Genomic DNA, 72,089 nt, shown 5'->3' on the forward strand with positions numbered 1-72,089 from the left:
AATTACCTCCGCTGGACTCTCTGAAAACCGACGAAAACAGGAGGAACCGCAAGCATTAGAACTGCTGTCCAGTGGTAGATGCTGCACTAGTAGCAAAAAATGTAAAACCTGCGAAGGGTGACAGTTTGCATGAGAAAAGCTTCGGGTATTTTAGCTCCAGGAAACTTTGGTTTAGCTAAAATCGCAATTTTAGTGCCAAAGAGACTAAAAACAGACTAGACCTTACCTTACGTTTTTGTACATTACTCGAGATATATAATTAACAAGTTCACAGATATTACCAGCAGAGTCCGTTGAAATACTATCCAAATCCAGCAAATGTCAAATACGAGCAATTTATGAGTGTTGCCCGTAAAATAAGGTTCCCAAGGAGCTGCAGTCGCGAGGAACGCTGTCACGCGGGATCCGGCGACACTGGCGTGTAGCTTGGTTCCCCCTCTCCCAGTCCCCATCCAGGCGAGCTGACTGCAGCGCTCAGTCTTGGCTTGGCAGCCGTTAGAGATGGGGTTACAACTCGCTTCTCCCGCCAGGTGCGAATTACGCTCTGTGAATCGTTTTTTGTGTGCAAAAAACACCGTGCCGGTGGACATTCATTGCGAACTGTGTAAAGTCTACGGAAAAAAGCGTATGAGCGTACAACACGTGGGTCCACTACACGACACCGGAAACGGAACAACAATCCCGTCAGTGGAAGCATCCAGAGTCGCGGGAGGCGCGCGGAAATTCAAACAAACACTCTCTGCACATGGTTGAAAAAACCCCGAGACTGCGGGTAAACGACACAACACTCTCTGCCGGCAAAAAGATGACGATCGCCTTTTGGGAGAGAAAGGGGTTATTGCTGTGCAAATTCATGCCTTCCGCTGCAACATCAATGGGGACCGCTACTGGGAGACTTTAAAGAACCTTTGCCTCGCGATTCAAAACAAGAGGAAAGGCATGCTCACGAAGGGAGTGCGTTTCCATCAGGACTACGCCCGAGTAACAAACGATTTCATCAACACATTGAAGGGGATACTGCCACACACCCGCCCTACAGCCCAGACATTGCCCCAAGTGACTACCATCTCTTCCCTGACTTGAGGAAACACCTGGATGAGGCGCATTTCAGAACCGCGGAGCAGCTGAAAGAAGAGGATTTAGGCGACCTTCACCCTGCGGCGGGAGAGTTCTACGACTCAGGCATAAAGAGGATGGCACACCGCAAGTAAAAATGCATTTATCTCTCCGAAACAATTATTTCCCCCCAAAAAAGGGGGAAAGTCTAAGCTTTCTAGAAATGTATTATTCAGTTCCAATAAACATGTCTTCCACTGAAAAATTATTGGGAACCTTATTTTACGGAGAACGGATAAATGAATGATCCCTCTTTTTTTACTTCGCCCCTGTACTTAGGCTGTTTCACTTGTGATTCTCTCTCCATGGCCCAGACTACATTTAACGTGTTGCTCGAGAAGCATGCAGCTTTTCTGCATCAGCGCTTTCGCTTAAAAACAGATACAAAAAAGTATACGTTACCTGGCAATTTGTTCAAGCCATCAGTAGCATTGAATATGTGAGACGTAAATATATAGCGATGATCCTGCAATTTTAGTCATATTTCTTCATTTTCATGTAGAAGCTGTGGTACGTGTGTTGCCTGCCCTGTCAACGATGCCTGAAATGTTGGTTGAAGTTTCGCCTGCAGCAGGAGGCCATACCTTTATAAAGCCACATACGCAAATTTACACTTTCTACGAAAAACGCGCACCAAAATGATTAAATAGAAACGAGCACGCCGACAGCTAACGTCGTCCCAGCCTCCACAGGGCGAGCGGGGCCAGTCAGGAAAAAATTCCGTCCTCACCGTGACGTCACCCCGGTTCGCCCGTAAGGGGGCGCCACACAAACATCTCGGGGCTAACAGGTCTCATGACGACACTGTCTGCGCGAAATTAAGTGGGAGGTATATGGACAGACGGACGGAAGGACGGTCGGACGGACGCACAGAATTTTGAGATTGGGGGTTCCGTTAAAAAGCATAAAAGTATTCCATGCTTTAAAAATAACAATTGATACCATGTGTAAATTTTCTCTTGGAATAGGAGTATTAATAAGCTTTCCTGGGGCACTACTTTCTTGAAGGACCCCAGAAAGGACATCCCAAGTAGCACGAAAAAGAAACGGCTAACCTGGCACAAGCTTGGCAATCCTATAGGTATCCAACTCGAGCCCAATCAAGTTTAGATCCAAGGCGTTAGATAGTGCCGAAAGGGTCTTCTCTAGCAGTTTTGGCACTTTTCCCTGCTCATTACATAAATGCGAAGGCGTAACGGTTGAGCCAAAGATGCCACGTATCAACCCAAGAACAAACAATCTAGCATACATCCGACACGTGTCTGTCAGTGTAGACCCGAAGTTGTCACAAGAGAACCGAACAACAAGAAGGGAACTCTAACTCTGGCAGTCGTCTGGCGGTTTTGGGCTTAGAAAAGCCAGATGACCGCCAAACTACGCTCAGTGAAGCATAAAATTGGCCCTTGTTTGGCCAATTCGGGGAATTCGGCGTTTGGCGAATTTTGCCGTGGAACAAAACAACGGTTTTCAGGACTGCAGGTGTACGGGTTTCGAGGAGTTGTGATGTTGCGGCAACTAGTGCGATCCATGCGATATGGGTACTGAAGATGATGTGCCCAGGAGTATGGCAAGAAGTTCATATCGGTCGGCTGTCCTCAGTCCTCCGAATAAGAGTACGGTGACGCATTTGGGTAGTTGGCCTTTGCGGTGCACCGCATGGAGCTGGGAACTGTTGGTAGGCGCACGGCGGTGTTGACGGGGTGCTGCCGGTGCCTTGACAGAAGTGCGTCTCAGGGATTACAGTGCAGTACGGAGTTCGGTGCGAAGATTGAACTGGATTTCGTGGCGCTCAATGGATTGCGTCAGAAGCAGGGATGATCCATATCGGCTTCAAAGAAAAGCTCTAAGCTACTCACGTATGATGGTGCGGATCAAGGTGGGCATGCTATTTTCGGCGGATGATCCAATATACACTTCAGGGAGTCGTTCGAAATACTTCTTGAGGAATCTTGAGTTGTCAAGGCTCTTATATTTTTAACATTCAGATACGAAGTTGGCTACGGTGGGGAATATTTTGGAGCTACAATAGATAATAGGCTTATGCGACAGTCGAATTGTCGGATCTTGTTTTCTTCACTTATATCGGAGTCCACTTGGCGGCACAGTCAGAGGACATCTTCAATGTAGACCATAGACAGGTAGTGGTAAACCAGCCGAACTCATGCCATCTGTTTACGGCATTTGGGCTAAGCGAAAGCGACTGGAAATGCCAGTCTGAAGTGATGCCAACAGTTATTGATTTTTTTATTCTTGTCAAACCACAAAAAAAAAGTATAATTGAGAGACAATATTAAATTTGCGAGCTTAATGCTCACGCGTTGTACCGACTCAGGCGTTCGCCATTTTTGAGCTAGTCGCCCATGCCAGAATCTGAAGATTAGGAAATGCTTGGGGGTTCCGTAGGGGGCGATGGTCATGGTCGGGGTGGTGGGGCGGGTTGCGGTACCATCTTCCTCGGGCATTAAAGGCTATCTTGTATTTCGCCCACCGCGCTTTATGCTTAATGGCGAATGCGGGGAAAAGGGAATCGCTGCACCTCCGCCAATCTATAGGACTGCCCTTATGGAAATCTTATATCTGGGCCATATCTGGCCATATCAGACATTTAATGATTATATACGGCTTATATACAGCCTGATATGGCGTATATACAGACTTATCTGGCGTATATACAGCCTGATATGGCGTATATACAGACTTATCTGGCGTATATACAGACTTATCTGGCGTATATACAGCCTGATATGGCGTATATACAGACCTATCTGGAGTATATACAGACTTATCTGGCGGCCGGTTTTCGATATATTAAAAAGTTAAAAAAGCAAAAAAAAATTCTTTGTTAGCAAACTCTGAATGACTCATTGTTCGCGAGCTAAATATTAGCACAAGTAATCCCACACTTCAGTTTTGACAAGGTTAAGTTTAAGATTATTTGTGCAAGTTTTCATGAGGATTTCAATGTAGCTTAATTATTTTAAAGTGTTAACATTACGCCCGAATAGACAATTTGCTAAATCCTCCAAGCGCCTCGGCCCATACTCGAGGAATCATGGGGACGGTGTTTCTTCAGCTGCCTAGTGATCGAAAATTTCGAGGAATTCTATGGCTACACAGATTTGAGTGTAATTCTGAGTCACCCTGAACACGTGCCGTACAGAACCCAAGTACCTGCCATACCACTTTTAAAATGTCCCGCCAATGTCAGTACTGTGCATTCCGTCCAACCTTCAACCTGGATGAGCTGCAGACATATCTCTTACATTATTATCATTCTCGTACAGCTTCAAAGACGCTGATATTAAGTTAGAAACGCTAAAAATGTCATAAACAGCTCCGCTGAATCCGAGATAAATCCCAGTTTTATTTGTTGTGATTTCTCGGTTTTTAAGTAATTCCTGCTAAAACGACAATCACGAGAATGATGATATGGTAAGAGATTTCGGCGGCTCAGCCTGGCTGAAGGTTGGACAGAATGCACAGAATCATAAACGCTGCCATTTACGAGAAAATTTAAAAGTGATATGAAAGGTACTTGAGCCCTATGGGACGCTTGTTCAGGGTGACTACGAATTACACTCAAAACTGTGTAACCATGGAATTGGTCAAAACTAGTGATCACTAGGGAGCTGAAGGATCACCGTTTCCATAACTCCTCGAGTGCGGGCCGGGGCACTTGGGAGAATCGTAGATAATAAAAAGATATTTAGTGCTCATTTCGGGCTTGTGTCCTTTTGAAATGCCTGCCCAGATCTGGGATTTCCAGGGGTACAGGCTATATCTGGCATTATGAGGCTATATCTGGCAGATATACCATATCAGGTTATATGTGGCCAATTTTTGATATGGCCATATCTGAAAACTTCAGATCTGGCCAGATATAAAGTTTTTGTAAGGGTGTAGATGAAATTTTGGGTTGAGCCGAGAGAAAGGCCCAGAAGTCTCGAACATATGCATATTTTGGAACAAAAACTGTGGTGCCTGGGATAGAGGGCCATAAACCAATGCCGCTTTGCCTAACTAGGCTCGGAATAAACATTTCAGAGTCACAAAGCAAATAGCAGCACTCAGTTCTTTGTTTGCTCCCGCGTTGTCGTGGCAGGAAGTGTATTTATAGACCCCTATCGAAAGTCAAGTGCGGATTACTAGAGGGTCGAAACCCCTGTAAAATCGTTGAACAACTCACATCGTTAAACGTGCGAGTCATTCAAAAATAGAGCGAAAGTTAGATCTGAGCCAACGCTAGAATCCAAAAAGCCAATAAAACCGTGTCAAATGTGCAACGTCCCTGCCCTCATCACCTTTTATTCTTGTTTTTTTTTCCTTCAAATCCAACCGAACGCATAAAGTGCGCCCTGACGTCACAGGTTTAGTCCCCTATTGCGCAGAGATACCGCAGCTGCCAACATATGGCAGTCTTTGGAAAGGAATGTATGCGGAGAGCAAGCGGTTTGCATTTTGCCGGGAATTGCGACGACGTCAGAACGACGCCGAGCTCTGATTGGCTTTGATTTAAACAATTATGGGTATACCTCAATACTACATGCCTTAAAGTTTACCAATTTTTTTTTTTTAAACAGTTCTGACATTATCGCAACCCCTGTGCAAGAAGCAGACGGATTTTTGCTCCGCATTGAAGCGCACGCTCCTTAATCTTTTCATCTCCCCGTTTTGGCGCCGTCCAGGGGCCTTACTAAACTAACAAAAGAAAGAAAAAAGATTATCTTATGATAAGCGCAAAATTTGTTTCATTGCGTTTATGTGGCAAGTTAGTGGCGCCCCCCTCCAGTCCGCCCGTCTGAGGCCGCCAGGCTCGGCGGGCAACATTGTTCACCTCGCCCAATAAACACCGTAGAGCGCACGCCGCTCCGGTCAGTCATCGTCCACCCTCAACCAGGCTGCGTGTCGTCTCTCCTCGGCGGGTGCTTCGGCCCCTTCGTCCACGTTCCAGAAAGATCGTGACACTGGCGACGAGGAACCGTAGCACTGGAGGCCACCAACGTGCACGGTTCGGCCCACGCCGCCGAGAGAGTCGCAACACCGCCGCCCGCTCCTGTCGCCATGCCGCTCTACGGGAGGCTCGAGCCGTTCGACGGAGATGGGTCCGCCTGGCCAGTCTACGAAGAACAAGTCCACGTGTTCTTCCGGGCGAACGACACGCCCGAGGGGAAACAACGGGACATCTTCCTGGCCAGCTGCGGGACCCGCGTCTTCAGCCTCCTGCTCGACCTCCTCAAGCCGGCCACGCCGCACGTCAAAACGCTGGGTGAGCTGCTCGCCACGCTGCGCTCACACTTCAGCCCGGCGCCGTCCACGCTGATGGAGCGGTTCCGCTTCAACAACCGGAGCCGCCAGGACGGGGAGACCCTCGGGCAGTTCGTCGCTGCGCTACGAGGGTTAGCGAGCACCTGCGCCTTCGGCGACCAGTTGGACTCGCTACTCCGGGACCGGTTCGTCTGCGGCATCAACAACCCTGCCATGCAGACGCGACTCCTGGAGCTCCCCGACCCCTCGCTGGACGACGCGGTGAAGGCAGCGCTGGCGATGGAAGCAGCAGCGAAGGACGCCAGCGAGATAGCGCGTGCGGCCGGCTCACCGTCGACGGAAGCGGCGGTGCACAAGATGGCGACAAGGAGCGGTGCTTGCAGCCGCTGCGGTGCTGCCCACTCCCCCTCACAGTGCCAGTTCGTCCACGCACAATGTTTCACGTGCGGGAGAACTGGGCACCTCGCACGTGTCTGCCGAGGGGGGAGGACGAGCGGCGGCCAGCAGCAGCAGCAGCCTGGTTCAAGCCCGGGTTCCAGCCAAGCCCGCGGCCAGGGTGGCCGTCGCAAGAGAACGCGGCGGGGACGAGCGGCACCAGGCCCGGGTTCGTCGTCAGCCAGGGTCCACGTCGTGGCCGAGGACCCGCAGATTTTCGACGTGTGGCACACCAGGGGAATTTCATCGTCTGTGCCACCATACATGGTGTCTGTCGAAATCTGCGGCCACCCCATCACCATGGAGCTGGACACAGGGGCCAGCGTGTCGGTCATGCCCGGGAAACTGTTCAAGCGGACCTTCCCCGGCGTGTCCATCGAGGCGTCTGACGTCATGCTGCGCAGCTACTCCGGGCAGCTTTCCCAGGTCCAGGGTCGGGCCCAAGTCAGCGTTCGCCTTGGCGACAGGGAGGCAATCCTTCCCCTTTACCTAACCAAGGGGTCGTCGCCGACGCTGCTGGGCCGGAACTGGATTCACTCGCTGGGTGTTCGGCTGCCGGAGTACCAAGAAGCTGCGCTGCACGTGGTGAAGGACGTCCCGAGCCTCCTGACCGACTTCCAGTCCCTGTTCCAGCCGGGGGTGGGCACCTTTGCCGGCACGACGGTCGGCATCCACGTACCCGAGGGAGCCCGGCCTCGGTTCTTCAAGCCGCGTCCGCTGCCGTTCGCCCTGAAGGACGGGGTCACGCAGGAGCTGCAACGGCTGCAGCGAGAGGGTATCCTGGTGCCCGTCAAGACTTCCGAGTGGGCTGCACCAATTGTCCCAGTCCTCAAGCGAGACGGCCGCGTCAGGATCTGCGGGGACTTCAAGGTCACCATCAACCCCGTCGCTACCGTCGAAAAGTACCCGCTGCCTCGGGTAGAAGATCTCTGGTCAGCTCTGTCCGGGGGACAGAAGTTCACCAAGCTCGACCTCCGAGATGCCTACCAGCAGCTGGTGCTCCAGGATGCCGCCCGGAAGTATGTCACCATTTCAACTACCATGGGACTCTTCCAGTACACGCGCCTACCGTTCGGCGTGGCCTCAGCCCCAGCCATCTTCCAGAGGGAGATGGACAACCTCTTCAGGGGCATGAGGCACGTGGCGGTGTACTTGGACGACATCCTGGTTACCGGTACCGACGACGGGGACCACCTGCAGAACCTGCGCAAAGTCCTGACACTACTACAGGACGCCGGTCTCAAGCTGAGGCTGGACAAGTGCGTGTTCCTGACCCCCAGCGTGGAGTACCTGGGACACATCATCTCCCAGGCTGGCCTGGCCCCGGCACCTCGCAAGATTGAGGCCGTGCTCAAGGCGCCGAAGCCCAAGAGCAAGAAGGAGCTTCAGAGCTACCTCGGCCTCATCAACTTCTACAGGAGGTTCCTGCCCAACCTGTCGACGCATCTGGAGCCGCTGCATCGCCTGCTTCGTGACGGGCAGCAGTGGGCCTGGAAGAAGGAGCAGGACTTGGCCTTCCAGCGCAGCAAGGAGCTCGTTGTTAAGGCTCCAGTGCTGGTGCACTTCGATCCGGCCAAGCCTGTGGTCCTCACCGTGGATGCGTCGCCGTACGGGGTAGGAGCCGTCCTGTCGCACCGGGGTCAGGATGGTCAGGAACACCCTGTGGCGTTTGCTTCTCGTCGGCTTCATGCGGCGGAGCAACGCTACAGCCAGCTCGACAAGGAAGGCTTGGCCCTCATCTTCGGGGTCCAGCGCTTCCATCAGTACCTGTGGGGCCGGCAGTTCGAGGCAGTCACGGACCACAAGCCGCTGCTGGGGCTGCTGGGACCTGACAAGGCAGTCCCAGTGCAAGCCTCGCCTCGTGTGGTACGCTGGGCCTTGACGCTGGCAGCCTACAGGTACAAGCTGGTCTACCGCCCTGGGAAGGACCTGGGACCTGCCGACGCCCTGAGCCGCCTGCCCCTGCCGGAGGTGCCTGCTGCCGTTCCAGAGCCAGCTGACGTGTTCCTGCTGGAGCGGGCCTACCCGGGGGTGCTGACCAGGACTGCGGTGGCGCAGGCGACCAGCCGGGACCCGGTCCTGTCCCAGGTGGTCAAGGCGGTTGCCCGAGGGGAGGAGCTGCGTCACCAGGCGTTCAGCCACAAGACCGCCGAGCTGAGCTTGGAGCAAGGCTGCCTTCTGTGGGGTTTCAGGGTGGTGATTCCACAAAGTCTGCGGGCCAAGGTGCTGCAGCTGCTGCACGCGGGGCATCCTGGCATTGAAAAGACAAAAATGGTGGCACGGTCGCACGTTTGGTGGCCTGGCTTGGACCAGGACATCGTGCACCAGGTGCAAGGCTGCCAGGTCTGCCAGGAGAACCAGCGAGCCTCGCGCCACGTGGAGATCACCCCCTGGCCGTTCCCACAGAGGCCGTGGTCCCGCTTGCATGTGGACTATGCGGGACCCTTCAAGGGCCACTACTTCCTGGTGGTAGTGGACGCCTTCTCCAAGTGGGTGGAGGCACTGCCAGTCACCAGTCCCTCGGCAAGCGCGACCATTGCGGCTCTGCGGCAGGTCTTCGCGGCGCAGGGATTGCCGGACATTATCGTGTCTGATAATGGTCCCGCTTTCGCCAGCGCCGAGTACCTGGACTGGCTGCAGAGGAATGGAATCCGCCGGATGCTGGTTCCGCCGTACCACCCCGCTTCCAATGGTGCGGCCGAGCGAGTGGTCCAGACCATCAAGGACAAGCTCAAGAAGAGCCAGCCCGGGGATTTCCGAACGCAGGTGGCCCGGGTACTGTTCCAGTACCGGACCACACCGCATGAGGTCACTGGCCGTGCCCCCTGCGAGCTTCTGCTGGGCCGGATGGTCAAGACACCCTTGGACGTCTTGCATCCAGACCTCCGGTCCACGGCGCTCCTGAAGCAGCTGAAGCAGAAGCTGGCTGCTGACCGAGGGTGCCGTCCCGGGCCTTTGCCGGAGCCGGGAACGGCGGTGTACGCCAGGAACTTCCGTCCTGGCCCACCCTGGTCTGCCGGGCGTGTGGTTTCACCAGCGAGTGCCTCGTCGCTGCTCGTCCGCATGCCCGACGGGACCACCTGGCACCGGCACGCCGACCATGTCAGGCCTCGCCTCGGGACCTGGCTTCCACCCTCGGCCGTCGCTTCGGAGGACCAGCCTGCAGGGGGCCCAACAACAGCACCAGTCGTGGCCGGCGGAGCGCCATCCACCCCGGAGGCGACAAGCGTCGCCACTCCTGTGGCACCAGTTGGACCGGTGCCACTCCCAAATCCGGTCCCTGCAGCTCCACCGGGTGGAGCGCGACCGGGACAGGCAGCGCCCGGCGTTGCCACACCTGGCCCGTCGACACCTGTACCCAGGCGGAGTGCACGGCAGCGGAGGCCACCTGACCGCTACTCGCCGGGGTGACCATCGTCGACAGGCCGGGACTTTGCACGACTAGACGCCGAGATGGTGTCGGCCGTGCGCATTGTGTTTAGTTTTGTTTTAGAAAAAACAAACTGGGGGGGAGGAGTGTGGCAAGTTAGTGGCGCCCCCCTCCAGTCCGCCCGTCTGAGGCCGCCAGGCTCGGCGGGCAACATTGTTCACCTCGCCCAATAAACACCGTAGAGCGCACGCCGCTCCGGTCAGTCATCGTCCACCCTCAACCAGGCTGCGTGTCGTCTCTCCTCGGCGGGTGCTTCGGCCCCTTCGTCCACGTTCCAGAAAGATCGTGACAGTTTATACTTCGTTTCAATTTATCCCTAGACGCAGCCGACGCTACGAGGTAATGAGACCGATTAAGCAGCGTGTAAACCGCAAGTCACTAGCTTGTTTCTGTTTATGATTGGTGCAGAGATAATAGAAACACTAGAGAAACACGAAGACCACCATGATGGCGCGGTTTTGATGCTGTCTGATTGGTTCCATCAGCTCGTAGCGTCGACTGTGTCTGGTCTTAACGTGGCACGAGGCATACATAGTAATACTTTTACCAAAAATAAGTAAGGTTTATTGATCATTCTGCTAGTCCTATGGAGAACAGAATGTGTGTAGTGTCTGCAGCATGCGTGCCTTATTGTTTGATATGCTTGGTTCCGGGGAACTTGAGGTGATTTCGGATATCCGGCACACGCCGCACAGTCTCGTGTTTTACGGGTTTAAAAAAAACAACCAGGACTACAGGGTGATCCAAGGAGAGGCGAGGCTCTTTAAATCGACCGCAAAATTCGGTTTCTTAACCTATCGCGCCACGACTTGCGTTGACCACAGATGGCGTTTTTTTTTTTTTTTTTGTAAAATTTTCAAAGAGCGAACTTACCTCAGGAAAAAGTAAAGAAAGAAAAAGGCTTAGCTCCTATGCAAACGCAGCGAAGTCACCGGTCTTCAAACAACACGGCGCCGTTTCGCACGGCAGACAAAAAATGGCGCAAGCGGTCGCGACGCCAGCTGCCGCCAACGAACGAGCAGACGACGCCGAGAGCCGGCGTCTTTAGCAGACAAGCGACTGCAGTTCCTTGTTGTTACCGCGCCTGTTTTTGTTTCTGTGACTGTCGCCGCCTGCGGAACGCGCGCCGCTTTTGAGTCTAAAAGATCATCTGCTAAAGACGCCGGCTCTCGGCGCCGTATGCTCGTTTGTTGCGTATGCTCGTTCGTGGCACAAGTCACTGCCAACGGTCGGCTGCAGACTAAGAGTTCTGTACTGAGTATATCAACCTGCCGACGGTCGTGTGCAGCCTAAGTATGCTGGACTAAGTATTACTCGCTGTCGACAGTCTGGTGTGGACAAATTAGGCTGCAATAAGTATCACTCGTCGCCAAATGTCGCCTGCCGAATAACTATGCTGAACTAAGTATGACCCTGCACTGACGGTCACCTGCGGACTAAGTATGACTAGCGACCGACATTCCTCTGCGGACTAAGTATGGTGAACTAGGTATTTTTCGGCCGCAGATGGTCGCCTTAAGACTAAGTATTGTGGACAACGTTTTACTCACCGTCGACGGTCATAGCCGGTCGAAGTATGCTGTAAGGCAAAGAAGTGAAAATTTAAGGAATATGAAATGACAGGGGTGCTTACCATAACTGGTGATGCCAGCGGGACCAAACAAGTTTGAAACTTTTAAAAAATGCAGCGATCTGTGACAACATAATTTCAAATCATTTGTCCAGTAACGCCAAAGCATGGCAGTGTCCATGAAATGTTATTGGGTGTCGAGCGTAGACGGATCTTGAGAGAAACGATAGGGACCGGATGCTTTACTAACATATTAAAGTGGCGTCATCTTTGTGTTAGCATTAGTAGTACCACATGACAGAGAAGAGTTGACGTCGTCCGTCTTTGAACAAAACAGTTGAAAGGGAATCGCGCCGCCTAAAGAAGAAGAGTGTAGTGAAGGAAAAAGGCGAGCGGGAGGCGGCGTCAAGAGGAAGAAGCCAATGCGCGCGCGAGTGCTGGGGCGAGCCTGAACTTCCAGGTGTTCGGAGCGCGTGTGCCTCGGTTTGTGCTAAAACAATGTAGTGTAAACAAAGTACTAGCGCTGGTCCAAGTAGGCGGCAAAAAAAAAAAAAAGACTTAAAGGAAGATTTATTGGTGGACTTTTGTGGAAAGCGTTATCCCGACCCTTGAAAAACGCAACACACGTCCCCCTTTGGGAAAATGTAACGCTGACCTCGTAACAAAGCCAAAAATAGGCAACAAACAATAAAGGAAGCCAAAAAGAAAACTAAAAGCCAAAAGTGAAATAGTGAACGTTAGCGTTTCCCAAAAGGAGACTTGTGTGACGTTTATCGGGGGTCATACTAAACCATTCCCTCAAGATCCACTAATGGATCTTCCTTTTTCTAGAACGAGAATAATCACCTCGTCTCAAAATCGCCAAGAGCGCTCACAAATAGCCATCATGCCCTTGTGTTGAGCACTGCACGCTAATGAGCAAGTTGTACGTGTTTGCTCACCAACTCTTTAATGTGTGTTGGCGTTAGACAGTAAGCAGTAAGCTTGCTTTGCCTCGGAACAGTTGTATATAGAAAGTAGGTACTATAAACAAATCCGAGTATTTAATGGAATACTGTTCCTCAGATACGTCACGTCGGCGGAAGAAGCGATTTGGACACATAAGTAATGTGACAAAGAACACAATGTGACGCTCGGAGGATGATTACATGCTTAGGACAACACATTTTAGGGTCTTGCGAAAAGAGGGAAACCATGTTTTGAAGCACGAATATGTGCAGATGAATGAACCGTACATTGAACGAATATGTGCAGGTGAATGAACCGTACTTAATCCAATGAATTAAAGAATCCAAGTTTTCAGGAACCCGCCGAAAGCCAAAAATTGGCGGAGCCAGGATTTGAACTCTGGGCCTCCCAATGTCCGGTCGGGTGTGGTAACCACTACACCACTCCACCTTGGCTTTCTGGCGTTTCCTACCTGTCTTATTAATGCACAAGAAACGAAATGTATCCAATCGGAGGTGTTCTGGAAACACACGCCGCCGCGTGGAACGCGGTACGACGCTTAGTGTCACGTGGTACGTGCTCGTTTGTGCTCCATAAATCCTCCCACTGTTTGTCTCGCCCCGAGTACATGTAGTAGTATTCTTTGTTTATGAGCTTTAGAGACACGGTATCATCATCATCTGCGAGAATCAAGAGTCATGTTATTGAATATACAACACGGGCACTTCACGTCATCGTACGTGGTCTCCGAGGAGGATATGAACGAATATGTGCAGAGGAATGAACCGTACTTAATCCAATGAATTAAAGAATCCAAGTTTTCAGGAACCCGCCGAAAGCCAAAAATTGGCGGAGCCAGGATTTGAACTCTGGGCCTCCCAATGTCCGGTCGGGTGTGCTAACCACTACACCACTACACTTTTTTTTTTTTTTTCTTTATTGCCGGACTTGGACAGTACACAGTAACTAAAGTCAGAGGCAGTACGCATACAAGAGGTAATGCTAAAATTGCCAGCCGGCTTGCGGCTAGCAGTGCGGGGTTAAAATTTGCTGATGTTCACCAGCTTTTCAATGCAAGGAAGCCACTCAGGCGCGCATTTCTGAGCCTTATGAACTTCAATAAATGAAATAATACTTTCACGGAAATACTCCTTAGCTTCACGCATATCACGGTCTGCATGGCGGACAGCCATCCGAGACCTCCAGATACCATGCAGGCCCAGCAACATAACAAGATCGAATGGGGCGCCACCCTCGTTTTCTACCGGCAGGTACCTAATCCCGTGAGAGTCAAGTGGAAAGTCTTTCTTCAAGGTGCGCTGTAGGACATCCCAAAGAAAGACGCCATCCCAACACTCCAAGAAGACGTGTTCAATAGTCTCTGGTTTTTTACATAGGAAACAATGAACACACCACGGGACAAACAAGCCCCTCTCTTCCATCCACGTTTTAACCGGTAATGTACCGGTATGCAATTTAAAGAAAAAAGACTTGACCCCGGGTGGAACTAACATCTTTTTCACACGTTTCAAGACGTCCTGTCCTGTGCCTGTAGAGTACATGGTCCTGTACAATGGAACAGGAAAAACAGCATCGCAAACATCCTTATACAACCGCTTACGGGGTACTACACTCAAATATTCCAAAGAGAAACGGGCCGCCAAAAAGCGGCATGATGCGACTACCTCTTTGAGGTACCCATGAATACCGCCGGGCACACTGGACGAGGAAACAACAAACTCAGGCAAACATCGACCTTTACTTGACAAACCGTACGCAAAAACGGATCACTAACATCACGAAAATAACAGTAACGGTTTACTAATTGGCGCAAAAACAGGTGCGATAAGCCTAGTCCTCCCTCGCGAACTCTTCGGAAAAGGTTCATTCTGCTTGTTCGCTCCCAAGACGAGCCCCAGATGAACACCGCAAAAACACGATGCAGTTTCTGTACGTTAACACGCGAACAGTGTAACACCTGCAAAACGTACCACAGTTTACTCACAAGAAATAAATTGCAAACTGTGGCACGCGCAAACATCGAAAACCCATTACCCCTCCATTTTTCGGCTTTCTCGCGAAGGACTACTGATTGACTGCGCCAATATTCCTCACTCACACGATAATGCTCAAGGGGCACCCCTAAGTACTTTACAGGAGTGGTGACCCATTTAACATTGGCAAACGCACTTGGGGTAACACTCCACTCTCCATGCCAGAAGCCCAGACATTTATGCCAGTTGACCGCACTACCACTTACACGACAAAAATGTTTAACTATATTGACAACACTGATGATACTCTCGTGATTCGTACAGAAAATAGCGATGTCGTCCGCGTACGCAAGGACACGAACTTCAGATGAAAATAATTTAAACCCACTCACAATGTCATGCCTCATAATACTTAAACAGAGCGATTCCAAATAAAGGCAAAAAAGAAGAGGTGACAAGGGACACCCTTGACGAACAGAGCGCTGCACTTGAATGCGCTTGCCTACGGAATGGTTTATTACAAGGCGCGTTGTACAGCCGCTATAAGCCATGCGTACTCCTTCGCGGATCACTGACCCAATATTAACATGATCAAGAACAGCCAATAACACGTCGTGCGGTACCCGATCAAACGCTTTCTCTAGATCTATTTGTAGCATTGCCACGCCACTCTGCATGGCGTCGCAACACTCCAACACACTCCGTGCTTTATGAATATTCGTTAAGATAGTCCTACCTTTAATACCGCATGTTTGGTGGGGGCCAACTATTTCCGTAACTACAGTCTGTAACCGCCTGGCCAGTATCTTCATAAGTATTTTATAATCCACATTAGTTAAACTGATAGGTCTATACGAAGTTACCTGTCGCAGTTTGACAGTGTCTTCAGTTTTCGGGATTAAAATGGTGTGGGACGACAAGAAGGATGGAGGTAGGACACCTAGTTCGAAAGCCTCATTGAAGACCTTAGCCAGAACTATTGAAAGCTCATGCTTCAGCGCCTTATAAAATGCAGCGCTGAGCCCGTCTGACCCAGGGGACTTTCCCGGGTTCAGGGCTTCAATAGCAAACAAAACGTCCTCCGCCGTGATGGTCGCTTCCAAAACCTCTTTTGTTGCGTTGTCTAACCGCGGCATTAAAGGCAAAAAGTCACGCTTAAAGCTCTCCACATCGACTGGACTCGCCGCGAATAGGGTACAGTAATAATCAAAAAAGGCGCGCTTGATTTCCACCCTGTCGCTCGTGACTGCACCGTCACATTCGACCTCAGTTATCTCATTACGACGAGCGTATCTTTTTTCCATGCTCAGTGCTCGTTTAGTCGGCGCCTCCCCCGTTATGAACCGTTCCGCTCTCGCCCTGACAAGTGCGCCACGATAACGCCCTTTATCTAAAATCTCCAGTTTTTCCTTCACAGAACAAATGTCGTCTTTACATGCTCCCGGCATTCTGCATTCCTCTTTGACCAACATTTGCAAGTTCAAACGCAACACTTTTTCAATTTTTTTTTCTTCATTTTTAATTATACTAGCTCGTTCTAATGCCTTCATCTTTATCTCCTGCTTAAAATGTTCCCAGCTTAGCCTATACCCACATGCCTTTACATCCCTTAATTTTTCTATTGCGGCCTCGACATCAGCTCTAGAAATGTCGTCATCCAGCAGCTTACAATTTAGTTTCCATAAGTCCCAACTAAATATTTTTCGATTTCCCGATTTTTTTCCAACGCAGAACTTGACCAGACAGTGGTCGCTGAAGCAAATAGGACACACCGTGTAGTCGAAAGAAAATGGTACCACCTCCAGCGATACATACGCTCTGTCTAGACGGGAATGACTGGTCCCTTGAAAATGGGTAAACTGAACGCCCCTCCCACTATTGACACATTCTCCCACGTCTTCGAGGCCGTAGTCGTTAACTATGTCGCTTAAAAGCACGGTGCTCGAGTCTTGGCACGGAGTAGAGCTTGTTTTATCGTGTGCAGAGCACACACAGTTAAAGTCCCCCAGCAAACAAACAACCCGTGCCGTATCACAGTAGTGCCGAACACTTTCGAAAAATATGCGCATTTCCTGAACCCTAGTTGGCGCGTATACACAGATGATGCGCCACTCTCGATCCTCGAAAGAAAAAATGAAAGCCGTTTACAACTCCCTGTAACGCCGAATTAGAGCGCAGCTCTTGAGGAGGAGGAGGGAAGGGTACTGGGGGGTGGGTCAAGTGACCTCGGGGGCGGGGGGTCACGTGACCTTGGGGGTCACGTGACCTTGGGGCGTCACGTGACGTCGCGGGGGTCACGTGACCTGGGGCCACGTGACGATACCGATGACGTCATCAGTAGCGTCACTGATGACGCCATCAGTGATGATGATGACGATGCGGATGCCGGTGACGTCACTAATGACGTCATCATTGATGATGACGATGACGATGCGGATGCCGGTGACATCATCAGTGACGTCACTGATGACGTCATCAGTGGCTCTGACGTCAACGGGGGGTCACGTGACCTCGGGGTATCCCCAGGTCACGTGACCCCAGGGGGGGTCACTTGACCTGGGTAACCATCGTGACCCTCGTGAGGGTAACCCTAGTAACCCTTGTGAGGGAAACTCTCGTGACCCTCGTGAGGGTAACTCTCGTGACCCTCGTGAGGGTAACTCTCGTGACCCTCGTAAGGGTAACTCTCATAACCCTCGTGACCCTCGTGAGGGTAACCCTCGTGAAGGTTACCCTCACGAGGGTTACTAACCCTCGTAACCCTCGTGAGGGTTACGAGGGTAAGTAACCCTCGTGAGGGTAACTCTCATAACCCTCGTGACCCTCGTGAGGGTAGCCCTCGTGAAGGTTACCCTCACGAGGGTTACTAACCCTCGTAACCCTCAAAAGGGTTACCTTCACGAGGGTTACCCTCACGAGGGTTAGTAACCCTCGTAACCCTCGTGAGGGTTACAAGGGTAAGTAACCCTCGTGAGGGTAACCCTCGTGAAGGTAACCCTTTTGAGGGTAATTAACCCTCGTAACCCTCGTGAGGGTTACGAGGGTAAGTAACCCTCGTGGCCCTCGTGATCCTCGTGAGGGTAACCCTCATGAGATTAACCCTCGTAACCCTCGTAACCCTCACGAGGGTTACGAGGGTTGCGGTTACGCCGACGCCGACGCCGACGGCGACGCCGCTCAAGCCGGGAACGGGCCCCTAAGAGCTGCGCTCTAAAATCGCAAACGACCAGTCTCCCCAACTCACATGTGACCACTGAATGGATAACAGCCCCTAAACGTTTGCGAACAAAAAGAACACATCCCGCCGACTTCCCAACCGCGTGACAAACACAGGCGTCATAACGCGCCGTAAAAGGTCTCACCATGCGCTCCGTCTGGTCTTCGCCCTCAACTTTCGTTTCCTGGATCGCGACAACATCCAAGTCCTGCTCTGTCACGAGGCGATACAGCTGGTTCTGCCGCCTCCCAGCAGCCAGCCCTCGTACATTTAGGGTCGCAATTCGCAGTAACCTATCTAGAGACACGATGGTAGAATGGTTCAGACGGAGCACTCGGTGCTTACCCCCTCAGTTTCACGAGGCGCAGTGTTCCATGCCCGCAGGCGTTCCGGCCGCCGTCTTGTCACCGCGTGGAAGCGACGACGACCGCCCTTGACTGGCGGCTCGCATCTTCTTTCCCCTTCCGTCGACAACTTTCCACTCCTTTTCAAGCTGACTAAGCCGACGCTCCTGCGATGCCTCAAGGCTGGCATCACAGCGACGCTTTGACGCTGCCCACTCGACTTCCATCTCCGAGTTGCTGTTGACATCGTCGCACACAGGAACATCCACTCCAGAGGCATTGACCTCTTTGATGCCCGACTCCGGCGTGGCCGACTGTTGCGCCTCCGGCTGCTCCGGCCTCGAAGTCACCGCCACCGGCTGCAGGTCAGCACCGCTCGTCACAGCGGTGGTGTTGGTGGCCCCTTCCTGCGCCTCTCTCGGCTCGGATTGAGCCGTTGCAGGCGCCGCTGCGCCCTCCGCCTCGTCCTTGTCCATAACGAGTTCGCTGTGGTCTCCGTCCTTGCCACGCCCAACAGCACCCGCGTACGAGCGTGCGCAGTCGGCCGACACATGTCCAAATGCGCGGCACTCGGAGCACTTAGGTACCCGGCAGTCTCGCCGAATATGCCCCTTGGTGCGGCATCGTAGACACATCGGAGCCCGGCCGGGAACCACCACCAGAACCGCGCCACTGCCAAGGCGCAGCTGGTGTGGAAGACGGTCCAGCGAGACGCCCTCGTGTAGCACCAGCCGGACGAGCCGCGTCGTAGACTCCACGCCTTCGAAGTCGGCGACCCTCCACTTCTCTCGCGTCACCTCTTTCACTTCGCCGTACTCCCCGAAGGCTCGTCGTATCGTGTCGTTGGTCACGTCGAACGCCACCCAATGTAACTTAACCCGCACTTCTTGCCTTGTCGGATTCACGACGAGGCACGCCTTCTCCTTGACAAGGAACTGCCCGACGTCGAGCAGCTTCTTCTTCGCTTCGTCCGACCGCATATCGAGGAGCCAGACATGCGACATCTGGTATGCCCCGATTCCGGTCACCTCCCCGATCACGCCGATGTCTTTCAGCGGCTTCCGAAAATCTTCAAGCCGGTAGGGTCTTCCGGAGATGTCGCAGTGCAGAATACCCGCACGCTTCATCGCCTCGCCGGCTGGCAATGGAGGAAGGACGATACGATAGTCGTTTGAACCAGAAGATGCCGAGTCACCGCGACCCTCGACGGCCGCTATCGCTGCTCGCACGGAGCCCATTCTGCGTCCGCTCCTATCCGCAGCCAGAAACAGAATGACTACACCACTCCACCTTGGCTTTCTGGCGTTTCCTACCTGTCTTATTAATGCACAAGAAACGATATGTATCCAATCGGAGGTGTTCTGGAAACACACGCCGCCGCGTGGAATGCGGTACGACGCTTAGTGTCACGTGGTACGTGCTCGCTTGTGCTCCATTTCGTTTCTTGTGCATTAATAAGACAGGTAGGAAACGCCAGAAAGCCAAGGTGGAGTGGTGGAGTGGTTAGCACACCCGACCGGACATTGGGAGGCCCAGAGTTCAAATCCTGGCTCCGCCAATTGTTGGCTTTCGGCGGGTTCCTGAAAACTTGGATTCTTTAATTCATTGGATTAAGTACGGTTCATTCATCTGCACATATTCGTTCATATCCTCCTCGGAGACCACGTACGATGACGTGAAGTGCCCGTGTTGTATATTCAATAACGTGGCTCTTGATTCTCGCAGATGATGATGATACCGTGTCTCTAAAGCTCATAAACAAAGAATACTACTACATGTACACGGGGCGAGACAAACAGTGGGAGGATTTCTGGAGCACAAACGAGCACGTACCACATGACACTAAGCGTCGTACCGCGTTCCACGCGGCGGCGTGTGTTTCCAGAACACCTCCGATTGGACACATTTCGTTTCTTGTGCATTAATAAGACAGGTAGGAAACGCCAGAAAGCCAAGGTGGAGTGGTGTAGTGGTTAGCACACCCGACCGGGCATTGGGAGGCCCAGAGTTCAAATCCTGGCTCCGCCAATTTTTGGCTTTCGGCGGGTTCCTGAAAACTTGGATTCTTTAATTCATTGGATTAAGTACGGTTCATTCCTCTGCACATATTCGTTCATATCCTCCTCGGAGACCACGTACGATGACGTGAAGTGTCCGTGTTGTATATTCAATAACGTGGCTCTTGATTCTCGCAGATGATGATGATACCGTGTCTCTAAAGCTCATAAACAAATAATACTACTACATGTACACGGGGCGAGACAAACAGTGGGAGGATTTCTGGAGCACAAACGAGCACGTACCACGTGACACTAAGCGTCGTACCGTGTTCCACGCGGCGGCGTGTGTTTCCAGAACACCTCCGATTGGATACATTTCGTTTCTTGTGCATTATTAAGACAGGTAGGAAACGCCAGAAAGCCAAGGTGCAGTGGTGTAGTGGTTAGCACACCCGACCGGACATTGGGAGGCCCAGAGTTCAAATCCTGGCTCCGCCAATTTTTGGCTTTCGGCGGGTTCCTGAAAACTTGGATTCTTTAATTCATTGGATTAAGTACGGTTCATTCATCTGCACATATTCGTTCATATCCTCCTCGGAGACCACGTACGATGACGTGAAGTGCCCGTGTTGTATATATATATATATATATATATACGATTGCAGGCAAGCTGGTTAATTGATTAAAAAAAAACAATAATGAATAGGCATGTATGGAGACTTAACGGAAAACATAGTAAACCTAATTTCTCTTAGATACGAGAAGAAGGTCCTCAGAACATTCCTCATCGTATTGTAGAAGTTACAATTTTCAACAAAAAATAGGAATTAAGTTCACTTTATTAAATAGTATAGTCCGGGTCACAAAGTCAACAGATTGTAACATTTTACTTTTATGACCCGCGCTAGCAATCATTTTTTGCGCGTTCCATGCCTATGTTTGAATCAGAAGCCGATTCGCGCCCGCCAACCGTCAATTAGAACTACAAACGGCCCAGCGACTAAATGAACCAAGGTGCAGTCCATCAGCAGCCAATAGGGAATAAAACCATCCCGCGCTCACCATTATTTCCGCTGCCTCGATCAGAACAGGACAGCTGGATTAGCGCTCCGTGTCTCCAGCTTATTTCTCCTACGCAGGCCTATGTGACTGCCCGAGTCGGAGGCTTGACTCGGCTCTCGCCATTTCGCCACGGGGCGTCCGCTGGGCACGCAAAGCTCGTTGATCCCTAAGCTAATAATGCGGAGGGAGCTACGCAGCTGCCGGACCTGACATCGCGCTAGGTGCGGTGGCGTGGATGGGAACGTGATCACTTGGCAAAATATACGAATGATTATTCCATCTAGCACGTAGCTCCCACTGCGCTGTCAGCATAGGGGGAACGGAGTCTAGACTGGCTCATTTGCCTACTCGAAGAGGCAGTGCCGTGCAAACGAGGGATAACAGAGGGGTCTCCTACGCACCCCTCCCTCCTTACCAAAACAAAAATGCACGAGAGACCAAGAAGCTTGCTTCTAAATCGAGAACAAAGATGTGGGAGTATAGGAAAACTTGTTAGACATCTTTTTGTACTTCCCTAGATTACTCTAGAATGTCTTATTATTGTGAAAAAAGTGAGTTTACCGCTTCCGGATGGTTTAGCAGTGACGACATGCGAAGGTAACAAAAAACACCTGCGATAAAACGAAGGCACGGAGCAAAACAAAACAAAACGGGAAGTGGACTCCGGCACGACCTCGTTATAAGACCTCGTTCGTGCTTTATTATGTTTCGCCTTTTGATTTTTGACAAGAGACGTGATTCGCCACGTTTTTTTTTTTCAATTTACTCGTAGTTTTTGTTTTATTTGTAGCTTCCCTGTATCAGAAAACCATATCTCTTTGACAGGAGGGTGAATGATACAGCACTGTCTCATGGTGCCAAAATCGCAAAATTATCGTTAAACTTGCGACGGGAAGGCGTGGCTGGTCACACAGGAGAGTCTAAGACATAGAGGCGCGTTTTAAGTTTCGTGGTTTCCAGGTACCCTTAAATAAAATCCATAAAAATTCTCTGTTCTTCGTCGACTTCTGACGGAAAAGTCAATGTCGCTGATATGCATCATAAATGTCTTAATCTGTTGGCTGTGGCCTCTACGTTCTAGAGCGTCGCTTTAGAACGTAGAGGGGACAGTTCAAGAAATTGTGTCCAATATTCCGGGGCACATTGCATTCGATAGAAGTTGGTGTAAAAAACCTTAATATCTGATGAATGGTTATGCTAGTATAGACGCGTTTACACGAAAGCAATGAAGTAGTGCATACTCGTTTCTTCTGAGTTTTTACTCAGGAACATACAGAGAAGAATTTCAGCGTGCAGTATCTGTGCACGGGTGAAGCATATTAATTATTATTAGCGTACTCCACTCGCCTCGCCGAACCCCGGGAACAGAAGGCCGGTCTCCTTTCCAATGTCCCGTCGAAGCCTTTGCCGCCGATTCCCACGTGCTAGAGAATTTACTAGAAAGCGAGCGACCATATTTGCGTGTAATTTTCTTTCTTGTCCAAAGCATTGAGCATATAAAAAACATAATTCATACAACGTGTAAATTAGACAGCGTACTTTGAGAGTTTTCGAAAATTGCTGTGGTATAAGATGTGACGTCATGAAGCGCAGTTAAGGCCGTTCGCCGCTAGCTCCGCTGTCGTTGACGTTGCTGATGAATTAACACGGCGCGATCGCTCTATTTTGGCTTTGGACATTAGGAGTGGTCTTTGCGTTTCTGAGTTGGAGTTCATTTATGCTTCAGTGAAACCTTAACAGCCAGCCATCATTTGCGTTTTCGGCTCATCGGCTAGCGCCATTTTCACCGTAGCTGGGACACACAGTTTTTTTGTAAATAAGAAGGCGTTTTCTATATTGTACGGAGGTTGGGTGATTCAAGATAGGGGAGAGAGTAGTGTTTATTAAGAGGTCAAACTTGCTGAGGAAATTTTGTGCACATCGAATATATGAAAATATAAACGTTCTTCGAAAACGTTCAGCCGACTAAATGCTATGGTGTTCTTGGTAACCGTAACCCAAAACGAACCAAAATGTTTTCAGGCAAGACACTAAAACCGGAATCGAATCCAGAAATATTAGCAGGTGACTAATACATTTAAACTAATATGCACAAACAGCGTAGTTACAAACCATATAATAATAATAATAATAATAATAATAATAATGTTTAATGCAGGTGCTTCAAATGGAACTATATACACATATCAGAACCGCCAAAGCCCTAAAGGCTTGTAGGACTAGTTCCTTACGAATAACTTAAGGCACACTCAAAGCAAGTTAGTATAAACCCTTCAGAGATCTAGAACGCGTGACAGAGAGAAATATATACAAACAGGGGAGTAGTGCACAGCGCACAGAAATCACATCAAGTAGAAAACAAAATGAAAACAAAAAATTAATCGGCACTTTAAAAAATGATGTCTAGGCAAAGAGTCTTCAATCTACGTTTCAAAGCTCCTCGAGAAATTACGTCGAGTAGCACAGAAGGGAGGTTGTTAAAAATATGGGATACATAATAGAGGCGAACGCATTTTTCAAAATGTGTTTTGATGCGTGGCGTTTGATATGGTCTCACGTCTCGAAGGGCAGGACAGACAGTGTTGGGGGTCTTAAAGGTGTTATCCCAGTAGTGCCTCAGCACTACTGTTTCCAAAAATAGTGATTTAAAAGTTGGTAGCGAGAGGTCATTAAAGAGGTTATCAGATCTTTGGAAACTAGAACCGTAAGCTACACTACGCAGGATGCCATTTAGTAAGGAGTTCACTTTAGATTCTAATAAGGCTGTACACTGTCCGAATAAAGTTATTCCGTAACGGAGAATACTATAAACAAGGGCGTGCGTCAGAAGTCTTTTCGTTGTGATGGGAAGAAGTATGCGAAGATTATATAAGGTGCACGAAGCGGCTTGTATTTTTTTGAAAATATAGAAGTTAGAGTTCCATGACAGGTCGCAATCAAAATAAAGTCCCAGATATTTCGTACAGTTCACCTAAACAATAGGCGCACATTCGCAAGAAACACAGTCTGACGTGTGAAGAAAAATTGGTTTGTCTAAAACAACTTGTTTTAGTGGACTACGAAAGCACACTAGTTGTGTTTTCTTCGCGTTTATTAATTACATTTGCTGAAAACCAGTTCATGAGCCGTAATACATCTGATTGGAGTAGCTCAACAGCCTCATGGTATCGTACATGACTCGACAACAGGACAATATCGTCTGCGTATTGGAATACTGCGCAGAAGTTGACCGCCTTCGGAAGAACATTGACATAGATGTTAAAAAGAAGAGGCGATAGTATCGAGGCCTGTGGAACACCAGTCTTTAGGGACATTTTCAAACTCCGAGCTCCGCTTATTGAAACTAGCTGTGTACGACTTGACAGAAAGTTTTCTAGCAGTCTGTAAAAAGGGCCTCTGAAGCCGAGGCTGAAGAGCTTATTTAAAAGTACCTTATGTGAGACTGAGTCGAAAGCTTTAGAAATATCTAGAAAGAGTGCACACGTGAAAAGATTATGTTCAAATGCATTATGAAGAACATCGGAAAAGTCTTCAAGTAAGGGTTGGGTGCCTTTACCCATAACAAAACCGTACTGTTGGGGTGACATGAGGTTAAATTCTTCTAAGAACGCTGACATTGTCTAGAAAATGTGTTTTTCTAAAATTTTCGCCAGTGAAGGCAAGATAGATATAGGACGGTAGCTTTCGATGCTACTATGATCCCCATTTTTGTATAAAGGCCTGACAATGGCTGTTTTGAGATCTTCTGGAATATTACCTGACGTTATGGAGCCGTTTAACATATTTAGTATCACATGACTCAAGGGTGCATAATTTCTCCGCAAATCAGCGATCCGGACGTTATCAATTCCAGGAGACAAACCCGGTTTGAAACTAAGCAACATACTATGTAGACCTTGCTCTGTAATTTCAGGAAGGAAGGCCGACGCTACATTCACTGGAGCTGCTTTTGAGAGACAAACTTCACTATCGCGTGAAACATTTGAAGTTTTCCCAAAATGTACATTAAACGCATTTGCCGTGGACTGTTTGTTACAAGGGAAATATCTGGTGATCGTCTCGTCGACAGAATGTTTCGCGCTGTGGCCTCCTCGTAAATCGTTTACAACAGACCAAGTTACACGGGAATCATAACGGGAATCTATTAACTTCTGTTTAATATAGTTACGTTTAGCGGAGCGAATTAATGCAGTGACTTTGTTGCGCTCACTTCGGAATTCATTCCGCAGGTCTATATTATCGGGAGAGCGACGACAACGCGTCCACAATATTTCTTTATACTTAATCGCGGCAATGATGTCATTATTCAACCATATATGTTCCGCTCGCCTCTTTCTGATAGTAATTATTTTTTTACTGCATCTTGTAAAAGTCTGCCAAAGATTAATAAACTTCGTGTAGAGTTCTTGATTTGAATATGTTAGTAAACGCCCCCAATCATAAGAAGAGATTAATTTGTCGAATAATTTCCGATCGACAACCTCTATAAGTCTTGTTTCCGGACAGGCGTGTCTTAGAGGCGTATCGGAAACCAGTTGAACTGCGGTAAAGTAGTGATCTGCGAGTTTCTGCGAAATGACAGCAGACTTAACTGAAAGGCCGTGAGTGCGTATATTCATGTGGTCTAGACAAGCAGAAACAAGGTGTTCATTCAAAGTTTCCTCTCTGGTAGGTGCTTGAATTGTACAGTTGAGACCAAATTCCGAGAGAAGATTCAAGTAGTCAGATTCGGTTGACTTTGTGGGTTTCAAAGTGTCAAGGTTCATGTCTCCGACTACGCAAAGTTGTTCCTCGGCCTGAAGGTCAGTCAAGCAAGCTCTCAATTCAACTAAAAAAGACGAAGCGCTTTCTGATGGAGGGCGATAGCAGGCGACTAATGCGATAGAGTATACAGAGTTGAAAATTTTGAAAGTGACAGACTCTGCATGAACGAAAGTATTTTTTAACTGTTCTGTACCCCATGAATCTTTGACAAAAATACCAATGCCTCCACCTGTCCTCTCAGAGCGAGTATGGAAGAATTGCTGATAACCAGGTATTGAGAATTGATCAACAGAAGCAGCTGGTACATTTATCTCCGTTAAGACCCACACGTCGACAAGATCGTACAGGGAACTGGCTATAAGACCAAATTGCTCCCAATACTTCCTAGCACTACGAATATTAGTGTGAAAAATGGTGATCCCGCTAGTTGAGGAGTCAAAATTACACAAGATTGAATTGAAATCATCGCAGTCAAAAAATGTGAAGGTCATGGTTGCTAGGCAATGAGTTCTAAGTCATTGACACAAGTAATGTGAATGAGTGGGGCTCCCTCTGCTTTTTTTGCGTAGATCTTTGCGTTTTTATCCCAGACGTATCGATATTGTTTTACTTTGCCTTTCGCCCGGGCTTTCCAAAAGAGCTCCTTGTTCGTCTGTGTCAAGTTCTCGTTAAAAAAGAGTTTCGGGAGTTTTCGTTCGCGGGCGAGAGTACCCAGTGAGCTACGCAACCTCAACCAGCGGTCCCTAACACGCGCAGAGCGAAACCTGACCAACATAATGGGAATGGTATCACGCGAAGAGGGCAGGCGATGAACGGCCTCAACCTCTGAAAGATGGAAGTCGGAGATGCCGAGTTTTTGTGCTATATCATCAAGCTCAACCGAGGATCTTCATTGGGTCTGCAGGGAAGGCCATGCATCTCAAGGTTAGATCGACGACTAAATTGCTCGGAGTTGTTGAGCTCAGACCTGAGTCGTTGGATCTCCTCTGATTGGATTGACATGGAGGACTTTAATGAATTCACCGCGGTCTGTAACTCCGAAACAGTAGTATCCTGCTGAGCCACTTGTTTGAGCTGAGTGTCATACTGAGCTGAACAGAAGGCTACTGACTTAAGCACCTCATTGACAGATTGTTCCATGGCATCAACCGCAGATTTAACGGTGAGCAGCTCATCGACTTTTGCCGGAAGCTGGGCGAGCGAATCCACGCTACTCTTGAGAGAGAGAAGCAAGTCGATCTTCTTGTTTACTTCGGCTAACTGGGCTGCAAATGACGCGGACTCTATATCCGAATCCGCTTCCAAGCTTCCTCCTGTCGACTTAGTCACAGAGGTGCGGCACAGATGGCAGAGCCACTGTTCTCGTTTCGCTGAACTCATGGAGTTAAATGTGCTCGCAGCAACACCGGCACATGACTTTCCGAGGTAGTAGCTGTTTTCACAACTCGCGCAAATCAGGTATCTCCCATCAACAGGTAAAGGCTCGTGGCACTTGGAACAGTTAGTGGAGGCCATGGTAAAACGGAAGAGGTGAAAGAAGCTATAAATATAGGAAAATGCAGATCGACGTTTGCGAGTCATACACTAAAAGATTGAACAGTATGCTCACTTGCTAAGCGCGAAACAAAGCTGATATGCGCGTGCATCGTGGAATGCAAGTCGGGCTGTCAAACATCTGGTTAGGTCGGTGTTCGAAGCGTTCAAGCTTAATCACTGGTAAAAACCTGGCAGAGGCATACACTTTGCCGGTGCTCGAGCGGTGGTAGATGGGGACGATTTAGCAGAGCAAAAGCAGCCAACACACAGCACACACCAAGGACGGTGCTGATGGTGGCGATTCCGCTGAACAAGGCCGGAAGACCTTACAGCGGCCAGGGGGTATGCCCGCCGCCAGCTGAAGAGACAAGCTACACCGGCAAAACAGTGATTCGACGACAGCCTTGTACGGTCACCGGGAAAGGCAGGTCTCACAGTGTGTTGATAGTCGGTTTCTGCAAAGGACTGGATGGTCGCTGAATCGCCATCAAGTCTCAGACGGTCGCTGGACGTCGATGGTAAGATGAGACGACGACCTCTGGCTGCATGATCGATGGACACCGATGGAGGTGGATCGGGCTGCAGTCGCGATCTTCAAGGCGGCGAACTCGCAGTCAAGATGGCAAATAGATGCCGTCTTAAGCCCGAGGCGACTCCAAGGCCCGACTTGGGCCACAAACAGTCCGCCGGTAGCACATCAGGTTGAAATAATATGAATAATACTGGAAATAGGAAGAACGATAAAAAAAGAGCGACTGCCTTCGGACACTTCGTCTTTTTCTCTCCTATATATAATATATAATATATAATAATAATAATAATAATAATAATAATAATAATAATAATAGTAATAATAATAATAATAACTTTATTTGTCACCACAGATACATGTGGTGAATGGGATGCCAGAGACGCAGGCAGCTTGGCGAAGCGCCGGACGCCCCTTCAGCAGCTGCGACACGACACATAATGTATTTACAATGAAAATGACATTTTTTTGTGCATTCATATATGATCAGAAGTGGCATATGCATGATCAAGATTTAAAAAAAAAGAAAAAAAACAATTCGAGAATATTGTTTTTCGAAAGCTGAATAACATCTATATCCCGAATGAAATAATCATTTAATAACATAGGTAGCGTGTAGCTTATTTTCTGCTTACCATAATTGGTTCTGCATTTCGGAATCTGGAAAGGCTGGCGATATCTTGAGGAGTAATAGTAACTTTTATCTTTTAAATCAGCGAGTTCAAAGATCATATCGTTACTTCCATATGCCGCATACTTATACGAGAGTGTAAGTCGATAATCATGCATTTGATGTATGTTAAGAATTTTGTAAATTTTGTACAATGGTTGTGTTGGATGTACGCAAGGGACGTTTGCAATAATTCTTACGACCTTTTTTTAGAGCAAGTATATTGCATTTAAATTTGACATGGATGTATTGCCCTAGACCAAGTTACAATAGCACAAATGGGAATAGAATAATGAATTGTACAGCACCCTTTTTACACTCGTGGGAAGATGTCTATGTTTATTCATATTTCCTACTACTTTTCCAAGTTTAGCGCAGATATTTAATGTGATCATTCCATAGCAAGGTTTCAGAAAAATAATTCCAAGCTTTTTAATATGATGTACAAATTCAATATTTAAAGATCCAAAGTTGAGGGGTGTGGAAAGTCTCTCACCCGAACCACGTGGTCGCAACATGACTGCTTTTGCTTTTGGCGCATTAATGTTTTTAAGCAATTTATTTCTGACCATGCTTTCAACTTTAGAAGAAATGCATTGGCTTTATTTCTTAAGCTCTGCTCACAACTGTCTAAAAACAATATGTAGTGTCATCCGCATAGATGATATACTTGCAATTTGGATCAATGTTTACTAAGTCATTAATATATAGTATAAAAAGAAGGGACCCTAATATACTTGCTTGTAGAAACTCCTGACAATATGTTTGGAAGGGTTGATTTTTGGTCATTAATTACCACAAACAGAGAGCAATATTTTAGATATGATTTTATAAGTGCAAGCGGAAGAACTCGAATACCATAAGCAATGAGTTTTTCTAGCAAAATAGTGTGATGAATGCAACCAAAAGCTTTGCTGAAATCTATAAATATTCCAAGCGTCAACTTTTTTTCTTCGAAGTTTTATAGTATACATTCTGTCTGAACTAATAATGCTGCTTCTGTAGACCGATTTCTCCAGAAGCCAAATTGATAGTCTGTTATAAGAGAATATTTGTCACAAAAATTTGCAATCCACGAGCGAATTAGTTTTTCTAAACCATTTGAAAATACTGGAAGTATAGATATAGGACGATAATTCCATAATTCGTTTTTGTTTCAAGTTTTGAACAAAGCTATAACTTTCGCAACTTGCATGCTTGCGGAAAAGTACCAGATGATAGGGCGATTTTTTATATAAAAATTAGGCATGCCGCAATGATATCAATTACGTATTTCGCTGGTCTAATTTATAGATCGTCTGCATCACGACTCCGACTATTATTGATACACATGATAGATGTACGAACCTCATTTTTATCCGTTGGGAATATAAAGAGTGATTCTGGAGTTGGTAAGATATTTTTTTTTACGCTTCTGGGTTATGGTAACTGCTACCTATATTAACAAAAAAATTGTTGAATACATTTGCAAGATTCAATCCGTTCAGAACTTCACCATTATGTTCTATATTTTCGATTGGATTTAATCTGCAGGAGGCATTAAAAACACTTTTTATACGTTTCCATAGTATATCGGCCTTTTTTAGGCAGTTGGCATAAAAAAGAGTAGAATAATAATTCTTTTTGTTCTTTTAATTTCCGTGGTTAATTTATTTCTGTAGTCTCTAAATTGGGCTAGCACTATTTCATATATTTGGCAAGAAATATATGAAAAAGTTCGTATTTCCTACGTATTTGTTTTGTTAAGAGTGCCGATGTCATCCAAGGCTTCCGTCCTCTTCGAGCAAGTTTTACGGTTTTATTTGGGAAACAGTCAAAATATATATGCTTAAACTTTTCTATGAACTTGTGATAGGCACTATCCGCGTCACCACTATGAAATACATCTTCCCAATTTGTGTTAATTAGCTTATTTCGAAACATGCCTAGTGTAGCTGGTGTAATGTTTTGGAATGTTATTGTAGTTGTGTCTTGCTTACGCGGTTCACGTGTTGTGTTAAATAGCATAAATATGGGTAAATGGTAAATTATATCTGAAGCAATTACGCCAGCCTGGACCTTTTCCTTTTCATAGTTTTTAATAAACAAATCAATTAATATTGATGTAAAAGACGTAATGAGAGTCGGGTGAGTTATAACATTCGAGAAGCTATTTGCCGTTAAAGGGATACTGAACCGAAATTTGGATTTCGCAAAGTAAGGCTGCAGAAGTGTCGAACGGGAAGCTACGAACTCCAAAATATCACTCGTATATCGATATCTCTAACGGACGGCCGTACTTTTGGAAAAGAAGGGCGCGATCAAGCGAGTTCTTTGACGTAACTGTCCTCCGGGAGAATTTGAGAATGAGGAGAAGTGGCCTCGCTTCTCTCTTGCTCGCTTCGGTTCACCAGCTTGACAAGACGTAGCGAGAAGGAGAGACAATGGGCATCGTGACTTGCCTTGCCTCGTCCGCCTCGTCGGCCGGGTTCAATCGCGCACTTCTTTTCCAAAAAAAAATACGGCGATCCGTAAAATATATTGCCGTATGAGTGATATTTTTTTGGGTTTGCAGCTTCCCGCCTATCCGCTCGGCGTTGTTTTGTGAGCTCGAAATTTCGGTTCAGTATCCCTTTAACAACATCAACTCAGCAGTGTTGGGGGTGTCCTCTAAAAGATTAATATATAAATCTCCGCCTAAAAAAAATATAACACTTGCATTCGTTTGCATAACATAATAAAATGTCTAGAAAAGCAAAAAAACTTTGCGACATTGCCACTTGGTGGTGGTATACAACAGAAAAAATGTAAAGATTATGTTTTACGCACGGTACTTCGTAATCATCTGTAGCCAAGGTATAGTCTTCAATAATTTCACATTCATTATTTGCAACTAGCATGGCGACACCACCCCCACGCCCGGATACCCGGTTATGATAAAAATGTTGATAATGGGAAAGAATAAAAAAATCTGCTTCGTCTTGGTACAAGATTTCAGTGAACATTATCACGTCAAACGTGCATTGAAACGATTGAAAAGGAAACATAAGATCGTCAGACTTGGATCTAGCCGATCTAACATTCAAGTGGAGCAGTTTCAAAAGGTGACGCTTCTTTTTATTTACATCCTTACGGATATCTTCTGGTAAAAACAAGTCAGCTACTGCCCTTTCAAATGATTAAAATACAGTCAAACCATATCCGGGGATTTTTTTGTTTTAACAAGTCTTCAGGAGATCGTCATCCTGTTCTATCGATAAAAGTCGGTAGTTTCTGATTTGCGGGCTAGGATCTTCCCCTTTCTTACCCATACAAATTTCCACCTGGCATCGCGTTTTTTGGTAATAGTCTTAGCAAGCAATTTTTTCAAAGTTGGGCGCAAATGTCCGTTTATAAAAACGGGTGAGTTTGCGGAAAGTCCCAAGTCTTCGTTCGTGATTCGGTTTGATCGGGCCTTTGCAAGCTGCCTGTCGCGCTTTTCCCTGCGCGTGAATTGCCCGACAATGTTTTGCTTTCCGCGCTCTCGTGTGCGGACTCGATGACAAATTTCGACGTCCGCTGTATCAACCGGTTCGCCGATTGCATCTCCGAGCGGACGCAGCGTTTCCTTCAGATTTTCGTTTGTGATTACTGGCACTCCTCTAATTTCAAGGTTGTACGCTCGTGAGTGTTGTTCGCATTGTACAATGCTCATTTGGCTTGCTTTCATCTCTTTTTAGAGTGCTAGACACCTAGCTGTCAGCTCTTCGTTTTTTTTATTAGTTCGTTGTCAACCGTAGCTCCACTTTAAAGCTTCTTCTTGATACCCTCAAATTCAGCATTTATGAAATCCATACTGGACTTCATTTCCCTTTATCGGAACGGAGTTCACGAATTTCATTACGGAGGTCTCTCTGTAGTGTGTCTCGCATCAATTTCCATTCACTTTTTATGTCTGAGCTCCACAAAAAGTTTTATGCCAGAGAATCCCTAACACCGCTGACAAGTCATACCTATATAATTATTGTGGTAATGGCGCCGAAGAGGAAGCGATCTTCAGAACTAAATTAATGTAAAATTGTTTGTAAATTGGCAATAACGTAACCGGAAAAGCTCCAATTTTTACATCAAATAAAATGCACCGTTTGGTACGATGTCTTTTATATGGGCTCAAGTTGTTTTATTTAATGTATGCTTAAGATTTCAATGTCTGAGGTTCAAGAAGAGATATTTAATTTAAAGTCTCTTACCACACTATCATCCACACTATCAGCGGTATCCGCATGCATTCTATATGGAAACAAATAAAAGTCAGTTGATTTGATTTGATTTGAGACTGCTAATCACTTTACTCAGAGCACCATTAAGAGATTTTTTTATCAACAATTAACCGTTACAAAAAGCTAAGTGTTTCGGAACTCAGCTGGTTTTTCGGTTTCAATGTTACAAGGTACCCAAGTAGCACTCCAGACAAAAGCTTAACGTAAGACAAACTTGGCAATCGTATTGGTCTTTGTACGGTTTAGTTCCAAGACATTAACTAGTACAAGAGTACTTTTCTTTGGAGTTTCAATCGCTTATGGTCTGGGTTGTCACATAATTGCCAAAGTTCCAGAATTGAGACAAATATACTATATACGAACCGAAAGAACGAATGTTAAGCCTGATTCTGGCACTTATTTGTCAATTGAGGCCCAACGTTGCCACATTAAAACCGAACAACATGAAGTGAAGCCCAACTCTGGCACTTGTTTGGAGATGCGGGACCGAAGATGCCAGATGAGAGTCAAACATAGAGCAGTGAAGCCTAAATTTGTCAGTTGATGGCGAATTCGGGCAGAGATACCCATCTGTGTTAGAAAAACTACTCAGGTTCGGTTGTACCTGGCTTCTTGGGGATTTTTACGGCTCTAAATTGCCAGACAAAAGCTGATTTTTTACTCAAAAAACTTAGCTACCTTGGTGTTAAAGCCTTTTAGACACTGGAACAGCATGACCAGCAGAGCACGGGAGCGCTTGAATTCTTCATTTAGTAGACTTAATTAAGAAGGTTTAGAATTCATGTTGCATATGCGGTATGATTTTCTAGACTTCGGTGGGCTGTTAAGGATATATAAATTCCTGTTTAGGCATTACACAAGATTTCAGATTAATGTACCTAAGTAATGTGCCCGTGCTAATATGATAAAAGGTCCCGCCAATTTTGTTGACTCCAGCACTTTGATTTTAGTTCTCTTTATGACTTTGGTATCACGAGATGTTAGAGATTGAATAGGGGTGAAGCGTATTCTTAAGCATATTTCGTTTGATATTAAAACCACTGTTTTCAAAACGCTGGTTCTACCCTTCCTTGAATAACTCTCACTGGTTTGTGACCCTCATACGGCTGTAAATATTGACGAATTTGTGAATGTAGAGATACGTTTATTGAAATTATTATACCGAACACGATTTTATCATGTCGCTGTATACGAGCTATCCCAATTGGAGTTTCTGTCTAGGAGACGCCGTAAGGCGAAGCAAAAATATTTATACACATCACTGAAAGGTGATGTTAACGTTGATTGTTCAAGATATTTAACCCAAGTACTCGTGCAAGTTACGTGAGTTGGCACAATATTGCGCTGGTTTCGTATATTTGCCACATTAACTCCTAATTGTTTTCTACTCACCAGTATCAGAAGAGTGGACCAGTATTGATGTAGGGCAGGGAAATTTGTATTCACTCTAATAAAATAAGCCCCTGGAGAGCTGTTCGTAGAAGTTGACTCTGTTACATAGTATAATTGTTTTTCCATTTCTATATTACTGTTTTGTATTTACTACGGTTCATTATATTACTTTTAACATATTAAGTAGTACAATGAGCCAACCGCATCACCCCCTCTTTGGCACACCTTCCTATAAAAGTTTATGAGTAATATTATTAAATATCCAGTGCAGCGAAGACGCTAATTGTACAAGCAGCAAAGGGAGAAAGTCTGCCCAGAAAGAAAGACAGGTGACTCTAATTATCGTAGATATCTGTATGATAAATAACGTCGGACGACGGCGAATAGGCGACGGTCAGCATACCTTTGGGCCACAAATATACTATCGTCGTCCGAAACCATTCAACTCCATCATAGACTAAATGTATGGTAGTAAAACTTTAACAAAATAGCTTCACGAGCAAAAACAACTTTCAACAAAACAAAATGACTGCTGCCTGGAATCAAATCACGGCCTCCCATGTAACAGGCAGAAGCTTTAGTGACTCGAATGGGCTCCCTCCAATATTGATGATGATACTGGTCATTCGATTACTGTCATTCACGCTATCTGCAATCTGAAAGCCTAGAGAACAAATTGAAGGAGAACGCAGATTCATATCTTCGGGTTTCGAGGGCTTTCGCGCGCTGCTACTTGCCTGTTCGCGTCCGTATTTCTCACCAACTGCAGACGCTGGATTCGAGTCGCCATAAAAGAGCAATCGCTGAATAACACTATATCGTTATAAACATAAATTGTGCTTTATTTCTCCAGAATGTCTTATTTTGTTTCCAAAATAAGAAAAAAATTATGGATTCGGATATAAGCAACGTAGTTAGATGTTCACGTGCCTAATAACTAAGAGATCGAAAAAACACTCGCATGGATAAATGTTGAGCGCTGTAAAACGCCATTTCTTCAAGCGTAAAATGAAAATGATAAAAGTTATTTTTTCCGGAAAATTAAAACCATTACTGGTTAAAACATTATTTACCAAGACAAAAAGCCTTTCGAGCGTATATTTTAAAGGACATTTTAAAGCTATCGGATGTACTCGGCGATCGTGTTTCTTTATGCTAGGTCCGTCTGGAATGTACCCACCGAACAGAGCTGGTGTGTTCGTAGGCGCCGTACTGCAAGGCAGTCAAAGAAACGCCCAGCACTTTACATCACTCTCTACTGTATTGTTGGCACACTGATTACATTTTTTTATGTCGTTCATATGACTCACAAACTATCCTCGATGGGTAATGAAGAACCTATACGAAGAGTTTAAGAATCTAGGCGGGGTGTTATTTGTTTAACGTGAATAGAATAAAAAAAATGATATTTTTTAGAGCTTTAATTCCCACAAAGAAAGAGGAGAACCTGGTGAATTAGCTAGGTACACAACTAAAAACTCCCTAATAACTTTTTGTTGTTAAGTTCATAGTTTGTAGGGCTTAATATAGTCGGAGAGTTGGCGACGGTCGTCACTATAGTCTTGCTGGGACGTGATCGCTTTATTAAATATTCGTAGTGGGGACTGCGGGCTGAGAAATGCGATCATTGTGCGTGGCTTCACACCGAGACTAACGCTGCGAAATGCGCCTGGGATTTCGATCGGCCGGTACCGCGTTCGTTTGGCCCCGGTCACGTGACCTGAGGTGCGGGCACGATGACTGCGGAGCGGGTGCAGTCGACAGGGATCGACACCAAGGCGCTCTTCGCCGTGTTCCTGTTTGCCTAAAGTCGTGTGCAAGCCCGACATTTCTCGACCCGCCGTGCCCACTGCGAATGTTTTAATTTAAAAGTTCGCATCACGGCTAGAATATATTTAAGTCAGTGTGGCTCGGCAGTACCGCGACACAAATGTATCGCGTCAGTATTACAGGAATAGTTTTCGTATTTATAGTTACGTGTCGCGATACATTTTTCAATAAATATATGTATTCCAATATTGGAATACATTTTGGTGCATTCCTTCTATTGTGATAAAATCCCGGGCCAAGGTATCTTGTTGCAACGTTAAAGAAATCAGTAACGTCCAAGGGAAAGCTACAGAGTGTTTCTTTTTTCATTTCTTTCTTTAGAAGGGCAGAAGATACAGAAATTATGACATTAAGGCTTTGTTATCAAGCAGACGGAAACTTGTTTTTTAAACGTTATGACCCCGACAGTGGTGACTCCCTCGTATGTCTTCCGGGATGCTTTGGTTGGGCAAGCATTTTTGTTGAATTAAAACGTTGAAGGCACAGTGGGTACGAGCGTTGCAAATGTTCATTGAGCTGCCAGGACCGTCTAGAGAAAACGAGCCTAAAGTTTTTTTTCAAATAATCAGATCAAAAGCACCATTTCATCCCAAGGCGACGTCTTGAAGTGATTTCAGAAAAGGTACCGCTATGGGACTACACTCCGTTCACCCCTAAGCTGACAGCGCGGTGGAAGCTACACTCTCATTTGACCATTCATACGTCTTTTTTTTTTTCACCACGTGACCACGCTCCCCCCATAGCCACACGCAGAGGGCGGCGTTAGATGATGAAAAGGGATGCGCCTGATTGGCCTGGTGAGAGCGTGGCTCCCACCGCACTGTCACCTTAGGAGTGAACGCAGCAGAGGGGATTCTAACCTTTCGAGGATATTTCGGTGTATGAAAAAAAAAAAAAAAACAAATTTAGACGTTCTCGCGAGGTTTGTTCGACTGCGTGCATTATATCTAGAGGAGAACTGCACTGTATTCTGGTATGAAAATATTTCCAACCTAGTGATGACCCGCGTATTTCCCACAGCCAAATGTTTCAAAGAAACCGGCCATTCTACGCGAAAAAACCTTGGGGCTGAAGAATGTCCAAGTTCAACTTCCATATTTACCTTACGGCTTATATGAGTTTTTGTTTTCACTGTAGGGGTCGTTTTTTTTTTCTTAGACGTAAAAATCCTGTCAACTTAACCTACCTACTACCAGCTCCAAGCGAGGTGCTCATTTACACTGAAAATCGAAATAAGCAACAGTTTTGCCTGGATTAGAACTTCCCACTAAAAAAGTGGTCTTCCTTCGTGTTAATATAAACCCATGTTCGTTATCACTTGTGGAACGCTTCATTTTCTTCACTAACATGACCTTCTGCCCAAATCGGCAGTGGCTGACTGATGAGATAATAAGTTACTTTTCATCAAAAGAAGTCGAGAGCAAAAGCAAAAGTCGTAGGTTTAATTTTGTTTTGTATTTCCTCTCTTTGACAAGATAAAATATGTAGGGAAGAGTTGGTTTCTGCTTCAAAAATTGACTTTTTTTGTAGGTAATGCAAGAGTTCACATCACATTTTTTGGTAAGCAAATTGTCAGCATACTCCCCCGAAAAATGTATTCCTGTATTTATATCCCCAAATATATTCCTATCTTTCAAATGTATTTCTGATACGTATGGCGATACCTTTGTACGGACGTATTTATTATCAGCATTTTAGCCGTATTTATCAGGTATTACAGAATTTGTATTTCCAAATGCTATTTAGTGTATCTCTTCCCAACCCTGGCAGTTCGGTCATGAATGCTCCAAATACAGTATTTCCATAATTTCAAAATTAAAAAAATGCGATTGATCATTTTTAGTTAGTTATGCAATTGATTAACCCATATCGCTTCTTCTATTGAGCCGCTGGCTGTGAACTTAGTCATGGAATTTAATAAAGAAACAACCTACGCAAGTTTTGTTTTGTTTAATTCTTGACCTAGTATGACAAAGCACCCTGTACAATAAGAATCACGTGTCATAATATTATAGGCCATTGCGTTGAGAAACTATATACATTTCTGAACTTTGTACGGCGCAGATAAGTAGAACAAACACATTTTTTAATAACTTGCATCAATTAGTTTCGCAAGATGATATAGCGCAATTTTCACCAAGGAGATAGGTAAATAGTTCGCGCATGAATAGTGCAAAAATATTTGACGCAATCTTGCTTCAATCACAACTTTCGAAGAAAAAATTAAGATTCTTTGTAAGTTAAGGCAATTTCACGTGAAGTGAAAAGGTAAAAAAATGCATTAGGGTTGTATGAAACTGAACAAAAGCATTGTGCAAACATAATTATCTTTCCTCTTTGCCTAGTTAAATACATAATCCAAGGAGTAGTTTAGCTTGGCGAAGGATCTGCATTTAATATTTTCAAATTAAATATGAGCACTTCGATGTCCCAAAAATTTCATTTGCCATACCCCGCAGCTCAAATATCTGAAATCTATTTCGTACTTGCAGAGGTTCTATATCAGATTTACATTATTTTGGGCTTAAGATGTAACCCTATGACGGCAATAGTTTATCGTCCAACTACAAAAAAAATCGTTTTCTTTGAAAAATGTTTGACTGATTATAAAAGATGAACCTCGCAGAGAATGGAAATTAAACTAATTTTATATTTATTACTATTTTCCTTAATAACATCCAAACCATCGCCGCAACCGCATCCGCCAGTTCATTAAGATTGTCGATCGTCTGCTTTGAATAACATTTTTTTTAAGGATGCAGTTTCTAACATATATAGTAAATGTGCGTTCAACTGGAACGCAAGAACAATTAGCATATATAATAATCCTCAATAAGTAACCAATATTATATAAACCGGAAATTAAAAACAAAAATCAAAACGAACGCTATTTTACTATTTTCGCGGTCTTCTTAGCTCTAATCGAACCGCATTCGTAATCGTAGCTGACAGTGTTTTCAGGGAGTAGAGTAGGTGGATTGCGTAATCATTTGCTGTCGGAACAAGGCTAGCAGGTACAGTTTGCCATTCAGCTAGAACCGATAAAAAAAAAAAAACACAACAAAACACGAGCATTAAAGTTCAACACGTAGCTTATATTAAAAAAAAAATCTGTAATCCAGAAAAAAAAAGCGAAACAAAGGTAATCTTTGCGACATTATGGTTCGCGTTAGAAAACCCGAACCATTTTTGTTCAATTTCATTTGGTGGAATATAAATTTAGAATTTGCTAGAGGCACAGAAATCTGGACCGAACTTAGAGTTTCCATGCAACCGAGTGACGAGAGTTTCTTCTCATGAAACGAGGACTTCGTATGGCATAACTAGGACATGCATAACGCGTATAGCTATTTTCTTTAAGATATACCACGTGTGTAGGTCTTAAAGATGATCCTTCCGGTGTTAATAAAAAATAGTTATATTGACGGTTTGAGTAATTTAGGGTAAGTTCATTAAGTTATACGTGACCATTAGTCGAATAGGGTTCACTGTGGAGAGCGCCTCGAAAGCGCCGACACGAGAGCGCGCAACCAGTTGAGAGCACACGTCACGAGAGCGCTAACGGATCCGATGGGTGCGTCGCAGCACCTCAATAAATGTTTGCGTCTGGCGGTAGCAGCCACATGCAGGACAAAATCACGACCCATTTCGAAAGATGGCCGAATCCGATTGTAGCCTCTAAGTGCGGGAAATTTCGTAGGTAGTAATTTTTACGTGATGATTTTAATCGGAATTTGTTTTCTTCAATAGCCGTGCCATGAGTATTGGGGGTCGTATTAAATTGGGCTATTCGTTTGTAGTCGGCGTGGAAACCTGTTGATGGACGTAGGCTATAAGACCAATGAGGTTACTTTTAGGTCTTTGTCGATTTTTGCTTGGAATCGGCAGCAAACGCTTCCTAAATCGAGTTTGAATGTCACAAAGGGGACCTGAAGAGACTCGTTTACGCGCACAAAATGTCATCGCAACCGCAGTTTCTAAAAAAAAAAAAAAAAAACACGCACCAAATATTTTTTCTAAATTAATTTGGTCAAGCAAAAACACCGTTTGAATGCTACCCTGCTTATGAAATATTCACCGCCAAGGTTGCTGTATTCCAGCGAATATCCTCCTAGAACCTTTCCACCTCGCGCACATGCACTCTCTGACGCGCGCTGTAAAGGCACGCGCTCTCGTGTGTGCGCTCTCACGTCGGCGCTCTCGTGTCGTGCGATTCCGGCTTACAAAGCCGGGCGCTTTCGAGCCTCTCTTGTGGCTGGTGTTTTAGCACCAATACGGTCACTGAGAGTCATGGTCACACGTGGGTCATGCACCAACATGTTAACTTAGGGTCGTCTTTGGTTCATATTTAACAAAATACTAAAAACATTCTCCTAATACTTGCAATATCTGAACACCCGGCAAAATACTCCCCGCAAAAGCATTATTAAATCACAAAATTTCCACTCACACCATATGATGACGCTAGACGTAGTGCGGCAACAAAAGCAGAAATTGAAAGCGAAATATTGAAGGAGCGTGTTACAGATCGCACTGAGAGATATGTTTTTTTACTTTCCCAATGAACCACGAATTTCTAATTAACCTCATCGTTTTTTACGAGAAACCGCCGCACGTAGAGGTCGCGGGGTCGGCAGAAGAACGGAACGGAAGTTTCAATTTTCGATTGTCTCGCCGACACGCCCAGAATTCGCAGGTGCCACAATTCCCCCCAGGTGCCACAGGTGTCTCTGAAAGCAGCACCGCCCTTCCGTCTTTTTAATTTTTTTCCCAAACCTTCTCTATTTACGACGGCTCGAGACAAGGCGCGCCAATGGAAACAGCGATATGCGTCCCGAAATCCTCGCCTTCCCTGTTTCGTTCTGCTTCTCAATTACACGAATTAGTGATCAGCACAGCCAAGTTCTGGGGAACCCCTCGAACTCGTGTCCGCATCTACTTCATGCGCGCTGGTCGGGGCGTCGAGATCGTGACCGTCGCGGCAGAGATTGAACCGATGGCACACGAGCACCTGCACGCCGGGTAAAAGCCACGTCGTGTCTGCCATTTCCGCCGCTTCGAGGCGTGGCGGCGTCGACCAGGATCAAGTGCACGGGCCTCCGGAACACAAGCGCAGATCAAGGCGTTTTTTTTTTTTTTTTTTTTTTTTTGCCCTGCGCTTTGGAGCAAGGTTTCGGACTGATCCTGCACGACAGCTTTGTCGCGTGATCCGCGATTGATACGCAACCTCCTCGTTGGCGTCAGCCAGATCCACCGGCAAACGTTGGTCGTCGTATGCGTCCACCCACGAGGAAAGGCGAATGGATTGCTCGAGTAAAATGGGTGGTCATCGATACAATATAAGGTCAACCCGTTTTTGTTTTTTTGTTTTCTTGCAGCGGTAGTTGTTAGTTCCCCTTCCCGGCAAAACAAAATCCACATGTACGAACGCAAAGCACCACCTTACAGCGGAGGCACTGCTCTCCCTCTCCTCGTCATTCCTCGCACACGGCAAGCCTCAATCTCGCTCCCCCCTCCCTTGCCCCATGTAGGCAACACCGCCTACAATACAAAGCCAGAACGCTCGGAGAGAGGACGTCGAACTAAGTCAGAGCTGAGGGCCGAAAGCTCAAAGCGCCTGAGACGTCAGCTTGAGCGCAGCGCACCACCCCTTTTTCCCAGCGAGTTATGTGGTCACACCACGCGGCCACTTGTAGTCGCCTGGGCATATCCGGATGCCGAGTGAGCATGCCTGGACGTTCAACACAAAATAAAAAAACAACGCGTGTTTTTTTTTTCTTTTTTAGTTCCTTGTTTTAATATTTTTGCCGGTCGTCTTGATATTGTTCGCATCATTGTCGTCACTGTATTCGCCGTGCACGCTTGTTTGCATTAAACGTCAACCAGATAGTGATTACGTTGTAAGAGCTGCTTACATGATGGCTCTATTATTTTCTAGGTGTGGGAACTTGACTGTACGGTCGCGGAGGTATTTCAGGAAACTTGCCATGTCGACGACGCTACCGGGCGCATGTTGACTCCCTCGCTGACTTTCCCGCGCCTCCATCCTGGAGGAGTCCCGTCGAAGTTCCCAGGGTGTCCGATCTACTTGTCAACTTGTCAAACGACGAGGAAGCGAATGGGTGTCGCTGCGTGCTATGCAACACGCAGTTGCAGAATTGTTCAGTTTTGAATCTGATTCAGCCTGTGTGGTTGTATGTGTTATTATTTGCTTGTTCAAGCCTCTCAATATACACGTTATGGATATCGGAAAGTTCTTTTGGAGGTGAGCAGTACCCCATTTTAGAGCGCAGTTCTTAGGCGCCCGTTTCCGGCTTCAGCGGCGTCGGCGTCGGCTTCGGCGTCGGCGTCGGCGTCGGCGTCGGCGTCGGCGTCGGGTAACCGTAACGCGTCCGCATAGCGCATCGGCGTGACACGTCGATGTAACCTTAACTCGTCGGCGTAACGCATTAGCGTGACGCACCAGCGTCGCCGTAACCGTAACGCGTCGGCGTAACGTATTGGCGTGACGCGTCCGCGTCGCCGTAAAGGCGCATTCTCACCGGCGATGTCAGCAGTCGCGCGATGCGACTAGGTCCAATGGCAAAAAAATTTAGATGTTCGCACGGGCGTGTGCAACGAGCGAGTCCAACGCCTCCGTTGGCGAGTCGTTTCTCGAGAACTCTCGCTCTGAACGCCGTTGATTGGCTCAGTCGCTCCGCGACTAGATCGGATCGCAGAAAAGTCGGGTCGAGTACCGACTGCTCAAATCGCGTCTTCTTTTTCCTGCGATGGTCACTTTTGCGATGAAAGTTATCGCGCGACTAGATCGCATCGCCGGTGGAAACGCGCCTTAACCGTAACGTGTTGGCGTAACGCATTGGCGTGACGCGTCGGCGTCGCCGTCCCCGTCGCCGTAACCGCGCGGTGCATATGGGAAACAACCTATAATGCAACGCAGGGGAGGGGGGAGGGGAGGAGAAGGTAAAGGGAGGAGAAGGAGGGAGGAGAGAGAGGGAGGAGGAGGGAGGAAGAGGAGGGAGGCCGAGGAGAAGAGGGGTAGGAGGTGAGGAACACGGGAGCAGTAGATGAGGAGGGAAGAGGGGAGGATACGAGTGAGGAGGAGGGGCTTACCGTCCCCTCCGCACCCTCCCGTTATCCTCCTTAAGAGCTGCTTAAGTTTACATATTGTCACGAATGACAGACGAAGAGGCAGGAAAATAAAACGGAATGAACTAAAGATTTAATGGGGGCGAACTTGTGAACAAACGAAAAAGAGAAGAACATACGCCGAGAAAGCGGCAGTGAGCCTCGACGGAGGTAGCAGCAAGCGACGGTACGTCGGCCTAACAGCTGGCTATCGCGAGAGAGAATCAGGGAATGAATGGGCAATGCGACACTGGGCTCTTCATCAACTATGCTCGTCATCAAGAATATTCGGCCTAGAATATTCAAGAAAGAGCTAGGGCGAGATTGACTAGACAAGATCATTTTGGTCTCCTTATCGTTTACGCTCGGGGTAAGAGTGTACGTGATTTTCCTAAATGAACGGAGAAGCGTTTCTTCTCGATCATGCATGCGGCAATATATGTTTTCTATTATGGGTAATTTTGTTGATTTTTACTTTTGAGACACGTGTCAAAACTTATGAAGCACTAAATAGATAGAAAGGAAAGATGCTAGTGCAAGGGCACAGAAAATAGTTTGACTGAGATACGTTTCACAGAAATAAGTCTACTTACACTCAGAAATAAAGTATTTGAAAAATAAATTGTTCGCTTTTGTAGGCAAAACATTTGAACTACTTTAAGATCAGTTGAATTACATTTTCTCTTACAAGGATGCTCGAGACCCAAGTAAGCATCTGTGTGCCATTGAAGGTGGCCCCTAAGTCCTCGAATACACAGAAAAAGCGAAGGTGAGCTCGTGGAGGTTCATCATCAGCATTTATAAGATATGTGGCGCAGTGCATCTCCATATAAGGACGGCCATTCAATAAAGCCTTTTAATAAACAGAGTTAGGTACGTGTTTGTCCATGTTTATTTATCCTACCACTGTAAAATAATTTTCCTCCTTCCGCTCCAGTTTCGGGTACAAGACATAATAAAACTCAGTCCACTATTTTCAGCGATAATTGCACGATATTAGGGAATGCACAAACCACTCATATACGCGTATTTCTCGAGACGTCATAATACCTGATTTTTTCTCTAGCATTTTTCATGAATACTTATGTATGATATAACAATAATGTTACAAAGTAATATTACTCAGTTCCGTTAAACAATATTTTCTGATTTAATAATTGTTTCGTCCACGCTCGAAGTTGCTCTTATTTCAGGCCTACCACGAGGCGCTTGATTGCCTTCTGCATAGTAAAATATGTTTCCGAGCCAAATTGTTTTCTATAAATGAACGTTTAGCTCACTAGGCGACGTTTTTGTCCACTAAAACTAATCCTTACGATGGCAAATCCACGCGCGGTTCGCTCACTTTTCTACTGTATCGCGGCGTTTGTCGGCTAACACTCGAGACGTCACAGGAGAAGCACTCCGGCTTTGCCTTCTAGACTGTCCGTGGGCCGCGGCTGTTCTTTCAGCGGCGATGCTATTCATTCCTTCTCTCCTCCCCCAAACCCCCAACACACACGCAGACTGACGCAGCCCAGGTTCCGTTCTCGCGTACTCTCCGCGCCTCTACAGATTAGCTAACTTGTGTAGTTTCGCATCTTGTACACCAGGCGCGGTCAAGGGATCCCCGGTCCTGAAAAGCATTTCAGCCTATACAAATCACGTCTCTGTTGTATTCCAAAATTTAAAACATCTCGCACAAAAAGTTCCATCAAAGCACACATCTCCATAGAAATGTCTTCTACATCAATTCCACTGAAAGCAAAAAGGCCTATGACAGACATTGTACAGCATACTGGCTGAAGGCAAATCTCCTTCAAGGTGCCTTCCCAAAACGCAGCAACTACCGCTTTAAGTCGCTGCACACTTTTGCGTGGTGGTTTGCACTTTTTTTTCTAAAAGACGTTATTTGCATGATTTCGAAGCGTATCCTTGTTGTGGTTTGTGCGACTCGTGGCATGACGTCGCAATGTCATGTGACGTGACGGTAAAGCGTTACGTGAAGTTGTAGTGTCAGAAGGTAAGATGACGTCAAGTCACACCATGGAGTCATGGTGCTTAGTGTGCAGCGTGATTGTTTTTAGTGCGTGTGCAGCACAGCCTGGAGCGCCTCGGCTACAACCGCAGTTTATTTACAGGGCAGAAAGAAACCGCAATTTTGTTTTCTCGGTATGAAAAAGACCTTGAGCGAGGTACATGTTCCGTATAGAACACCTGCTTTTTGGATTGTTTCTACCATGAAAATAGGGGGTCAGAGGCACTGTGTTAGATATATAGTCTAATGTAATTGGTGCAATATGATGTAAGGACATAATTGCTTGTGCCGCGGACGGCTTTGATTCTAGTCTCAATCTCAACTCCTAGCGGATATGTTGAACATAGCGTGTTTTTTTTATTTATTTATTTCCTACAGCGCCCTTAAGGGCATTACAGCAGAGCAAGTCACAATAGCAAAAAATTAATTTTTAACTCACCATACGTCATCAGGACACTTAAGTACGCAAATTAATGTAGAAACTTGCACACGCATGTAAACAGACATAAAAAAAGACACAACCTTAGTCTGCATGGAAAGAAACACAAATGGTTTGATAATATATTTACACTAAAATATATTGTTCAGAGACAATGCTGGAGTTGCGAAAAAAACGAACCGTGACTTTGCAAGGCCAAAATCTCGGTTGGCAAGCTGCTCCATTCTTTTATCGTTCATCGGAAGAAAGAGTTAGGAAACAAACCAGAGTTTGACGTGTACTCCCGAACGTTTTGGACATGATCTACTCTGCGCGATACATGAAATGGCTCACACAGGTAATGTGATCTTTAAATTTCAGATAAACCATAGAAAATACTGTGAAAGATTTTTAGGCCCAAATACTTACGCCTAACAGCGAACCATTTCCATTGTAAATCATTTTTATCGCGGAGACACTGCTACGAAAGTTGTAACTATTTGTCACAGATCTAGCGGCACGGTTTTGAATTCCTTAAATTTTATCAATGAGATACTGTTGAGATGGATCCCATACAACGCAAGCATACTCGAGAATAGGCTTCACACAAGAGAAAAAGAGTCTGTTTGAGGGATGGTGGAGCGCGCGAGAAGTTTCTCCTTAGAAAACCCAGCGTTCTACTAGCTTTCCCTGTTCATTGCATCATTGCATTGGTGTAGCGCTTTTGAATACTTACATGATGAACATTAAAAAGCTCACAGAAGGAGTCGTAAGGTACGATAAAAATGAAGCAACACTTATGATTGTGAAAGCGCTGCCACACGAAATGTTGAATTGTGTGGCAAGCTCCGACACTTTAATTCCTCAATTATTCCTGATAAGGCTCTAGGATTGGGTTATATGGTACAATTCGCTCGATATACTGGGCCGCATTGACCTTCGTTGTCTTACATGTTCACATGGCGGCATTAAAACTCACTGAACCGGCGAGTTACAGTAGCATATGAAGGACATTCACTGCAATACACATTCACCATCTTACCCTTACAAAGACAGGTCTCAACGTTCTTTTTAATATTTTAGACTTATTGATTTTCCGGGATCCTACTGAATTCATTTTAAGGTCACTTTGTTTTGATTATTGTCAGAAATCTTTCGAAAGAAAAAAAGATAATAATCGTTTTGTAGACTTATTTATAAAACAATTAAAAAGAAGTTGTAATGACGTTTTTCTGTCGGTTATTTTCTAAAAAAAATTAAAAAGGAAAAATAACAGATTTTGTTTTTAGGCTTATTTATAAAAAATTAAAAAATAGGTTCTAACGACGTTTTTTGTAGGATATTTTAAAAAAAGGAAAAATTATTTACATTATTTCTTAAAATGATATTATTTTATAAAAGGAGAAGAAAACATAATTTTTTTGTTATTATTTCATATGGTCTGCATTCGTGTCGGGTATGACGGCGATGTATATAAGGTTGTACAAACACCTATAAAATTTTTTTTTTTTTTTACTTTATACTGAAAATGTGTTGACTTCTTGTTCACTCTGATTACTTTCTTTTGATTTTGACTTCCTGTTGACATGGTCAACAGAAATTTTGTTAATTTTGCGTTGAAACGTTTTTGACGATTTTCTTCTGCCTGAGTCAAAAGGCAAGATATTGACTTTCTATTAACTCTACGCTGATCTTTTTCTGCTGATTTTCTGTTGCAAGTGCCATCAGAAATAATGCAGACGTTCCGTTTACTTCGTGTTGAAAATAATCAGTTGACTTTCCGTAGCCAGAGTCAAAGAAACGCTACAGACTTTATGTTGAATTTTTATTAAACATGGTACATCTTTACTAAATGTCAAAAGTCACTAAGTTTCTCAATAGTCTCTGACAAGTTGAGAACTGTATGAAGGAGCTTCAGTTCTCCTGCCTCCAGCGCGAGCCTTCTATCCTTGACAACGCTTCGACGTCTCGCGCCCCTCGAGCTCGAGCGCGCAGTCAAAGCACGACGGGAGGCATGGCGCGCGTGCTAGAGGGCAGGCGTTCGAAAAACACGCCCTGCCGTTCTCACTTTGTAAATGACTATAGTGACTTTATGGACCCTATTCAACTAGTCAGTTAGCAAAAAAAAGCAAAATCATTAATTCAAAGTGGAGCAACCGCCTTGACTGGCCATGCAGAGAAGCAATAACATTTGTTCAAGGAGCCATTTTTGTGGATGCTGTTTTAGCGACTACGCGGAATTACTATTAGTTGTACCAATGCTTTTTAGCAAGAGAACTTCGAAACACTGTTTTCCCTTTGACAGACGTTCGAGAAGGAGATCGCACATTTGGAACCTTAGTAAGTCCTGAGGTGGTCACCGGCCAAATGATTACCTTATAAGGCTCTGGAGCAGTTAACGAAATAGTGATTCTGTGTTGAGTGCCTCATGGTGTTTGTTTGTTTCCGATGGTTGCTTGCGGGAGGCGTATGTATCAAAGGGACACCTTTTCCTAACAAAACTCAAAATATATATATTTAAAAATTGAGTGTCTTTTTTTTTTAACGTTAATCTGTGATTCCGTCAAAAGGAAATCAACAAAATTTATGTAAGAAGGAATTGTAAAAAATGTATGTAAGAAGGAATTCTAAAAACATTTAGGTGCCAATTTTAACTATGAGTTAAATAAGTTGTCAAAATAAAGTCTAAAAATATCACAAGGTTTAAAACGAAATTCAATACGATTCCAGAAAAGTTTCAACAGAAATTCAAAAGAATTTAATTACAGATTTTTCTAAGGGTAGGGTAAGTTCCTTTGACGAAACGTTCTGTTTTCTACAAAAAACTTCATCGCGCTCCGGTACTCCAGATTTAAATTATGGAAGGACGCCCTATTTAACTGACTAATATAGAAAAAGAAAATAACTGTGATGCTTTCTACTGCGACCATGTTTGGCTAGATAAATCATCTAACCAAAGGTTATAACGAAATAACTGTTAAACTTTTGATGATACCGGAGTTGCAAAACTTTCTCGTAACCCCTCCTATCTCGCCTTTAATTCTTTGAGTCTGGGGTGCGTGATTTAAGCCAGATTCTTTTTGCATCAATGCTATTAAAGCGGGACTTCGGGATGTCCTGTAACTCCCTTTTAGAAACTGTGAATTGACTTGTCAAAATGCATTGGCAGGTTTGTCTTCTACTTCCATCCTTACTTCTATATATTTGTGTGCGATTTGGATACATTTCTACGAGCTCGTTCGCCCTACTTAATTGGTATTGATACCGATGATAAGAGTTAGATATACCTAGAATTGGGGCAACAAAGGCAAAATTGTTGTAGGAAGGTCATTATCAAATTTATCCTAATAGCTAAAAAACAGGGATAAAAATAAACTTTGGTGAGACACCGGCAACATTTCAACTTTATATTAAGCAGTTACTGAGAAAACAAAAATAAATAAAAACATTAAAACGTAAAATGATTGCACTTTCGAAAATTGTATTCAGACAGGAGCGTGCGAAGACGCCTATCCTACTTTTGAAGGCAATTCGTAGAAAGGTAGGCGATGCAATATGGGTTTCCCCAGAGAAGCAATTTCGAGAACGCTAAACTCGTGAAGAGTTCCCAAAATATATAAACGGTCGACTAAGGCCACATTAAGCCTGAGTGTGAAAGTCGCTAGAGCCAAAGGTAACACAATCAACTTCTCAGAAAGCAATGTCATGGGGAGAACAACAAGCACCGCCACTCCAGCGGACGAAACAGAAGAGCAGGAAAAATTAGGCAGGGTTCGGCGGCTTGGCAACAGCGAGAGAGGTGAAAGGCGTATGGGACAAATAAGTTTAGCGGTCAACGTCCCCCGCACCCTCCACCGTTGGGTGACGCGGCTGGAAGATTCTCTGACAGCCGTAAAACTTCGGAAGCTACCTTGAAAGTATCACATACAAATAAAGCCAACGAAGGCATATCACGCGACGGTATTTAAAAGCCCACACACAGTCGCACACAACCACCTGGACGCACGCACAACATCAAAGAGGATCCCAGGATATGAAATTGCTGCTCGTCTGTAATTCAGCGCCGAAGATTACGAGCCGAAAATATAACAAAACAAGAAAACAATTTCCATTCTAGACTATTTAACCTCTGTGCTCCGTCGGTATTTGTTATCACTATTGTTGTTGTTGCATTTGTTGGTGAGAAATGCACCACCACCCTCTTTTGTCTGTTCACTTTTTTCCTTAGCATTTATTTTGTGCACCTCAGCGGTTGCACAAAAGCTAGAAAACGGATTGGAGGCCCGCGTATGAAGATGGCCTCTGATCTAATTTTCCGCATGGCTCGTTTTTCGTTCCTGAAACCTGCCCCTCACTCTCACCCTTTTCCTCCAAACCTCGAGGACTTTGGTGATCCCGGTCACGGGCCGAGTTTCCGTTACTCCTTGGCGTTCCTACAGCCTGGTTTTTGTTGGCTCCTTCATTCCGATCTGGTCGTCCGTGAACTGCTTAGGCGCCCTCCCTACCTCACATTTTTCGCCCATTTTCTACAAAAACTCGTTTTGGCCCCTTTTCTATACCGGAATGTTTGAGCTGTTGTCTCTCATGAGTATCATCTGTATCCGACTTGAAACCAACTCTAGTCGTGCTGCTTCTCAACGATGCGAGGATAGCTCCTTTTTTTGCTGTTTTCTTTTTTTAATAAGACAATATTTCATTTGTTTCCCTTTTTCTGTTGTAGGGACGCTGAAGCGTGAAAAATGCTTTTTGGTGAAGAGTCGCGCGAGACTCGTATGCCATCTCGTGTCTCGCACCGTTCTCGCCGGATTTCTTTTGCCCCGTCTGTATTTTTTCTTGGATTATTTGGATCTCAATTTCTGGTTTGCGCTCGTGTCGGCGAGATGGTTTCGCGCCTTTTGGGCCGACTGATTGTGGCGCTTCGTTGCCTTGAAAAATAAAGAAAAAAGAAGTGCCAGTTTAGGAAGAGGATCCCTTTTACGGGAGACGTTTAAGGGATTGCGGCCTGCGAACCGAGTTCTTCGTGCGCGAAAATGGCATCCCTGTCAAGGTTGGTGAGAGCTGCGGGGAATACAAGTGTAGTTTCTTTCGTTTTAGTTGTACTTTTTTTTCATCGGCGCGTTTTCGACTTCCGTGTATATCTTCTTTTTTTTTTTTTTTTTTCTTTTTTTTATATTCTGTTCCGCATAAACACCGCCTCTTTTTAGTTGGAAAGATTGTGGTGAGAAATTTCGCGAAGTTCGCGGGGCGATACAAAACGAATCTCGGGAATGGAGAGTCTTTCCGCTCTGCTCGGTCGTTCAGATTTCTGAGTTACTTTGGAAAAAAAATATTTCGAGAGAATTGAGGGACGTTCCTTGGGCATAGTTTGCTGAGTATTCTTTAGCATAAGTGTAGTGCATCCTAACGTTGCTGCTGCTGTTCCCAAAGCATTTGAGAACATGACGGTGCCAAAGACACGTACTGCGGTGTTGCGCATCAAGGCGATCTGGTCGCGCGCTATACCACTCGCTATGAATGCACCAACGCGACGCTATTTTATACGTTGTGTCGCTGAGGTAGCGGTGCTGTAAACACGGCACAGGTGCAGACGTCTCACTTGACACGAATATGGTATTTGCCCGTGCGCAGTTCCTACACCCGGCGTGGGCAAGCGTAAACTTGATTTGTAAACAGCGTGTTGTTTTATATGATATTCGCGAGTTTGCGACCAGAACCACCCCTGCCATAAAAGCATCTTGAATAAATTCTGGTCAGCAAAGCAGCGCTCGAATTGTAAAATCGGAGAGTAGAGATCGTGAGCTAATAATCAGTTGTCAAAATAACTAAATGACAGTTGAAATTAACGTCCGATATGGGGTAAGAGTGCCGTTGAATGAATCTGGCAGCGGTGAGGAGGATAAAGCTCGGAAGGGCCAAGATTGTTTTAATGAAGAAAAAAAGGTAGGATGTCGAAGGTTTAATAAATTAATTAAGATTAAATTCAAAAGGACGCGAAGAGGCAGTTGCCTATATCCTAACTTCTTTAAAAATAATCTCTACTGACAAAAATATAAAATACAAAAAGCACCCTGGCTGTATTTTTGCCCTCATAAATATATGAAAGGTAAAGTAATCAAACTTATATGAACGGTATAAAATAATGGATATAAAATGCTGCTTCTACTTCTGCCTCAGCAGTCGGTGCTTCGAGCGCCGTTACCACCAATTTAGAATTACTGATGTGCAGCTTTTCTGCAGCAAGCAAGAATAGATTTTATTTATTTGTAGCATTTGTGCGGCTTTGACATTATTGAATAAATAAAAAAATGCGCAGGCGCTTATTAAAATATCTCGCGAGATATGCTTGAGCTTAAACTATAATTATCTGCAATCATTATGTTAGCCTTCTCAAAGTTGTATTAATTCACCTTCGACGTCCATACCCACAACCGAAAGAAGTAAAATGGTCTTTATACTTCGTGCACTTTATTTGTTAATTAACAATTATACTACTAAATTCGTTAAAGGTGCGCAGGTACCTCATAAAGTTATATCAGAAAGGCACGAATCCAGGTAATAATCGGCGGAAATCGAAATGCTTACCATTATTCAATAAATATGACAGCCTGCTTACTTTCTCGCCTGTTAAGTAGTACATCAGTCACCAGCTTATACTGAGGTCATTGACGTTCTGTTCATAGGAGAGCAATAGTGGCCGCTGGGATAAAATTGTTCAATGTTATTTCCACCGTACATATGCAAATAATGTTACGGCGCAGCAGATGGCCACAATATTGGGCAAACTGCCATTATTTGGTAACCGTTCGGACCCAGTTGAGTTTTCTTGTAAAATTTCGATGGCATATAGTGATCGACAAGATCTGCTGAGATTTCAGCCGCGTGAGGACGGCCTGTATGGTTCATTTTTAAAAAACTAAGTCTCCTGAATTTTGTTAGGGTGCCTGTTGCGGTGAACTATATGAGGCCCAACAAATAAAGGAACATCAACAGACACTCAGTAAGGACGATAGAGCTACTTCGTTGGTAAATGAGACCTGAAAAGTGATTGTGGGAACGAAGAGCATGTCAATCCTCATTTTGGGAGATCAAGCACACCTTAAAAGTTTTGTCTGAGTGTTTCCGGATTAGTTTTATTATGCTCGAGCGAAATAAATGTGCTGGTGTTGCTTTAGGGTGTAGGATGTGAACCAATTAATCATTTTTGCGCAAACAAAAATGACGACTTTACCATTTTAAAGATTTCCGCAGGTGCGTTTAACGAAAGCATAGTTATACTCAATAACGTCCTATAAACAAAACAAACAAAACCATTAAATACGGATCACCTGCGTTGCGAAAACGGGAGAAGTGCATACGGGAATACACAACGTTTTTCTGATTTCTGCTGTAATTTAGCAGGGTAGCGAGTCTTTATGATGTGTAATATATTAATCCCTGGACAAGCACCAATCTGCGTTCGCTGAAATGAAATAACTCGAGACGACAAAAACAGACAACAAAAACAAAGTAGCACTCCGTCCCGCTGTCTTCGAAAACATCATTTCCACTCCATCTTCTTTTTAATGTTCGCCCCGAAGGTTCGCAGATTTATCTGGGTTACATAAGCCCTCACTCTTTTTTTACCCGAACGAAATTTTATTTGATCCGACGGGGCGCCCCATGAGTGTCAAATATTTGACTAGAGAGGACAGAGCGGTCTCGTAAGGCTATTGACAAATATTACGAAAACGCGGTACGATGTGCTGATCCTCGTGCACGCCGACAAGGTTGTATTTTTAGACGTTGTTCTTTTTATCATTTGGAAGTGCACATTGGCTCGTATAAATGCGAGCCTACATCCTCCCCTAATCCTGTGTTGAAGTGCTCCTATATCCGGCACTAGGTGGTGCTTGTATAACGTTTTATGTAAGATTGTCATCATCGATTTGTAGAAGATTCCGTTGTACAACAAACACATTGCTCACCGGATTACGTGAGTTAAAACCGAAGCTATAATCCCACTTTACATTGCACATATTTATACAACTACTTCACAATCAACTGCGCGCGTTCTCTTATAGGCACTCTTTATCTGTATGACAACAGCGTGCCACCTAAAGTTTAATCTTAAGGTCAGCTTTATTATGTTAGCTGCATTGTTGAGCTTATCATTGGCGCTGCAAAAACCGCGGCGCCTAATGCGTGTTCAATTTTTATTTTAAAACGAAGTGCTTTTTCGACAAATGCGATTCCTTTTGAGTGATCTGCGTTCAAAGCGAAGGAAATTCGCAATTTTTTTTGTTTAATGATTATGACAGATTCAGTGAATGAATAGGAAGTGCACAATATGAGCATGGACGTTTTGTAAAGTAAAAAATAGCAGGGGAAGTAAAAAAAATCTGTCTTATTGCTGATATTAACACAACATGATCGTTCTATTACCGAAGCACACAAAAACGGTATACTACAGTCAAACATAAGATACACTTAAAGCAGAAAGGCGACCGTCATCCATGATGATAACCGATCGTAACGGGAAGAGCGCACCTTCTGTGGGTGACACTAGAAGGTACCCCTTTACTGAATGAAGTCTCAGAACTGAGTGGCTTTTCGTTGTTGATGACAACAACGATCCTTCAAATGTCCCCCTAAAATGCACTAAAATATGTGCGATATGGCCTCATCTATAAGTGTTTGCTGTGCCCTTGTTACAAGACACCGCTGCTCTAGTGTATTTTTAAAGCGGCGCTGAAGCAAATGTTTACTACGTAGTTGAGGCCGAATAATCGGATCGTTCTGAAAATGTTCGGCGCCATTTATTAGAAAAATAAAAAAAAACATTCTTGACATTTTTTAACAAGGTTTAACCCACTATTACGTCTGTCATTTTTGCAATCGAAGTCGGAACAAAATTACGTCGAGTTGCAATTAGAATATTGAACTGATCCTGGCTTCATAGTCCCACAGCTTGCTATTACCGTACCGTAGACGCCACAAAAGATGGCAGAGAGCCGCCTCTTCTACTCTTAAGCCTGCGGTCAGGACACCCTGTAACAGGCTATTTGAAGATTGTATCCTCCCAGATAGCCTGTCACGGACATGGGTGTGAGGGGGCTTTACATTTACAATATTAGAAAGCAATAACTTACGCCTAATGCATCCTGTGGTAATCTAAGATAAAGAGGCTTATGGATAAAAACTCGTGTTTACAGAGTAAAGTTATGAAAGAGAAAAATATTTGAGTGAAAATCTCACCAACCCTGATGTACGACCCTCCTCACTTAAAAAGTGATTTGACCGCAAATGCAGTCACGCGTTGAAGGCAGGCTGTCTCGGTATCGTTTCTGCCGAACAACTTTCGAAGAGTGTCACTTGCCTGTAACGTCACCGCGGTAGTCCTTGTAATGTTCAAGTGAAACAAGAATGAATGGAGATTCTTTGCACATCTAGAGCACCTATCACTTGTTCTCTTTTTTTTATGTGGGGATATTGTTTCCTTTTTCGTTTATTTAGGTACTGCCCAAATCTCCACGCACAGCGGCAAAAACAGAGAACTGCAGACAAAGTACAATCGGTATACGGCGCCAGCACAAGGGTGTGTAAAAGCATAGTATGGAACCTGCCTTAAAATGTAAACGTGGGTTAAAAGCGGGAAGTCGAAATGGTCATTATTCCGGTTCGGGTTTAGTAGCATTACGTTTAGTTCCGGTTCGGCTCTGGTTTAGAGATGCTTTTGAAATAACGGTTCGGTGTCCGGTTCCAACAAGCAAAAGCCAGTTTAAACCTGTTAAGAAAAGAAAGCTCAAAGTTCCTAGTCGTTAACAAGAAAAAGTTACTTAAACAAGGTGTCATCTGAACTGAAGAAAATTAGGTCACCAAAAGCAGTTCTGCGGAAACGAGAACAGCTAAACAAATACACGCTTAAATTTCGTTTTCTGGTCTTGAATTTTTAACGCGAGCGCCATTCTACAAAAATTACGTAATTATACAGGCACTTTGAAACAGTACCAAAGCACAGTACGCACATCCGAAGTCTATTAGCCAGCAAGCACGGTGACGCCGGACTGGTAGCACCCACCATACTCGAAATCTACCAAAAAAAACAACAGTATTCCTTAGTTGTTCAGACATGAGGAATTTAATCTGCCAGAGTATTGCGGGCTACCCACTGTAGATGAGAAATTAATCTAGTTCAGTACGACTGCTAGCGTGGTATTTAACGGATATCACGCCGCACTGACGCACGACCGCACGCCAATAAGATGCTCATTCAGATCAAAACGGCAAACTACCCACACCGCACTTCCGAACGACTTACTGGAACGAGCGAGCTGAAGAGGAGGACAGCGAATGGCTCATCGAAAAGCGACTAAAACAAAAAAGGAAAAAATACAACGAGCGACCTGCCGTTTCTAGGAAAGGCCAAACACACACACACACATACACACACACACACATACACACACATACACACACACACACACACACACGCAAAAACTATTACTTCAAGGAGCGTCCAGGGTGATTTGCGTGCCAGCGACCGGCGCCGCACTGTCACTTTTGTATCGGCTTCGCCTCTTGGCGCCTTCAGATATCGCCATCGCGCCGACCGCCGTCGACTTTTTGTTTTTATATTCACGTTTATGCTTGCTTTCTCCTTCCTTAAGAAATATTGCTTAGCAGCAAAAAATAACACACACAAACATACACACACACACAGGCACACACACACACGCGCGCGCGTGCGCACACGAAGAATATTTTTTTGGCCTCTGGGTGCACCTATAGGGAGCGTTCATGTGCGCTTTGCTAGGGTGATGCCATCCTTTGTAATACCACTCGTCGACAAACCAGCAGCCATTTTGTTCCTCGGCGATAATCCGTGGGGCTTATAACCCTCCCGGAAACAAGCACCTTATCTCAGAAGTTCGGAGCAGCGTTGTGGAACCCACGGAGGGAGGATTAGCATTTTCCCCCTCGGATGGGATTACCGATGGACACAAAGGCCACTTTCCGGCGCACGGGGAAACAATGAGAGGAACAAAATGGCGGTGGATGAGGGTGTGGGAAAGGGAAACAGGCAGTTCGCATCACCCTATGCGAAGCGCACATGAAGGCACCCTAGGTGCACCGTGCTCTCGGCATAGTCAGATATAGTTCGTTTCACACCTGATGATGTACCGCGCTGGACTCTACGAGCTACAGGAGCCAATCTCTAGTTCGTAGCTTGTCTCGTGACTTCCCGCTCCCCGCGTCGCTCCGCCCAACCGGAAGGACACGTGACGCCCTCAGAGTCATAGCGTCCTTTGCAGTTCATTGTACGGTGAAACAAAGAATATATGTGTACGCCTATACCCCGACTTACCAACGCCAATTCGTGCTTTACATAGGCGTGAATTATACTCATATGTTTCATTATTATTCAGCTGTCTTCAGAGAAAGTATTCAGCTTCAGAGAAACCCCAAACGACGAAGTGATTTGGGGTTTCTCTGACGACGGAACAGGCGTCCGCAGCGTCAATCTGTACTCACCAAGCTCGATGACGGCGCCGTATTCACACAGAAAGTCCATGCCAAAAATGACGTCTCTGGAATAGTCTTGTAGAACGACGAAGTTCACAGGACACGTTTCGCCGCGAATTTCGACGCGAGCAGTGCACCTTCCGACAGGCGTGATAAGGTGTCCTCCGGCAGTTTGAATTGGTGGTCCTCCACAAGGCGTCGTAACTTTTCGCGGGTGGTGAGACAGTCTCGCACTCAAGACTGAGTAGTCTGCTCTGGTGTCGACGAAGGCAGATGCGCCGTGGCCGTCTACAACAGCTTTTAGGTGGTTGGGCACCGTTGCAGGTGGGACGTTTCAATCCGTGGCGTCGGGAGAGTGGGAGCACTCCGGCGTTCTTGGAGGTTCTTCACTTTGGTCGTCTTCGGCAACGCCACGTCCAGGCGTTACCGCTCTTAGTTTTCCCGGTGATACGCAGGGGAGACAGGCTCTCTCGGCGGGGTCGTGGCGTTGGAGACGCTGAACGTCGTGGCGATGGTGAGCGAGATTCACGGCGGAGGGACAACACTAAGGTGGGCGAGCGCCGGAAGTACTCCTTGATTTCGCAAGGGCGTTCACCGCACCTCGGGTGTGGGTCGTTCGGGTAGAAACCACGCAGCCCAAGGTAGGGATAGCCGTGGTAGATGTGGTCGGCTTCCCCGCAGTGGTAGCAGAGCGGGCGTCGATTTGGTCGGCCGTTCGCCACACGTGGGTCCTCCTCGTCGAGGGTCGCTCCGGGCGGACGTACTGGGCTTGTTCTTCCTGACGCTGAGAATACGGCGACATTGGAGCGTCTCTTTGGGGTGGCGCCGGGGCTTAGCGGGAAGCTTGCGGCGGTCGTCGTGCCACGGCGGCGTAGCTCAACGTCGATTCTTCTGGTGTCGCCAGTTTGATTAGAATTTCAGGTTGGACCGCACGCTTCACTTCCTCGCGCACAACCTCGGCGATGGAGGGTGTCGCTGGACGACTCCAGGCTGGCAGCAATCTGCTGAGTTCCTCCCGAACGACATCCCGGATAATTTCGCGGATGTCCTGGGTTACAGGGGAGTTCTCGCCGCTAAACAGGGTGGATGCAGCGACGTCTGGATGTCGTTGGTAGTGGGAAGCGCGCGCACGGAGGGCGCGCTTGATGTTGGTCGCCTCCGTGACGAAGGCTTCGACGGTGGTCGGCGGGTTGCGGACGAGGCCTCCGAAGATGTCATTTTTTGCACATCGGATCCGGATCCGCAGCTTCGTTTCGACTGTGTCTTGAGGGTCGGCCGAGCGACCTGGTGCAGAGCATCCGCGACTAAACTGCTGATTGACTCGTTTGCGTCTGGGTTCTCATTTGTAGAGGTCCTCGGCCTTTTCCCGTCGATATTGGCTGGTGGACGTCGTCTCAGCTCATCCTTCCAGGCGGTCCACGAGGACAAGGAAGTTTTGCCATTCCCAAAAAAGTGCCTGGCCGTTCCTTTGAGCGCGAAGTAAAGACTCTGTAGGTACTGTTCTACCGTCCATCGGTTGTGCTGTGCTACCCGCTCGTACTGCTGTAGCCGGTCCTCGACGTCTTCATTGGGCTCACCATGGAAGGAAGCGGGCGCACGGGCAGCGACGGGTAGGACAACGACGGATGGAGTGGTCATCTCCGCGCACACCTTCCGTTTCTTCGACAGGTGCCCGAAATCGGGGGATTGGCCTTTGGAATGGCGGCTTGCTCTGGCGTCGGCGTCTTCTGCGGAGGGTAACCTTCCGTGACTAAGCACCTCACTTGGCTGGAAAGTCTTCGGAGCGGTACGCTTCACGTGCATAGAAAGTGATATCACGCACCTCCACTAAAATATCACGAATGACAATTAATGAAGCGACGAAATCTGAAACAAAGTAAGCGTGTTATGGGGCGAACTTGTGCCCAAAACAAAAAGGAAACAAAGCATAACACTTGAGCGTCGCGGGCGTCGATGGCGGCGTAGCATCAGGATCGAACGGTGGGGCCAGACTGACTGCGGCTTGCCACGGGGAGCACAGTTTTGTAGCCGGGTGAGTCTGTGGAACATTCGGCCTAGAACCTTCGACGCATAGAACACGCGTAACTCGATTAGACCCGAGCGACCTTGAATTGGCTAGAACGCCAAATATATGGGATAAATAAACGAACATTCCGCTGCCTGAAATCGAACCCAGATCTTCCACGCGACAGCCGAGCACGGTAAACATCTGGTCACGTACGCGCTCGCTCAGAGACGCAAGTGACAATATATATTTGAGTCGAGTCTCTAGGTGAAGTGAAGAAACTTTTCCGCATCCGAAGAACGCCAGGCCTTGCGTTTTGAAAGTGTAGGTGACAGTGTGATTCCGGTAAGGCTTACCCTTATAACAAACAAACAAACAAACAAAGAAATCTTTTCTTTTTTAGAAACGATTCTTTGTTAGTGTTTTATATTTCGTAGTAAAGTGGTAATTTGAGCTAGTTGGTACGTTACTAATATTAAACAGCGAACAAAAAGTCGGCGGAAGAGAAAAGGACAGTAGAACGAAAGAGCGCTGACTCCCAACTGATTTATTTAGAAAAAAAGTTACAAGAAGGAAAAAGAAGCCACGAAAATGAGACCCCACGTGACGTGAAGACAAGATAAAAGAAACAAAGTAAAAAATAGAAGAATAAAAGGAAGAAAATATGTACAGGATAAAAGAAACGAAGAAACCAAGAAGAAGATAAGGAAGAAATGATGTACAGACTGGATCTATAGATTGAAGAAAAAGAAGGAAAGAAATGAAAAAAAGGTAGAAAAGAAGAAATAAATGGAAAAATTAGAAAACGGTGCTTTCACCCTTGGCCGGCAAGAGTTACTGTGCATAGGCGCTGGCCAAAAAAGACACCTCCTTAGCACTCAGCGACAGGGACGGTTGGCTGACGCATTGTTGTACTAGTTTTTGAATTTCAAAAGCCTCGTAGATCTCTCAAGTAGTCCGGTCTTGAAATTTCCCGAGAACAGTTGTTTCACCAAAAGTCGGTGTGCACTGGCAGGAGCGACAGTGTGTAGGCAAGTGTCCGCCCACCGTGGCTTGAAGTGAATAAAATTGTTCCCTAAGGCGGTCGTTGACACATCGCTGAGTCTGTCCTATATAGCATCTACCACAAGTCAGAGGGATCTTGTAGACGACAGCGTCGGTGCAGGTAACGAACTTGTTCTTGTGCCTCTTGTGGCATACGGCTCGTAATGGGTTGTCAAGGACGGACCTCACTTTGGCTCAGATCTTGGATAAACTTAGGGGGGCCGAAAACACCACAGGGACATCATACCTGTTGGCGATCTGCTTTAAATTGTGAGACAATTTATGGAGGTACGGTACTACGACTGGGCATTTCTTTTGTATATTTTTTCTGCTGCTAGTACCCCCTTAACCTTCTTCAACAAAGACCCCATAACTTCTATTAAAACTGCGTGAGGGTAACCGGATGCCTTAAGGCGTTCAGGTTGAGAGCGAAAACTGTCCTTCACGGTATGAAAACATGATTTTTCCAAGGCCGAGCCTAAAATGGACATGGCTACGCCCCTTTTCACAATCTTAGAAAGGGGGGATGTGTAGGGCAAAATGGCGTTTTTGACCTGGGAAAGTAGGACCAGCATAAGTGGTTGGCTTGGGCGATAGCGATAGACCCTTAAATTGCAGGGTCCCGTCCTTGGGTTCCTCAAACGAACGAAAAGTGTTTCGATATGTGGATGATTTTTTGATCATGTACGGGAAAGGGGTGGAAGGTCATGGTGTGCATGAAATAGTGGAAACCTTCGCCAAGTGCGGTTCGGGACTAAAGTTCACGTTTGACGAACCCAAGGATGGGTTCGTCAAACGTGTTCTTTTATCCTGTACATATTTTCTTCCTTTTCTTCTTCTACGTTATCTTTGTTTCTTTTATCTTGTATTCAGTTCACGTGGGGTCGCATTTTCGTGGCTTCTTTTTCCTGCTTTTTACTTATTTCTAAATAAATTAGTTGGGAGGCAGCGCTCTTTCGTTCTACTGTCCTTTTCTCTCCCGCCGACTTTTTATGCGCTGTTTAATATTAGTTTTATATTTCGGCCTTTTTCCCCCTTGTATGGAAAAAAATGTGTAACCTATTAAAATCATTCTCTTAGGGAAATAAGTAAGTAAATGACTCCAAAATTAATTTTTTAAATGTGTTATCCTTACAAAATTACTAATAAATATATAGCATTACATGTAAATTGGTTATTTGTAACGAATTACGTACAAGTCTGGCAGAATGTTCCCAGTGGTCGCCGCACCATCAGCGTGGTGTAACAGGTTTGATGTCCGGCTGTCGGAGAATACGTTGGAGAAGATTGTTTCTGGGCAACAAAAACATGTTTCCCGAGAGCCGCTCTTTTGTTTTGTCAAAGCGATGTTCCCTTAAGTCCCGACCAATGCAGTTAATTAAACCTGGAATGCGTTTCGAAATCTGACTTCTGAAATCAGTCCACTGGGACAAAGAACAAGCGTTGTAACATATTCAGTGAGAATTTTCAGAAACGAATTACTGCTTGCAAAATCGCAAAATGCATTGGTTTTAAAGTTTTCCAGCTGACTATTTGCGCTGAGAAAAAATACGAATGCTTGCAACACAAAAATTGCTTAATCTAACGTTTTTTTTTGTCTCATTTTGGTTCGCGAAGCAGCGAAGGACAGCGTGCCCCAGCCGGGCTGACCTTCTTGGGCTTTCATTGATCCTCTTTCCTCGTCTTGCGCTTGTCCGTCCCGTTGGCGGTGTCCGATTCGCCTCTAATGGACGGCCCCGTTCGTGTTTCTATTAATACCCCGCAGGATAATGCAATAGGCGGCCCACGGGATGCAGCAGCCGGCAGAAGTCCACGTCAACGTCTCGCTGCTAAAATGGGGAGACACGCGGTATTCCTTCCACGAAGAAGCGTGCAACACAGGAGCGACCCGCTGTCAAACTCTGACGCAACGACGTCCCTTTCGTTGCCGACATGCGCCTTATGATGAAATCTCATTGGGAAGAGATCGGATTAGAGAGGCGCACTTCACAATCTGGCTCAGTACAAATCGGAAGTTTCGTTTATTTCTTTTTTTCCATTTTTTTTCCGATCAAAATAAAACGCCTTGCGCTAAACCAAAACAAAGAGGGTGTGCCATGTTTCAAGAAATCACAAGAAAGTTGGAGGCCTCGTAATTGAAATGACATATATGGTGCTTCTTTTTTAAGATATTTATTATGCTAGAGTTCTTTTCTATATTGTGCGCAGCATGGGCCCAACAACTGGCACTAACTTTAAAAGAAATAGAGAAAATCATCTTAGCAGGCTTGAGTTTTGATATTTATCAATTTATCATAAGGTTGAGGGCAATCATAGACTTGTTTATGAAAATATCGTGGTTTAATCGGAAGCTACAAATAAAAAAAAAAACACAAAATTTTCTCTGTATAAATGAGGGTTGATTATTTTTCAGGAATAAGAAAAAGAAAGGTTCCAGCGGGCTATTTCTTATAAACCAGAACGAAAGCAAAATATTATTGTCTGAAAGAAAATGGTTCTAACTTTTGTATCATTCCTCTTTTGCCAAAAATATCCCCAAGTGGTTCACAAGATCGTTTCCTTCACCACAACCTAAGGGAAAAAAACTTTACTTCATATTAAACCGTTAGTAATTTTATTTAATTATGTGCGACTTTTCATTTGGCACTTCTTTGTTTTAATATTTCCGCATAAGAAATTCAACTCATACCCTCACATTCATGGTAAGTTAGAGAGTCGTAGGTTGAAAATATGAGTTTTGACATCTTTTCAAACGTTTAAAGGGGAGTTAAATCTATTTCGCTAATGCTATGTTATGCTAGTCATTGGATGAACATCTTGACCTATATAAAAATGTGCCTATTAAAGCAGAATGCGTTCATAGCTAGCTATTCCTGAAAATAAGGTTACATTCGAGTGCGCCGAAAAAGCGTTTTGCGCAGGTCAAGGCAACATAAAACATACACAGCCCACAGACGATATATAAAGCATGAAGGACAGTTCATCGTATTTATAATATCTAGTTACAACTAGTAGTGATTAATTGTGACACGGTATATTCGATACTTACTAAGCGGCTTGGTAGCAATAAAACCCTGGACCGTGGGATCGAAGCCTGACACCTTCGCTCGGTGCCACGAGGAGTAGGTGAAAGTGAGCGCAGAGAGCTTGTTTAAGCAATGCTCAGATGAGGCTGAGGCACCCTAGGTGCCTGCGGCCTGCACGTCTCACTCCCGAATGACAAAGGCGTAGCTTCCCACGTGATCTCACGACGCTACGAGGCGCATCATATTCTACCAATCGATAGGGCAGCGGCCGAATGACATCACGACTTCGCAAAGCAGCCTATAACAGAGAGCGTAGCGAGGGCCAATGAACATACCCCCCCCCCCCCCCCCCCCCCTTTGCAATTGCTTTAGTGATCACAAGGAGATCCTCACAATCCAAGATCACAAAGATCTCGAGGCGCCGCACGCGCTTTCCGGAGCTGCAGAACCAATGCAAACTTTTTCATGAAGCGTACTCCAAACACACTTCACTGCTGAATGAATTTAACGTTGTCCTAGTAATTTTGATAAACTAGAAGAGCACATGAGCATTTCCTGTTTGAAGCACATGTGAAACCACACAAAGCCTCCCGAAATCAGGCATAAGTAATCAAAACGCTCGCACAATGCACGCACGCCTCATTCTTTGACCCTGGAGTTTATCAGATTGATCAAGAGAAAATTAAATTCTAATGAAGTTTATTTTCTGAATTACACTGTTGACAATTAAATATGCGCTGGGCATATTTATTACCTTGTTCTTCTACAGGCTGGGACAAGGACAGATGTCCGAAAAAAACTAACCGAAAAACGTACAGAAGTTGAAGCATTAAAAATTTTTTAAACGTCTTCTTCACAGAAGAAAAAACAGGAGAAGAAGTAACACGAAAGTATTTGCGGTACGGAAATTGCGAATATTTGCAAGTTAATATTTGCGATTTGAGTGCACTAAATATATAAACAGAGTTGGGTTCTCTTCCCGCTAGTGTAAAGTCTGAAAATATTTTATTCTCTTTAGTTTGTTTTTATGTGTGTCTATCTACAAACAACTTAAAAGAAACATACACCTCCACGCTTATAAAAGCTGAAAGAAAAAAAATTTGCAGGCTTTTGACATTACTGACTTCGACCATAAGAAGGTTAAGGTATTGGCAATTTTTTAAAGTTCAGATTTACTTACGATCGTCCGTCTTGAACGTGTGCAAGACTAAAGATAGAAGCAGACTTGCATGCGTGCACGAGCGACCCTGCATATACACAGCACCTTCTGATCTTTTACACGTGTTAAAGCGTTTATCTAAGTCTTGCTAAAATTGATTATTGTTGCAATGTTTATTTTTTATTTTTTATGACATCGAGCTGGTTTTCAATTGAAACAGTATGCTACTGTTTTTTCTAATAAAAGTATTAAGTAGGCAAAAAGCTCAGACGCTATGTATCTGCTCGAATAAGTCAGCACTTAATGGTGTCTATCTGCCGAGAAAATGAAAAACTTAGGAGGAGGAGGAGGAAACGAGAGCGCGGACAGACGCCAGAACGTCGAGCTCTGGTTGGAAGAATTAGCGGGTAGAACTAAAGCCAGCGGCCCTTGTCTCCACTGCACTCATCGAACGCGTTAAAACGGTAAACGCCGGCGTTCAGCGTTTGGCTCTCGCATTTGATCGCGGTCGACGAGTCCTGTGGAGACAAATACAACTAGCCTTATGTTTAACTAGTCTCTATGGATGCACGAAAAGTAGCGCCATTGCAGTTTCTGCCTCCTGGCTGCACATGAACAAATACCAACCTACAAGCACCAAACCTCACAAGGTGATGGGCTGATTTGTCATAGTTGCCATGCCGATCGCCATTTTGGACCAGTAACATCTTCGAAGCTTCGAAAGGGTCGTTCTGGAGCAGTGGTGCCAAGATCGATGTGGAGCATCATAGTACCAAAAGCGTTTCCTCGCCAATATGAGCGTCTTTGGCACTGTGCATGCAGAATCAACTCATCAATCATTCTTATCTGCCCAGATCGCGTACTGTGATATTGCTCTTCTTTCGTAGTTCGAGGCAGGATTTTTTTTTTTTCAATGTCCTCATGGCGCTTACAATGCACGTGATGACGTTACGAAAATCTACGCTTGTTTTGCTGGTGTGGGGAGAGCGAAACCTCGTTATACAAGAAATGTTATTATAAAGCTACTCGTCACGAGCGAATTTAGATTAGCTTACTAAGAATGGAGAGGTCAAGGAGAAATTGCTCATACTATAAACAAAAATGGCGACCATTCTGAGAGCTTGCCGTTACTTCCACGGATTCACTAAATTTGGATGTACCCGCTAATTATTTATACCCCAGCTCGGCGTTGTGACGTTCCTGCGGTATCTCGTCTCTTCATTTACTTTAATTTTTAGGCACATACGGCCTCAGTAGTTTGCTTTAGAGGAATTAAAACCGTAAACATTTGGCGGGCCTCAACGAAACAATGCAAAAGAGTATATCTTTTTCGTTGTGAAAATCTGGTCGGGTGCACAAAATGGATATTTGACATGACGCGTTTTCCATCTTAGGGCTTCATTTCAATTATTAATTGTGGCAGTTGTCAGCTATCAGGTGACCAAACCTTTGGTAGAAAATATTGACATACTACAATGTGCCGTCCCCTCCTTCTTCACCCAAATAGTGTTTTATTTCGGTTAAAGCTGTTCCTCTAAAGTTTGGGTGAAGTATTAGGGAATCCAGGCTGACGATGGCTGGAAGCATGCACTATAGAAATCGTGCAGGTCGTTCATAATTTGATGTATGAGGCATAATTTTAGGTCACGTGAGCAGAACATCGTTGTAGGAGAGGTGAACATAGTCTCCCACGAGATTGCGTCACTCTTACGTCATTAAAATGTCAGATTGAAATTTTAACGAAGCTGGCAACTTTACTCCTGCCCTTCCTTGAATTGTTTAATTTATGGCACGTGTTAATATGTTTTGTTTCCGCAGAAGCTTTACAATGCCCGAGTGTAGAGACTTTTCTTCTTCAACTCCAGTGAGCCTGACTCAACAGATCATTTGTCGAAAAAAGATATCCCATTTTTGCTACTATTATGACAAAGGCTTTTTGACGCATTATGCGCGCGTAACCATCTGTTTGCTGCAAAAAAAAAAAAAGCGAAGAAGGGAAGAACATTTGATCCTAATAGGGAGTATATACTGGCGGCCATATTTGTGTGCGCGAATGCTGAGCGCGTGCTGACGGCGAGCTTCCACAGTTCGTTTGCAACGTGCATTCCGCACCATCAAGAGCATGCGTTCTAAACAGCGCCCACAAATATATCCTCCAGTGAATACTCCCTATACGCTAATGCCCGAGTCTCACTAGAGCGAGAAACAAAAACAACCAACACGGACCAGCCTCCAACACGTGCAGCACGCTCACGATAATACCTTTGGCAGGCGTTTAGTCGTTCGGTGCTCGTGAACTAAGCATGAGTGATTGTAATCCTTCCAAAGATACCCTCGCGTGCATGATGCTCGTGTTTCAGCATAGCCTCTTTTATCCTAGAAGGCCTGTCAAGTAGCGAAACAATCTGGTTTGAGGCTTGTCACTGTCGGTTGTTTCCGTTTGTCGCGGTAGTTGGACTAGGGCATAAGGCGGCGCATAAAAATAGATATGATTCATGTCCCGAGTTTCGCGAAAGTTAAAAGTACAAGTCATAAAAAGTACTATTTAGATGCTACTATTATAATACCTAATATTTTCGATAAACAGGCTGGTTCTGCTGTATCGGGTTAATTCGGATCTGACTCGGGCATCGGGAACGACGCCTTGTTACATTGCCAAAGTAAGCGCTCACAGTCTCCTAACCTTTCGCGCAAGGAATCCAATTAGTATTAAATTAGTCCGTCCGAGTCGGCTTTAATCGATTCATGGACCCCGGAGAGTTCCCTTCAACAAACATCAGATCAACGAAACCCGGAATTCTCTATCGCTCAAAAAATAAAAAAAGAAGAAAAATACCTATTTCAGCAATGCGTTTAGGCGCTTGAAATTGATTAAATAGAGCTGCGTTCTCTGACGCACGGACGCCCCTTTTCGGTCGCTTGCGACGGATGTCCGAGCACCGAGCGGATAAACGCCACGCGAACAATGCAATATGCGTCGCCTCGACCAGCCTCCCAATGTTTTCGGCGGGGCGAAGCTGACAGATAGGTCTGATATCGACCGGTTACCACTTGCCTAACGCGAATACACACTCTCTTACACTAAGTACTTGTGTCCTGCTTCTAAGCAGGGATCCCAAGGGGCCGACGGTCACGATTTCACGATAAGGTGCCATTGATCACTGTTTCGCAAACAGGGAATGCGTGGCGCCGTTGTGTTTGTTTGTTGTTACCTTTAAAAAAAAAGTATGTAAACCGTCGCCGTTTCGATACTTGGACATTAAGAGCGAATTAAATTAACGGTCGATCAAAGACGGTATAAGGGCTTTTCGAGATTTCAACGAAAACATGTTTCTGAAAGCCACTATAAAGTTTCCTAATGTATCTTGAATGAACACGACTTCTCAATCCTGCTGGCTACAAAGTCATTGCGACACGATGAAAAATGAAGCGGCATATTTAGTATTTTCTGCTATACGCGCCTTTTTAGTAGCAATTTCTGGTACCTTGGTAATACAGAGATGAATAGCCTTTAGACCTGAAGCTCTCAAGTTTGGTCAGCGCAGCTGGCGAGCAAAATAAAATGACCTCCGTTCATGCTTCCTTAGTGCATAATTACGCGATTTGACGTAACTCCCTGACGCTGAGTGGTCGTAACTGTATTGGTGGATGATAATTTGTCAAAAAAATAACAAGAACAAAAAAATTACAAGGAAATAATTTCCCAGGCTTCAACAGCATACTGAAAGGGCAAGATGCATTTTCTTTGTTTTATATAATTACCTTTCCAGTTCTTTGAGACGCACTGTTACCGTGCGTAGACAGATGCTTATACACGCTTGTACGCTCGCCCATGAAGGAACCCGGCAGTGCAGTTTTATGCTCGCTGCAATGCGTCTTGCGTAAAGCCCCTTACTATTGCGAACGCCTTTGCGTCCCCAGGTGGAGAGATACGGGCCTATGTTCTGTTTCATACTTAGTGTGCAACGCTGTCAAAGCTGCTGGCGCGAGCATGGGGCTCGATCTCGTTGATCATTTGCACGCGTTTTCCCGCAGACAAAACCGCAGATGAAACCACGCGCTCGCGCCGGTAGCTTTGACAGCGTTGCACGCTAAGTATGAAACAGAGTATATGCACCAAAAAAGTGAGAGAGACGAGAAGACGAGAGCAAGCGGGAATGTGAATAAACGGAGCTCTGGTTGAAATGATTAGTGGGTAGGCCTAAAACTAGCAGCCTTTGTCTCCACTGCACTCGTTGAACGTGAAACACCGGCGTCTGGCGCTTGGCTCTCGTAGTCGAAGACATTCGACGAGTGCAGTTGAGAGAAAGGAAGATAGCTACAGGTCTACCCACCAATCATTCAAATCGGTGCTGGGTGTCCTGACGTCCCCCGCGCGCTCTTGTCTCCTCCTCTCCCCTCCGTTTCTCGGCCCAAAGTGTCACTACGGCAGTGGATCACGAAGGGTGAGCGTATGTCTTGCTGAAATGGATTAAAGTGCATCAAGGGTTGAGGGAATCGAGAGAGCAGTCATTATGGCCCAGCTCTGAAAGATACAAACAAGCAATGAACCAACTGGCCAAATCTCCACTTTATTCCACTTTACTGAAAGAAACGCCCGGTTTAACTTTCTTCTGCGCAAACGAACATTTCTTTAAAGGTTTTTCATGCGTTAGCACTGGGACGCTCCTTTCGACAAAAACCCCGGTGGTGTCTTTTCTTTCTCATTTGTCACGAGCGACGCTCCCATTGGTCCGAAGCACAAACGTCAGCGCGCGTCAGCCTCTCCCTCTCTCCCCGGCGCTGGAAAATTGACAGACACTACCGGGTTCTCGTCAAAACGAGTTCTTTCGTTTCGGGCAGAGTCACGCGTACAGCAGGCGCGGAGCCAGAGACGAGGAGGCGCCGCGCAACACCTCCTTGATAACAAAGCAGTAGTGCTGAAAGAGATGGCTTATTTAGAGAAGACCAACACTGGAAACAGATCGGAAAAGGGTGCTGTCTCAGCGTTCTGCATCGAGTCAAGTTAGAACCGATCGTTGATGCAGTAGTCGTGTCCAATCTGTGTCCAGCGTTGTCCTTCTCTGATGACGCCATCTCATTCAGCACTACAACTCTGTTATCTACGAGGTGTTGCGCCACGGCGCGGTGGAAGGCGGGCGTGCTCAGTTGCCGTTCTGCCGTCGATGGTTGTTCTTCAGTCTGGGTTTGCGTAGTAGCGGTGCAGGCTGTGATGCGTCAGTGTAGTTGAAGCGATGGATATGGTTCACCCATTTGTAAATTTTCGGGAATCCGTTAGAATGACACATGGGAAACGCTACACACGTCTTCCTTTCTGAAATGCTAATGCTGACCCTAAACCGAAGTCAAAAAGAGGCAGCAAACTATAGAGGAAGCAAAGGAGAGAGCCAAAAGAAAAAAGTTAAGGGGTGAGCTTTAGCGTTTCCCAAAGGTGGACGTGTGGGACGTTTCCAAGGATCATGCTGAAGCATTACCGAGGGATCACCAATAGATCTTCCTGTAATATTTTTGGTTGTTTTAATTCTAATCTTTTATTTTATGTAAAAGTATTATTGGTGTCAGAATTTCGACAAGATTATAAGATCAAGCGCGTGGTGAAGTAGAGGTGTAATTCATTCCGCATGGCTTTTTACATCAAGTAGTGCTAGAAGTGAACCCGAAGTTCAAAATATACATGCACAGTAGCGGACGACATTAAATAAACGAACCCAAGCGAGCGTGTGGCTTAATTGCCTGCAGCGCTATCTATAAATTGAAGAAAAAAAAACGCTCATACGTCATTAAGGCTGTAGCACTTGTTCAATTGTTGTCGTCTCTTACCGCTTGGCCAGATGTCTCGGAGTTAATGCTGATTTTAGCTACAGATGTATACAAGCATTCCGTGACCAAAGACAAAATTAAGCGCAGCGGAAACCACCGGGTAGGCAGACGAGCGATGAGTTTTCGGGCGTTTGATAATAATTCTGCAAGATAGATCGGGATAAGCAACCTATTGGTTCACCGAGCCCTACTACTATTTGTGTTGACTCGGCAATCATGGCCAACCAACTGGGGAGTAACGACAAACATTAAACAACCGCTAAATGTCGCTCGTCCACACAATTACCTCAGAAGTGACTCAGCCTTCTTCTGTTAGATGGCAACAAAGGAATTCGCAACAACACGCGCTCGCCTGAACTTTATTTATAATGTGTGCAATTGTACATGAATGACTTGGAAAGCCTTAATTGGCGCAGAAGTAGGCCACTTTATTGTTTACTACAGGGTAATTACTAGGCAAACATTTCAAGAACTCGGCCATCGACAAGGCCTCGACAGCCGATAAGATAACAAGGTTGGCAAAACCCAGATCACCAAGGGCTTTCATTTTACTTGGACAATGGCTGGCCATTTGCTTGGCCTTTTGGTTGGTTATTGGAATTAAGCTTGGTCATTGGCTTGGCAAACACATACCCACAATGCCACTGCCCCAAATCTGTTGTTTTCATTCCGCCCACCAAACAAATACTATTTTCGGAATTCGCTTGTGTGTTTTTGACTCATGCCGGACGCTTATTTATTGGGCGGAAGAGAAGTGCAGGTTGCGGGACGACCACTTCAGCTAGCTACCGGTCAATGAAAATCTACTCATTTAATCTACGAGTAGGCTGCCTGCCCTACGTGAGACTACATTCCAGAGGGAAAACTTTAAAACGTTTGTATTTTAATTATTTCTGAGAAATCATGAACTAATGTGCCTCAGCTTCCTTCAAGTCTGTTCTTGCCCATTTAACTAAAAAAAATGAAACAAAGCCTCTTACAATTTTTAATATATGTGAACTTCAGAACGCTTTATACACATATATTGTGATTTAGGATAGAAAAACAACCAATTTGTTCGTGTATGTAATTTTGTGTATAAAAAAGTGCAGCTTTTGCGCTGCTTTACTTTAGAGCTGTTTGTATTATATAGACTCCTAATTCTCTATCCTCGGCCAAATATCGCTGTCTCTTCTCCGGTGGCTTCTTGGGACGTCGAGCAAGGACATACTCAGCACTTCGCCGGTATAGTTCAGCAATCTCCTCCTTAGTCGACTACTTCGTTTTCTTTTGAATGTATTGCGAAAAAAGTGAGGCTCATCCAATGAGAGCATCGTTACGTGACCCGCACATGCGCGTGATAAGCAGAGGAGAACGGCCCATGTACCCCTCTGTCTTGCGCGACACGCACATGCAAACAATAAGAAAAAAAACGGCATTCGTACCTCTTTCTTTCCCGGATGAGCATGGTTTTCGATGTGACGACGTTCATTCTCCAGGAGGTGATTTAGAGGAGTGCTTTCGCGTATCAAAGTTCGTTCCTTTAAAACTGTCCTCCAAAATAGAGATCTTAGCCCTTTTAGTCACTCCCGCTAAGCCGTCTGCAATCAGCTGCGACCTCGGCAACACGTATCGGAGTCGCTGATTCTAT

General features: G+C 45.6%; 1 non-coding gene and 1 pseudogene across 1 annotated transcript; one reads left to right on the plus strand and one right to left on the minus strand.

The window, feature by feature from the left end:
* Positions 1 to 20,274: 20,274 nt before the first annotated feature.
* Trnap-ggg lies at positions 20,275 to 20,347 on the plus strand. The gene has a single exon. It is a non-coding gene; the product is annotated as a tRNA-Pro (tRNA).
* An 11,762-nt stretch (positions 20,348 to 32,109) lies between these two features.
* On the minus strand, positions 32,110 to 32,770 carry LOC115331218 (annotated as a pseudogene).
* Positions 32,771 to 72,089: the final 39,319 nt, after the last annotated feature.

Source organism: Ixodes scapularis, unplaced genomic scaffold, assembly GCF_016920785.2.
Source record: "Ixodes scapularis isolate PalLabHiFi unplaced genomic scaffold, ASM1692078v2 PGA_scaffold0__279_contigs__length_252992795, whole genome shotgun sequence".
Taxonomy (NCBI): Eukaryota; Metazoa; Arthropoda; class Arachnida; order Ixodida; family Ixodidae; genus Ixodes; species Ixodes scapularis.